The sequence below is a fragment of the Aquarana catesbeiana genome, linkage group LG02 (assembly GCF_042186555.1).
Source record: "Aquarana catesbeiana isolate 2022-GZ linkage group LG02, ASM4218655v1, whole genome shotgun sequence".
Lineage (NCBI taxonomy): Eukaryota > Metazoa > Chordata > Amphibia > Anura > Ranidae > Aquarana > Aquarana catesbeiana.
The window spans coordinates 12,487,143-12,559,231 of record NC_133325.1 but is presented as its reverse complement, the minus strand read 5'-3'; the positions used below and the strand labels follow the sequence as shown (position 1 = coordinate 12,559,231).

At 42.8% G+C, this 72,089-nt stretch overlaps 1 protein-coding gene, 1 long non-coding RNA gene and 1 pseudogene across 3 annotated transcripts in view; all 3 read right to left on the bottom strand.

Moving 5' to 3' along the window:
• LOC141126644 (uncharacterized) overlaps positions 1-6,039 on the bottom strand; it is a 7,911-nt gene extending 1,872 nt beyond the window's left edge. Inside the window, exon 1 of the long non-coding RNA XR_012241419.1 lies at positions 5,264-6,039. This is a non-coding gene — a long non-coding RNA (uncharacterized lncRNA). The remainder of the gene's footprint in view (positions 1-5,263) is intronic.
• Positions 6,040-21,676: 15,637 nt separating this feature from the next.
• On the bottom strand, positions 21,677-63,903 carry LOC141126640 (ecto-ADP-ribosyltransferase 5-like). 2 transcript variants are annotated; one of them, XM_073612569.1, is made up of 5 exons: positions 63,479-63,903; positions 49,204-49,283; positions 45,434-46,124; positions 36,942-36,974; positions 21,677-31,020 (listed from the first exon to the last, which is right to left on the bottom strand). In XM_073612569.1, exons 2-5 carry the CDS (start codon positions 49,267-49,269, stop codon positions 30,935-30,937), a joined length of 876 nt encoding a protein of 291 aa, XP_073468670.1. In that variant the 5' UTR covers positions 49,270-49,283; positions 63,479-63,903; the 3' UTR covers positions 21,677-30,934. The 2 variants fall into 2 exon arrangements, with proteins under 2 accessions (XP_073468670.1, XP_073468669.1); XM_073612568.1 differs by lacking the exon at positions 63,479-63,903 and adding an exon at positions 63,180-63,281.
• Positions 44,755-44,955, bottom strand: LOC141130860 (U2 spliceosomal RNA; annotated as a pseudogene).
• Positions 63,904-72,089: the final 8,186 nt, after the last annotated feature.

Genomic DNA, 72,089 nt, shown 5'->3' with positions numbered 1-72,089 from the left:
AGTGGGTTTTTTTTTATTTTTTGCTAAAGAAACAAAAAACAAACAAACATTTTTTGTAATAATTTTGTTTGCTATAAAATTTTGCAAACCAGTAACACTGATGAGGCTACACTGATGGGCACCGATGAGATGGCACTGATGAGGTGGCACTGAGGAGGCACTAATAGGTAGCACTGGTGGGCACTAATTGGCAGCATTGAAGGGGACTGAGAGGTGACACTGATAGACGGCACTGATGTGCACTGCTAGGCAGCACTGATGGGCACTGGTAGGCGACGCTGATAATGAGGCATTGATGGGCTCTGATTGGCAGCACTGATAGGTGACACTGAAGGGGACTGATTGGCAGTACTGATGGCACTGAAAGGTGGCACTGATTAGCAACAGAAGCCGGTTACTGGCTTTATTCTTTTCTTCTCACGATGATCGTGATCGTAAGGAGAAAAAAAGCCGATAACCGGTTTACTTCCTGATTTGCCTGACAGCTGATCATGTGGTAAAAGGCCCACTGTGATTGGCCCTTTACCCTGTTCTGTGATCAGCCGAGTCCGAAGGATCACAGTGCGCACCGGCCGTGATCACAGGAGGATGTCTACTGATGTCCTCCCGCCACTGGAAGGCCGTGCTATAGCAGAATGACGGAAAGTGGTTAAAATGTCCGCGGGCCGGGTGCACGTGACTACATCACGTGCACTGACGGGCCGGACATTTAGCGGCGGTGTGCCGAAGGTTGCCGATCCCTGCACTAGTGGGTGCTGTGCACAGAGCATGGATGAGATCTGCGACACCAATCAGAAAAGTATTTAAAGTGTATCTAAAGTAATTTTTTTGTTTTCCTCCCTATTTATCCTGATGGCCAGTGTTACCTAGACAAAAAGTGAAACGAAATGCAGCATTTTGGTTGTCACCAATACAGAAATAGAGAGGAAATCCTCCTGTTGGGTCACCTTTTCCAATTGCAACTGCCCTAGAGGGGAACCTCCTTTTTTAAAGGGCACAGAGGTTTTAACAATTATACCAAATCTTCACTCTTCCACCCCCCCCCCAAAAAAAAAAAAAAAAAAATGAGGGGACTTATTATTTGTTCACCTCTTTGCCCCAGAGAGAATACGAGACTCATATGGTAAGCATTGATTATTCAGGTTGTAGGTCTGGTGGGCTACATCCACAAGCAATGGCAGTCTGTGCCTGCGCAAATGGCATTGTATGACAAGGCTTGTTGCCACTTGTGTTACAATAAAGCTGTACTCCAAGAAATCAACCACTTTCTAAGATGTGCTGGCTTACTATGGGATAAGTCCAAAGCGGTGCATGCCACCTTGTGGACTTACAGTAGCTATTTTATCAATAATTGGCAGCTTTACTAAGCACTGGGAGTACAGCTATTGCTACACTCCCGATGCTCTGACAGGAGATGAGCTGCTTTCCCACACAGCAGCAGCTCTGTCCATCCCTCTCCTCCGCTGTCTATTCACAGAAGGCTTTGTATTTTGTGAATGGGTTCCCATAAAGAGAAGCACTCTATTATTAGGCAGGATGAGGGGAGGGATGGGCACAGTGGCTGCATGCGACTCTACAGCTGCTGGAGCAGCAGAATGCCCTGCTTTGGAGCGCCAGAGGTATAGCAGTAACTAAATTGTAAATTGTAGGCCCATGAGGTGGCATGCACCTCATTGGACTTAACCCATGGTAATCCGGCAGATTTTATGTAGGGGGGAGGGGGCATGATTCCATGGAGTTCAGCTCTAGTAATGCTTGCAATTTCCACATTTGATAGTCCATCCTAGGTATCTCAGCAACATTGGCCCTCTAATTACTGGAGTAGAGGAGACTGGGGAAATGCTTCCTACTGCCTGCAGCAGACTGATTACATCATCTAATGCCTCATACACATGGTCGGACTTTTCGACCAGACTTGTCCGCTGGACGCCGACGGACCAAATCCGACGGACAATCTGACCGTGTGTGGTCTGCATCGGACTTCCGACGGACCGTTGCAGTCGGAAATCCGACGTACTTTAGATTTGAAGCCTGCTTCAAATCTTTACGTCGTAACTCCGCCGGCCTCAGTTTCTGACGGAAAGCCCTTTCATCTGTATGCTGGTCCGACGGACCAGATATGGACCAGATACAACGCAAGGGCAGGGTACCCCCGGACCCCCGAAGTTGGAAGAAGACCCCCTGAGCTGTCTAATAAATTACTTTAAAAACCTGTGTAGTGTTTTTTTATTGACACTTTTTCCCCCATGTACCCCATACCCATTCACATAGGGTGGGGGGGCCGGGATCTGGGGGGCCCTCTTATTAAAGGGGGCTCCCGGATTCTAATAAGCCCCCCCGCCCGCAGACCCCGACAACCAACGGCCAGGGTTGTTGGGAAGAGGCCCTTGTCCTCATCAACATGGGGACAAGGTGCTTTGGGGTGGCGGGGGCTGCAGGGCGCCCCCCTCCCCCACAGCACCCACCCCCCCATGTTGAGGGCATGCGGTCTGGTACAGTTCAGGAGGGGGGCGCTCGCTCGTCCCCACCCCCTTTCCTGACCGGCCGGGCTGCGTGCTCGGATCGGGGTCTGGTATGGATTTTAGGGGGGACCCCACGCCGTTTTTTCCCCTTAAAATCCATACCAGACCTAAGGGCCTGGGATGCCCCGCGACGGGGCTCGCAAGGTGTCAATCTTGCCGATAAAAGCGGCGAGATTGGACTTCCTTTTCTAGTCCCGTCGTACCCGAGTCATGTTCAAAATGAACGGACTTGTCCGTGTGTACGCAAGTCCGTTCATTCTGAAAGTCCGTCGGGAAGAACGCCGGACCTAGCTTCCCAGAAAGTCCGGTCGTATGTACGTGGCATAAGCCTAAGCTAAGTCACTGACTGGAGCGTTTTAATGATAAAAAGTGGAGCTTTTTTGAATGATATTGTTGCTATATATGGTGGTGTCTGGTTAGGGATTAATTCATAAATGACCTACAGGTCCACCATAACCGTCATAAGCTCATACTGACTCTCTCTCATTACATTATCTGAGTGTCCTTCAATGATCTTCAAATATTGTACACACAATGGGGGTCAGGCTTATCGGCCTATTGTTTCTGAAAACCTGTGCTTTGCCCATATAGGAGCAGAGACAGGGGGCCCTTAATGGTTTTGCTATGGGGCCCCATTAGATATAAACATAGAAATGTGACGGCAGAAAAAGACAGAGTAGTCCATCGAGTCTGCCCATTTTTTTTTTGTTAACTTCATTGTCTGAGTATAGAATAGATATACTGTAGATTATGGTCTTGATAAGGTTAACTAACCATGTTCTGTTTCCGGTCTGGCCGGTGATGAGATATGATAGCGGCAGCTGTGAAAGAGAGAAGAGGACTCGGAGTCCCTTTGGCATCACCTTCCCGGCTCAGATATCACCTAGGCACCTAACCCTTTACAGCCCGGCCTTCAATGTGCTCCAACACTGGCCATACTACTGAATTCCCCAATGACCAGTGAGCATCCATACACTTCCCAATCTGGCAGACCCCTATGAATACGTACATTATTTAACAGTGGGTTTAAGAGAGGGAAAAAAAAAGCAAAAATGCAGAACGTTTGGTACTTTGTTAACCTGTTGCGGTCCATGTAACACATATGTGTGGCAGCAAAAGAGCGGGCCCTAATGTCCCCAATGCCGCACATATTTGTCACTAGGCGGCTGATGTTTCTTTGCTGAGAACGTGCTCACTGAGCACTCCCAACACAGAGACCGAGCTGTGGATTTAAGGGGGACCCCCCATGCAAAAAAAAAAAACCTGTAACATAGGGGTCCTGTGTAAAAAAAAAAAAAGATTTTTTTTTGCCCCCCCCCCCCCCCCCCCACAATTCATATTGGATCTTTATCTTTGATAAGTGGGATGGATTTAAGAGGGACCCCCATGCAAAAAAGTAAAAAAAAAGACTTCAGAGTAAATGAACGCATGAATTTAATGGGGGCCCCCCAAAACCCATAAAGAAAAACTTTGTGCCCCCCCAAATTCATATCGGACCTTTATCCACTTGAAGACCAGGCCTATTCTTACACTTTTTGTGTACAAGTAAACAACAGCATTTTTTTTGCTAGAAAATTACTTAGAACCCCCAAATATATATATATATATTAACAGAGGCCCTCGAGAATAACACAGCGATCATTGCAATTTTTTTATGTCACACGGTATTCGCGCAACGTTTTTTTAAACACAATTTTTTAGGAAAAAATGCACTTTAATAATTAATTTGCAAAAAAGCACAATATATAACCCAATTTTTTGGTAAAATATTAAAGATGATGTTGCATTGAATAAATAGATACCTAACATGTCATGCTTTGAAATTGCGCACACTCGTGGAATGGCGACAAACTATGCCTTCTCATCATGGCCATCAGTGCTTCCTCATCAGTGCCTCCTCATCATGGCCATCAGTGCTTCCTCATCAGTGCCTCCGAGTCCTCATCAGTGCCTCCTCATCATGGCCATCAGTGCCTCCTCATCAGTGCCTCCTCATCGGTGCCTCCTCATCAGTACCTCCTCATCAGTGCCTCCTCATCAATACCTCCTCATCGGTGCCTCCTCATCGGTGCCTCCTCATCGGTGCCTCCTCATCAGTGCCTCCTCATCAGTGCCTCCTCATCGGTACCTCCTCATCGGTGCCTCCTCATCGGTGCCTCCTCATCGGTGCCTCCTCATCAGTACCTCCTCATCAGTGCCTCCTCATCAGTTTACATTAGTTAATGTGAAAATGATGCACTTATTTGCAAAATTGTATAACAGAAAAAGGTTTTGTTTTTTTTTCAAAATGTTTGTTTTTTTTTTTGTTTGTTTAGCAAAAAAAAACCCCCGTGGTGACTAAATACCACCAAAATAAAGTTCTATCTGTGTGAAAAAAATGATACATATGGGTGCAGTGACTGAGTAATTGTCATTCAAAGTGTGACAGCGCTGAAAGCTGAAAATTGTCCTGGGCAGGAAGGGGGTGAGATTGTCCGGTATTGAAGGGGTTAAATTAGAGATACCATTTCCCGCCGGTAAGCCATGCGCGTCCCAAAGTTCTGGGAAATAACACAGGCGGATCACCGTTCTCCCCGCACTGGTTGGGACAGTTTTTCAGGTTCTTGTTTTGTTGGCTGAGAATTGTAGACTTGTCCTCACCCACCATGTACAGGTATAGGGTGAGGGGCCCTCTGCACTAATAATGGGGCCCCGTATTATATATCTATGACACATATACCAAATCCTGTCATCAGACTCACCTGCCAGGACCCCCGCAGAGCACAGGAGGAGGAGGAGGAGCAGAGGGAGCGCAGAGCCAGACATCTTCTCTCCGACTGTCCCCAATCCCAGAGGAGAAGAGACTTATATAGATCTGGAAGATCCGGGTTGGCATCTTCATGACAGCATGATGCCGGATCACCGATTAACACCGTCACTGCCGGATCACTGAGCAACGGATTAACACCGTCACTGCCGGATCACTGAGCAACGGATTAACACCGTCACTGCCAGATCACTGAGTAATGGATTAACACCGTCACTGCCAGATCACTGAGCAACAGGTTAACACCGTCACTGCCGGATCGCCGATTAACCCCATCACTGCCGGATCACTGAGCAACGGATTAACACCGTCACTGCCGGATCACTGAGCAATGGGTTAACCCCGTCACTGCCGGATCACTGAGCAATGGATTAACACCGTCACTGACGGATCACCAAATAATGGATTAACACCGTCACTGCGAGATCACTGAGCAACAAATTAACACCGTCACTGCCAGATCACCGATTAACCCCGTCACTGCCGGATCACTGAGCATCGGATTAACACCGTCACTGCCGGATCACTGAGCAAAGGATTAACACCATCACTGCCGGATCACTGAGCATCGGATTAACACCGTCACTGCCGGATCACTGAGCAAAGGATTAACACCGTCACTGCCGGATCACTGAGCATCGGATTAACACCGTCACTGCCGGATCACCGATTAACCCCATCACTGCTAGATCACTGAGCAACAGGTTAACCCCGTCACTGCCGGATCACTGAGCAACGGATTAACACCATCACTGCCGGATCAACGATTAACACCGTCACTGCCGGGTTACTGAGCATCGGATTAACCCTGTCACTGCCAGATCACTGAGCAACGGATTAACCCCATCAGTACCAGGTCACTGACTAACAGATTAATCCTTCCACTGTCAGGTCACTGATCAATGGATTAACCTCATCACTGCCAGATTAGTAGAGGGAACGCAGACCCAGACATCCTCTCTCCGACCCCAGACCCGGAGGAGAAGAGACTTATATAGATCTGGAAGATCCGGGTTGGCATCTTCATGACAGCATGATGCCGGATCAACGATTAGCACCGTCACTGCCGGATCACTGAGCAACTGCTTAACCCCATCCATTTTGGAATAAGGCTGTAACATAACAAAATGTGGACAAAAGTGAAGCGCTGTGAATACATTCCGGATGCACTGTACAGCTGTGGTTCTCAACCTCGGTCTTCAAGTACCCCCAACAGGCCATGTTTTGGGAATTTCTCTTAGATACAATAGCTGTCCAAAATACCAAGACATTGATTCTGATTTAAAGCACCTGTGCAAGATAAAAGGAAAACCTGAAAACATGGGCTGTTGGGGGTACTTGAGGACTGAGGTTGAGAACCACTGACGTACAGTATATGTATACAGGGATAACGTCCAAATTTGCTGCATTCTTCTTTTGATCCAGCAGATGGCGCTCCATTACCTCCATTCAACATGCTTGCTAGAGCTCAATCGGTCTAATTCACATAAAGTGACACTAAACGTTGGCTTAAAAAAAAAAGAAAATTCTATGCGCATGCATGTTCATAACTCAGAAACGGCCCTTCTATTTCTCGCAGCCTCTTCCAAATCTCCAAATTCCTTCTTTTTTTTTGCTGCTGTGATGTGACTTTCAGTTGGAGGGTGGCTACATTCATTCTCCAACATGTTTGCATGCGCACCAACAGGATGCAGAGTCCTGCAGCTCCTATGCATTGTCCTTGGGCAGTTTCCCTTGCAAACTGATCTGTGTGCGCACACCTCGGCGTGCTAAAACACCAGGATGTGTGTGACGTAGGAGAGTGTTCTTGCTGGCCTTTAATTGGTGCAGCTAGACGTGTTCTCAGACGCCATGGGGAGCGGGGTTATCCTGCATTACCTGTCACATGAAGCGAGATAATATACAAAAGAATAAAATGTGAAACACCAATGATGGAAAAAAAAAAAGTAACTCTTACAAAATGTTTATTTATTTAGTAATTAAAGTGGAGGTTCACACAAAAAATGAATCCCTTACAGAGAATGGCGGCGACAGCACCCGAGGACCGAGGGACGATTTGGTCTCGGGTGCCGACATCGCTGGACCCTGGGGCAGGTAAGTGTCCTTATTTTAAAAGTCAGCAGCTGCATTATTTGTAGCTGCTGACTTTTACTTTTTTTTTTTCATTGGACTGCCTCTTTAATCAACCCCCCCCTAGGTGATAGCATTGGGCAGGTGACGGGTCCTGATGGAGACATCAAGACTCAAAATGTCTCCCCTGCCCTCCACTGCAGCTAATCAGGCACAGATCATGCTTGGTTAGCTACATCTTGAGCTACAGTAGCCGGGGACTGGCTGCTGTGAACTCCAAAGTGATACCCTAGCCCCCAAGGTGATAGCAATGGGCAGGTGAGAGGTCCTCTTTATGGAGACACCAGGAGTCTTTTAGACTCCCAATGTCTCTCCTGCCCTCCACTGGAGCTAATCAAGCACAGTTCATGCTTGATTAGCTGCATCTTAAGCTATAGTAGCCAGGGAGTGACAAGTCACTTCCAGGTTCATTATTTACAGGATGGACCAGGAAACAGATGTTTCCATATAACTTAACAGTCTGTAGTTATCAAGTGAGGTAAATCTTCCAGAAATTTAGGTATCACATAGTTACATAGTTAGTCAGGTTGAAAAAAGACCATCTAGTTCAACAATAAAAAAAAAAATAAAACAAAGTAAAAAATATCATACAATTACATATATCCAATCCTATACCCACTGTTGATCCAGGCGGGGGGGGGTCAGATAATTTGTCATCACAAACTCTGTGGGATGAGCACATAGAGGATACCGATCAGCAGCAAAAAGGTCCAAGTTCTTCCTCGTTCCTCACTTTCCACTTCCCCCTTCACTCCACAAGATTCTTCATCTGCATCTGCTGCAACATCTACAGCCTCAAGTGATGGAGCGAAGTCTATCAAGATGTTTGAAAAACTTACATTTTGGCTTATTAGACAGGGAAGAGAGTCAACACAAGCCAGGCTCAGCATGGGCCTTGCCATAGGTCTTGTAACCCCCCCACCCCACCATCTCCAACAGCATCCTTGACAGGTAGGTGATCCTTTCCTGCTGGAAAAGGAGAAAAAATGTCCCCAGTCAACCTCATGCTCAGAGTTTCAAAGCCAGCTTGGCAAAGCTGCTGGCCTTCCAGCGGCACCCATCCAAGTGTGTGGAGTCAACCCCGTTCCCGTGAGTTTATGGCTTGTGCCGCAGTCTCAAGTGGCAGAAGGCCATTCCTGCCTTTCACCTCCATATGGAAGGTAATGTCCCTATGCCGCTAAACCACATCATCAGTGGCAGGACCACAGGACCACAGGGATGTGATCCGGCAAGCATGGACACTTGGACAGGGATGTTACATCTCCTTTATAGGCCATCGGGGAAATTTACTAGTGTTTAGGAAGAATGCAAGACAGGGCATCCCACTGGAGCTGATGGTGCCGCTCTGTGACCTCCATCTTGGTGATGGTGACAGAGAAGTCCAGACTCCGTGAAATTTATCCCAACCTCCGACCCGTCCACCACAACCACCACACAGTCACGAGGACCCTGAGCTCAGGTCAGTACTCACAATAGCTGTACAGCTGGACAGCTATACGCCTTCCACCCAATTCTCTTCAGTGAGTTCTCCAGACCAGATCCTTAGATGAATTTGCTTTGTTATTGCCAAAAGTAATTAGGAATAGCCCCCCCCCCCCCAGCTCTGCTGTAGCTGGGACCTGGATGAACATCAGCGAACTCCAGCAGAACTGCCCCAAAGGGGCAGCAGCCCCTGAGGCTGGGAACGTCTGCAGCAGGACAAGAATAAAGCTGCTCCAGACAAGACATGTGCAGTTCGTTTCGGTCCCAATATAAATTTGGACACATTTTTGGTTATTCGTTAAAATCCGTTTCATCTTGTTTCGTATATTCGAATTCTGTGTGAAGAATAGCTGGTTGTTAAGGAGTGGGCCGGGAAGCACGACTCATCAGCTCGTCAGCGCGGCTTACCCCATACTCATTCACATTGGGGGGGGGGCAGGGATCAGGAGACCCCCTTATTAAAGGGGGCTTCCAGATTCCGATAAGCCCCCAACCAGCAGACTACCACGACCACCACCCAGGGTTGTGGAGAAGAGGCCCATGTCCCACTCAAGAGCTCCCCTGCCCGCAAACAACCCCCCACATGTTGAGGGCATGTGGCCTGGCATGGTTCAGGAGGGGGGGGGGGGGCGCTTGCTCAGATAATGGTCTGGTATGGATGGGGGGGACCCCACGCTGTTTTTTTTTCAGAATTTTTCAATTGCCAGCATTCTTTTGTGTACATTCAGCTGTCAGTGGGGAAGCCGCTAACAGTTGATGATTCATCGGTTATGAAGGATGCGGTGGCCGGCTTCCCAGCCAACTCTTTATAACAACCGGCTAGTCTTTACAGAGAATTTGAATTGGTTGATCAGTTTTTCCATCGACTCAAATTCGAATCGATCCGAAAACGTGCAATTCGTTCGAAAATTATTAAATGAAACAGAATTTCATGAAACGAAACAAAACAAATCAACTAAACTACATTACTGATGTAGATGGAGTTTAGGCAGGGATGCTCCTCACAAATTTACTTGCCAGGGGTAGTTATCTTGGTTGATTGTTGGAGATCCATTGATTTCTCCCTAAGTTTGGCCTTGTTGCACTTTTCTCTTCTACCACTAGGTGGCCGGGTACTTGGAGCAGCACCCACCCCCCCATGTTGAGGGCATGTGGCCTGGTATGGTTCGTGGGGAGGGGGGGCGCTTTCTTCCCCCACCCTTTCCTGACCTGCCAGGCTGCATGCTTGGGTAAGGGTCTGGTATTGATTCTTTTTTGGGGGGGGCACGCCGTTTTTTTTTTTTTTGGCATGGGGTTCCCGAAGGGCCTGGTATGGACTGGGGGGGGGGCCCAGGTTGTTTTTATCTTTATTCTTTCAATAGCTAGGTACCGGCCACAAGTCATTTTAAATGGGATTTTATTTTTTTTATTTTTTTTAGAAATGTAATTTTTGCTACAGAATGTTTTATGCATGCTACAGATGCGCCACTTTACAGGTACATTAAGGGGACCCCCCCAGTTACTATATTTAAAGGCATTTTTCATTTTTCATTGTTAAGCATAATTAAAAACACTGCTCCTGAAAAAAAACAATTCCTTTAAAAAAAAAAATGTTTTATTGATACATGTCCCCCAGGGCAGTGCCCATGCCCACATACCCCCTTTTATGGCCAATTTCTTGCATAAAAGCCTTCAAAATGGGCACTTTTGATTTTTCCTGCTAGGCTCCCATAGACTTCTGCTGAAAACCGAACCGAACAGTGGGGAAGGATGGGGGGGGGGGGGGTTTGGCCCATGTCTAATTACTAACCTAAACAATCTGTCTGAAACAAAACAAAACAAATTTTTCCCTTCTGCACATGTCTACTCCAGACCCCAGACTATTTATGTTCCCCCCGGCCACCTACTGGGCACAGCTCCCTGGGGACTATCTCCAGTACAGTAAATATTCCCTTTTGACTCTCCCAGCCCTCTATGTTTTGGAAGCCTCCAGAATGCAAGAGGAAACAACCAAACCTGCAACCCTTGAGACATAGGTGTGCGCAACCTATTGCATTAGGGTGTGTACCCCAAATGTATTAAAAACATGGACAGTGTCAGTAGGGCAACGGAAAATGTCAGTAGTTTTTTATTTTTATTATATTTTTTACAATTTTTTTTAGGAGCCCCGCTCAGGGGGCATTGGTGCAATAGCAGCAGGGGGAATCTGCGCCTCTCAAGATGATTAGGGTGTGCCCCGGCACACCCCCTGCGCACGCCTACGCCTTGAAATCTAGAACAGCCGGAAAGAAATCAACAGTTGCTCCAATGATTACAGAGGAGCCAAAAAGAGCTACCTAGTCATCTTAGCAACCTGCCTAGGATATCAGAGTGTCAGCTCCTGTGTCCCCTAGGATGACAGAGAAGTGACAACACATGGAGATGAGGAATAATCCATTTTTATTGCATTCAGTAAGGACACATCAAGGGGACAATTCCTATAGTTAGAGATTTGTAAAGTATACAAATATACTGTGTAATAACAATAATAATAATAAAAATAAATGTCATAGGGAAATCTTATGTATGATCCATTACAGATTACAATTGGATTAGACAATTATTACAATGATTTAAAGATGGTACCGGCAACCTTAAACGTTTTTATTTTTTGTAAACTTTACAGGGAAACATTTTCCCATTTTTTGTGTAACTTTAAAACCCAAAGGCTCATTTTTTTTTTTAATGGACTCCACAGGTTATGTGAAAACAAAGAAATGTAGCTCCTGCAGTACCTCCTCTCTACCACAAGATGTCTCCAGTCTTCCAGTTTGCATGACGGCCAGCATCCTTCCTCCTGGAAGACCGGGGGGGGGGGGGGGGGGGCTGTAAGTGCAGAATGTCTTGGACCCACCCCCGAGGGGGTCATCATCATGGAATCCCTACAATAATGCAGGGATTGGCGCTGAGGTCATCACGTGAAGCTGCTCTCTGAGTGGCAAAGAACAGGCTAGGCAGAAAGGAAGAGGGCACCTTATGTCACATGGCCGACCAAAATTTTTTTACATGATTGCTGTACCATATTTTTTTTTTGTAAGAGGATTGGTTCTCTCTCTAGTAGTTCCCTGTCTTGATGCAATTACTTGCCTTCCTTATATAAAACTGCTGTGATAAATACTCAGATATGAAGTGCATTTAAAAAGAATTGCAGACCTATTCACCCTGTGAGACTGCACAATCGTTTGTTCTCTGTGAATGGCGGCAAGCATGAATGTTATTAGGCTATTTTCTCTCCAGGTCAAATGTTATTCATTCATACTAAATAGAATGAATCAGGAAAATACTGCATTACGGCTACTAGATGGCTCTGACAACCGTAGTAAATAAGGTCACTATATTACCAAAAGTATTGGGACGCCTGCCTTTACACGCACATGAACTTTAATGGCATCCCAGTCTTATGCCCCGTACACACGGTCGGATTTTCCGACGGAAAATGTGTGATAGGACCTTGTTGTCGGAAATTCCGACCATGTGTGGGCTCCATCACACATTTTCCATCGGATTTTCCGACACACAAAGTTGGAGAGCAGGAGATAAAATTTTCCGACAAAAAAATCCGTTGTCGGAAATTCCGATCGTGTGTACACAAATCCGACGGACAAAGTGCCACGCATGCTCAGAATAAATAAAGAGATGAAAGCTATTGGCCACTGCCCCGTTTATAGTCCCGACGTACGTGTTTTACGTCACCGCGTTCAGATATGATCGGATTTTCCGACAACTTTGTGTGACCGTGTATATGCAAGACAAGTTTGAGCCAACATCCGTCGGAAAAAATCCTAGGATTTTGTTGTCGTAATGTCCGAACAAAGTCCGACCGTGTGTACGGGGCATTAGTCCGTAGGGTTCAATGTTGAGTTGGCCCACCCTTTGCAGCTATAACAGCTTCAACTCTTCTGGGAAGGCCGTCCACAAGGTTTAGGAGTGTGTCTATGGGAATGTTTGACCATTCTTCCAGAAGTGTATTTGTGAGGTCAGGCACTGATGTTGGACGAGAAGGCCTGGCTTGCAATCTCTGCTCTAATTCATCCCAAAGGTGTTCTATCGGGTTGAGGTCAGGACTCTGTGTAGGCCAGTCACGTTCCTCCACCCCAAACTCGCTCATCCATGTCTTTATTATTATTTAAGGTACTTATATAGGGCAGCGCTTTACATGTACATTCACATCAGTCCCTCAAGGAGCTTACAATCTAAGGTCCCCAACTCACATTCATATACTAGGGCCAATTTTAGACAGAAGCCAATTAACCTACCATTATGGACCTTGCTTTGTGCACTGGTGGACAGTCATGTTGGAACAGGAAGGGGCCATCCCCAAACTGTTCCCACAAAGTTGGGAGCATGAAATTGGCCAAAATGTCTTGGTATGCTGACGCCTTAAGAGTTCCCTTCACTGGAACTAAGGGGCGAAGCCCAACCCCTGAAAAACAACCCCACACCATAATCCCCCCTCCACCAAATGATTTGGACCAGTGCACAAAGCAAGGCCCATAAAGACATGGATGAGCTAGTTTGGGGTGGAGGAACTTGACTGGCCTGCACAGAGTCCTGACCTCAACCTGATAGAACACCTTTGGAATGAATAAGAGCAGAAACTGTGAGCCAGGCCTTCTTGTCCAACATCAGTGCCTGACCTCACAAAAGCGCTTCTGGAAGAATGGTCAAACATTCCCATAGACACACTCCTAAACCTTGTGGACAGCCTTCCCAGAAGAGTTGAAGCTGTTATAGCTGTAAAGGGTGGGCCAACTCAATATTGAACCCTCCGGACTAAGACTGGGATGTCATTAACCACTTCCCATCCCGTGTATTGTAATATGACGGGCGCAAGGTGGCTCTGCCCTTCCAGGCGGGCGTTATATGACGTCCTCTGCTTCCCGGTGGTCTAGGTGTGCCTGGCAGTCGTGATGTCCGCCGGGTGCCCGCGATCGCTGGTGACAGAGCAGGAACATGGATCTATGTGTGTAAACACAGATCCACGTCCTGTCAGGGGAGAGAAGACTGATCGCGTCTTCTTAGTATATAGGAACAACGATCGGTCTCCTCCCCCCAATCAGACCCCTCCCCCCACAGTTAGAATCAATCTCTAGGTGACACAATTAACCCCTTGATCGCCCCCTAGTGTTAACCTCTTCCCTGCCAGTGACATTTATACAGTAATCAGTGCATATTTAAAGCACTGATCATGGTATAATTGTCAATGGTCCCAAAATAGAGTCCGATGTGTCCGCCGCAATGTCACAGTTCTGACAAAAATCGCAGATCGCCGCCATTACTAGTAAAAAAAAAAAAATAATAAAAATGCCATAAATTAATAACCTATTTTGTAGGCACTATAACTTTTGCGCAAACCAATCTGTAGCGCAGGGGTTTCACACCCAAGTTATCATGCTAGATATGTGATATTCTTTAAATACGAGTTTGGCTCCCTCTAGTGTCCTTTTCTTTTAATGCTGTTAGAACTTTTGTTTGGTTCACCTACCCACAAGCCTAAGTCACAGAACAGCCTGCTGGGTAAGGAGGTAAAAGGGACAGGCGTGGCATGTTTCCGTCCTCTTGGGACGCCATTCAAAGCCTGCCTGCAGGGAGGTCTGTGTGTGTGACCGACGGACTGAGGCCTGAAAGGCGCGGAGCGGAATCGTTTGGCCTCTGAGGAGCTCCAGAGCACAGTCAGCTGGACCAGCCTGCGGATGGACCGGAGGATCCAAGATTTCTAAAGGTTTCCTGCAATACAGTTACATCAGCTATCAGAAGGAGCGGTGCGGTGTGACGGCGCCAGCTTGGATCGGGACTGAGGTAACAGGAAAGGAGCCTTACAAACATCTGGGCCTGTTGTGGTGAGCGGGCACTTGCCCAGATCAATATAGTGGATTATTGACTAAGTGTATCAGCTATAGACTGTCGGTGTGAGACTTGTAGTCTCACAGAAGAATCTCACTTATCCATAGGCTCCAAACAGTGGAACTTCAGGGTGGCCTTCTCTGTGCTATAAGTTGATGCTGCATCACATCCACTGATAAGGAGAAAGTATTATAATTGCCCTTCTACTTGCCAATACACAACCATCAGTGCAGTACTTATTCCACAGTCTGCTGTCTACTTGTTTCTCCTGTTTTTACAAATACTGCAGTCTAATACATGCGCTAGCTGAAGATCAAGAAGACATTGGACTTCTATCATCTTATACAAAGTACTATAGTTCACTCTGCATATTGGGACATTGCATCACAACCTAGGGGGAGCCCTTGAGCACAGGATATACAGTGAGGCAAAAAAGTATTTAGTCAGCCACCAATTGTACAAGTTCTCCCAGTTTAAAAGATGAGAGAGGCCTGTAATTGTCATCATAGGTATACCTCAACTATGAGAGACAAAATGTGGAAACAAATCCAGACAATCACATTGTCTGATTTTTGAAAGAATTTTATTTGCAAATTATGGTGGAAAATAAGTATTTGGTCACCTACAAAAAAGCAAGATTTCTGACTCTCACAGACCTGTATCTTCTTCTTTAAGAGGCTCCTCTGTCCTCCACTCATTACCTGTATTAATGGCACCTGTTTGAACTTGTTATCAGTATAAAAGACACCTGTCCACAACCTCAAACAATCACACTCCAAACTCCACTATGGTGAAGACCAAAGAGCTGTCGAAGGACACCAGAAACAAAATTGTAGACCTACACCAGGCTGGGAAGACTGAATCTGCAATAGGCAAGCAGCTTGGTGTGAAGAAATCAACTGTGGGAGCAATAATTAGAAAATGGAAGACATACAAGACCACTGATAATCTCCCTCGATCTGGGGCTCCACGCAAGATCTCACCCCGTGGGGTCAAAATGATCACAAGAATGGTGACCAAAAATACCAGAACCACATGGGGGGACCTAATGAATGATCTGCAGAGAGCTGGGACCAACGTAACAAAGGTTACCATCAGTAATACACTACGCCACCAGGGAGTCAGATCCTACAGTGCCAGACGTGTCCCCCTGATTAAGCCAGTACATGTCCGGGCCCGTCTGAGGTTTGCTAGAGAGCATTTGGATGATCCAGAAGAGGATTGGGAGAATGTCATATGATCAGATGAAACCAAAGTAGAACCGTTTGGTAGAAACACAACTCGTCGTGTTTGGAGGAGAGAGAATGCTGAGTTGCAACCAAAGAACACCATACCTACTGTGAAGCATGGGGGTGGCAACATCATGCTTTGGGACTGTTTCTCTGCAAAGGGAACAGGACGACTGATCCGTGTACATGAAAGAATGAATGGGGCCATGTATCGTGAGATTACGAGTGCAAGGGCATTGAAGATGAAACGTGGCTGGGTCTTTCAGCATGACAATGATCCCAAACACACCGCCCAGGCAACGAAGAAGTGGCTTCTTAAGAAGCATTTCAAGGTCCTGGAGTGGCTTAGCCAGTCTCCAGATCTCAACCCCATAGAAAACCTTTGGAGGGAGTTGAAAGTCCGTGTTGCCCAGCGAAAGCCCCAAAACATCACTGCTGTAGAGGAGATCTACATGGAGGAATGGGCCAACATACCAGCAACAGTGTGTGACAACCTTGTGAAGACTTACAGAAAACGTTTGACCTCTGTCATTGCCAACAAAGGATATATAACAAAGTATTGAGATGAACTTTTGATATTGACCAAATACTTATTTTCCACCATAATTTTCAAATAAATTCTTTCAAAAATCAGACAATATGATTGTCTGGATTTGTTTCCACATTTTGTCTCTCATAGTTGAGGTATACCTATGATGACAATTACAGGCCTCTCTCATCTTTTTAAGTGGGAGAACTTGCACAATTGGTGGCTGACTAAATACTTTTTAACAATTATTGCAGGTTTGGTGTTCATGCTTGGAGGTCGGTGGGAAGGCGCTCAATGTTAGTGTTTGAGGCTATCGATCGTCTGTCTTACTGTGCGCCTGTCTCGGGTACGCCCTTATGGTGGTCATTGAATTTTGACGTTTCGTGTACACATTGACTGTTATCTATTGTCATTCTTTATTCCTAAGTTACCACAGTGTTTATTGTGCTAAGTACTTTCTCTGTAAACTTCTTCAGTGGTTGACAACTTGTGTGAGACTTCGTCTCTTACTACAGCTGGCGAGGTGACGAGTTCCAAGGTTATGGTGAATATACTGTATAGTGTACCATTGCTGTGTTCCTCTCTACATGCTGGGCCTCACACTGACATTATCACACAGGTGTGCCAGAGGGGTTGAGTCTGTTCTCGGGGGTTGCTAGGCAGATTACAGGAATTAAATGTCCATCGGCAGCTCCTACAGGGGCGAGTGCTACAAATCAATATACGCTTATTGCGATTTTTATTTATTTTTTTTAACCAAAAATATGTAGAAGAAAACATATCGGCCAAAACTGAGGAAGACATTTTTTTTTTTTAAATTGGGATATTTATTATAGCAAAAAGTAAAAAATATTGTTTTTTTTTTTCCAAATTGTCGCTCTTTTTTTGTTTATTGCGCAAAAAATAAAAACCACAGAGGTGATCAAATACCACCAAAAGAAAGCTCTATTTGTGGGAAAAAAGTGATCAAAATTTTAATTGACCGCGCAATTGTCATTCAAAATGTGACAGCGCTGAAAGCTGAAAATGGGCCTGGGCAGGAAGGGGGTGAAAATGCCCGGTATTGAAGGGGTTAGGAAGGGGGTGAAAATGCCCAGTACTGAAGTGGTTAGGAAGGGGGTGAAAATGGCTGGCATTGAAGGGGTTAGGAAGGGGGTGAAAATGCCCGGTACTGAAGTGGTTAGGAAGTGGGTGAAAATGCCCGGTATTGAAGGGGTTAGGAAGGAGGTGAAAATGCCAGGTACTGAAGTGGTTGGGAAGGGGGTGAAAATGCCAGGTACTGAAGTGGTTAGGAAGGAGGTGAAAATGCCAGGTACTGAAGTGGTTAGGAAGGGGGTGAAAATGCCCGGTATTGAAGGGGTTAGGAAGGGGGTGAAAATGCCAGGTATTGAAGGGGTTAGGAAGGGGGTGAAAATTCCAGGTATTGAAGGGGTTAGGAAGGGGGTGAAAATGCCAGGTATTGAAGGGGTTAGGAAGGGGGTGAAAATTCCAGGTATTGAAGGGGTTAGGAAGGGGGTGAAAATGCCAGGTATTGAAGGGGTTAGGAAGGGGGTGAAAATGCCAGGTATTGAAGGGGTTAGGAAGGGGGTGAAAATGCCAGGTATTGAAGGGGTTAGGAAGGGGGTGAAAATGCCAGGTATTGAAGGGGTTAGGAAGGGGGTGAAAATGCCAGGTATTGAAGGGGTTAGGAAGGGGGTGAAAATGCCCGGTATTGAAAGGGTTAGGAAGGGGGTGAAAATGCCCGGTATTGAAAGGGTTAGGAAGGGGGTGAAAATGCCAGGTATTGAAGGGGTTAAAGTTCATGTGTAAAGGCAGGCATCCCAATACTCTTTGACAATATAGAGTATTTAAAGTAGAACTAAAGGCAAACCTTTTTTTTTCTCATTTTGGATAGAGTAAGGAGGGTTATAACCCCTGTCAGTTTTTTTTTTTTTGCCATCTATGTCCCATTGGGAAGATTTCCCTTCACTTCCTGTCCCATATATAAAACAGGAAGTGGGAGGAAATCTCTCCAAATCGAGGGAATCACCAGAACTTGTGTCCCCATTGAAAGATTTCTCCTCTGTTCCTGCTCTGGTGACAACTCAAAATTTTTGGATTTCCTTTCACTCTCAGTGATATCGCTCACCAGGGACAAACAGAGAGGGTGAATCTCCCCAACGGGAACACAGACAGCAATAAAGACAGAAGTTCTAATCCCTTTCCACTCCTATCAAAAAAAAAAAAAAAAAAGTTTAACCTTTAGCTATGCTTTAATTCCTATGCTCAGCTGCCCCATCTAGTGGCTGCAATGCAGTATTTTCCTAATTCACTCCATTCTGTATAAATCAATAGACATGTGCACTGACAAAAAATTTGTTAGTTTTCGTTTCATTCGTTTTTTTGCTTTTTTCAGAATTTCCGAATTTCCAAATTTTCAAATATTGAATTTCTGGATTTCCGAACTTCTGAATTCCTGAATTTTCGAATTTTCAAATTTCCGAATTTCGAACTTCCGAATTTTCAAATTTTGAATTTTTGGATTTCCGTATTTTTCGAATTTCGAAATGTTCAAATTTTGGAATTTCGGACTTCTGTATTTCCAAATTTTCGAGTTTCCGAATTTTAAAAGTTTGGAATTTCGGACTTCTGTATTTCCAAATTTTCGAATTTCCGAATTTTCAAATTTTGGATTTCCGGATTTCTGAATTTCTGAATTCTCGAATTTTCGAATTTTGGATTTTCGGATTTCCGATTTTTCGAATTTTGGATTTTCGGATTTCTGAATTTCCGAAATTTTGAATTTTCGAATTTTCGAATTTCCAAATTCCGAATTTCCGAATTCCGAAAATTCGGAAATTCGGACATTTTGGAAATTGAAAAATTCGGAAATTTCGGAAGTAACAAATTTGTCAAAATTCTTTAAAAAACGAATTTGGAACTAAACGAAATTGCATATGTCTATGAATCAATAACATTCGACTAGATTTGAGAAAATATAGGAATAACATTTGATTTCGCCCCGCCCACACAGAACAAATGTACGTGCAAGGTGAATTGCAAGGTTTTTCAAGGTGAATACCTCTGCGATTTTATTTTTTATAAACACACACCCATCGGGGTGATTTACTAAAACTGGAGAGTGCAAAATCTGGTGTCGGCTGTGCATGTTAGCCAATCAGCTTCTAACGTCAGCTTATCCAATTAGGCTTTTGACAAAAATAAAACCTGGAATCTAATTGGTTTCTGTGCAGAGCTGCACCTGATTTTGCACGCTCCAGTTTTAGTAAATCTCCCCCCTGAGGGGATTTTATCTCAGCAATTGCAGATGAAGAAGATGAGGATGAGGAAGTGATTGCAAAGACACCCTAACATTCGAACCAAGGAGAAAATAAGACTAAAAACATTCGGTTTTTGCAGTCATTTGCAGAGAACAAATGTACCTGCTGTTTCTCAGGAGGTCTAGAAAGAGAGGGCATTGTGTTCAGCCGGTCATTTCAGACCCATAGACTGAGGAGTGAGGGAGAAGAACAGTAAAGCAAAATCACTGCACAGAACTACAAAGCAGGAAGCATAGGCTGCATATGTAATGAGCAAATATGACCGACCCCCCCCACACACACACATATATATATATATATATATATATATATATATATATATATATATATATATAAAATTAGAAAAATATTCATAGAAATACATTTTTTTTTAAAGGAAACACTTACTGTACATGCATTAATAAAAATATAATTAAACTGATTCCCTTCAAATATGTCTAAGAAAATTATTACAAATACATTTTTTTCCCTTTAATACACTATATTGTCAAAAGTATTGGGACACCTGCCTTTACACACACATAAACTTTAATGGCATCCCAGTCTTAGTCCGTAGGGTTCAATATTGAGTTGGCCCACCCTTTGCATCTATAACAGCTTCAACTCTTCTGGGAAGGCCGTCCACAAGGTTTAGGAGTGTGTCTATGGGAATGTTTGACCATCACCAATAATGCAAGGTCCATAAAGACATGGATGAGCGAGTTTGGGGTGGAGGAACTTGACTGGCCTGCACAGAGTCCTGACCTCAACCCGATAAAACCCCTTTGGGATGAATTAGAGTGGAGACTGCGAGCCAGGACTTCTCGTCTAAAACAGCTTCAACTCTTCTGGGAAGGCTGTCCACAAGGTTTAGGAGTGTGTCTATGGGAATGTTTGACCATTCTTCCAGAAGCGCATTTGTGAGGTCAGGCACTGATCGCACACACACATCGGTCCCTACCCTCAAGGAGCCCACAATCCAAGGTCCCCAACTCACACCCATACACCAGGGCCAAATTTGGACATAAGCCTATAACCCTACCCGCATGTCTTTGGAGGGTAGGAGGAAACCCACGCAGGCACAGGGAGAACATGCAAACTTCAGGCAGGTAGTGTTGTGGTTGGGATTCGAACCAGGGACCCTTTTTACTGTTAGGCAAGAGTGCTACCCACTACACCACTGTGGACAATTTTATGCACCCAACTCTGTGGGAACAATTTGAGGATGGCCCCTTCCTGTTCCAACATGACTGCGCACCAGTGCACAAAGCAAGGTCCATAAAGAGATGGATGAGTGAGTTTGGGGTGGAGGAACTTGACCGTCCTGCACAGAGTCCTGACCTCAACCAGATAGAATACCTTTGGGATGAATTAGAGTGGAGACTGCGAGCCAGGCCTTCTCATCCAACATCAGTGCCTGACCTCACAAATGCGCTTCTGGAAGAATGGTCAAACATTCCCATAGACACATTCCTAAACCTTGTGGACGGCCTTCCCAGAAGAGTTGAAAACTGTTATAGCTGCAAAGGGTGGGCCAACTCAATATTGAACCCTAAGGCTGGGATGCTATTAAAGTTCATCTGTGTGTAAAGGCAGGCGTACCAATACTTCTGACAATATAGTGTATCTGTCAGCTTATACAGAGATGTGTAAGAAGACATGACAGTGTATCTTCCCATGTCTTGCATGCTATGTCAAGCCTTTTATGCCTTGAAAAACCCATTGTATTATATCTTATTATAGCTTGGTGTGTTTGTTTTTCACATGTTAAATTGTATATATGTAAGTCTTTCTACCTATCTCTCTCTATATATGTATCTTTTAACCATTAAAAAAAAAAAGAATCTATCTGTCCCTTGTCTATCTCATTGTACTCCCAATACTGTAAACAGATTATAATTTCATCCCCACAACAATATCATTTCATCCCCATAATCCAAAAATGTCCCACAGAGCCCCTAAATGGCACCTTATATTGTAATATATGACCGCATAATACTGATCTGTGTCTCATAATGAAGGCTATTCAGATTCCCCAATGACTCCATAATATGATAGGTTAGTTTTGATATGGTTCAGTTGGCCGGGTGGTCGTTGGGGTATGTCATTGTTTGGGCCAACTAATTTGTCGCACCTGAAAAAACAAAAATTGTATCAATTTTTTACCATAATTTTTCTTTCCTGGAGCCAATCCATGGCAGAATACATGTGGTGGCAGCCCTGCCTACTTCCACCCACATGACCATACAGCCCCAGCATGACGCCCTATAACATATGACCCCCATATGCCCATAATACTGATCCATATTTCATGATGATACCTATGTATATTCCCCCAGAGAAATCCATAATGTGGTTAAGTTTTGATGTACTTCAGTTGGCTGGGTGGTCTTGGGTATGTCATTCTTGGGCCAACTAATTTGTTGCACCTGAAAAATGGAAAATTGTACCAAATACCATAATTATCTTTTCGTGGAACAAATCCATGGTGGAATATGTTTGGTAGCAACCCTGCCTACTTCCATCCACAGGACCAGTGCCACCATACAGCTCCAGAATGACACCCTATAATATATTATATAACCGCCATATTCCCGTAATACTGATCCATATTTCATGATGATAACTAGGTAAGTTCCCCAATGGCTCCATAATGTAATAGTTTAGGTCAGTGATGGCGAACCTTGGCACCCCAGATGTTTTGGAACTACATTTCCCATGATGCTCATGCACTCTGCAGTGTAGTTGAGCATCATGGAAAATGTAGTTCCAAAACATCTGGGGTGCCAAGGTTTTCTATCACTGATTTAGGTTATCTTTGATGTAGTTCAGTTGGCTGGATTGTCTTGGATGTGTCATTCTTGGGCCTACTAAATTGTCAAACCTGAAAAATGGAAAATTGTACCAAATGCTTAGTTTTGATGTACTTCAATTGGCTGGGTGGTCTTGGGTATGTCATTCTTGGGCCTACCAAATTGTCACACCTGAAAAATGGACAATTGTACAATATACCATAATTTTCCTTTCCTGGAACCAATCCATGGCAGAATATGTGTGTTAATAGCCCTGCCTACCTCCATCCACAGGACCAGTGCCACCATTCAGCTCCAAAATGACCCCCTATATTATATTATATGACCCTCATATACCCATAATACTGATCCAGATTTCATGATGATAACTACGTAAGTTCCCCAATCACTCCATAATGTAATAGTTTAGGTTACCTTTGATGCAGTTCAGTTGGCTGGATTGTCTTGGATGTGTCATTCTTGGGCCAACTAAGTTGTCCCACCTGAAAAATGGAAAATTGTACCAAATGCTTAACGTAATTTTCCTTTACTGGAACCAATCCATGGCAGAATATGTGCAATCTTATTGCAATCTTGAAACACCCAATACGAGGACAATATGCGACCGGTCTAAACTATGTGGCATGTTCACCAATGCCAGGAGCCTGGCGGACAAGATGGGTGAACTAGAGATACTGTTGTACAAGGAGGATTTGGATTTTGTGGGAATTTCAGAGACCTGGTTCAACAGCTCTCATGATTGGCTGGCAAACATTCAAGGGTATACCCTATACCGCAAGGATAGAGAGGGTAAAAAAGGGGGAGGGGTATGCCTATATATCAAGAATAATGTACAAGTGAATGTGAGAGATGACATCACTGAGGGGGCTAGGGAGGAGGTGGAATCTTTATGGGTAGAGCTCCAAAGGGATGAAGCTAAGGGGAAAATAATACTGGGAGTATGCTATAGGCCCCCTAACCTGAGGGAGGAAGTGGAGACGGATCTCCTATCACAAATTGGATTAGCAGCAAGGATGTCAAGTGTTATCATAATGGGGGATTTTAATTATCCAGACATAGACTGGGCGGAGGGAACCGCACATTCATTTAAGGCTCGCCAGTTCCTTAATGTCTTGCAGGACAATTTTATGGGTCAGATGGTAGACGCACCAACTAGAAATAAAACATTACTAGATCTACTGATTACCAACAATACAGACCTGATAACAGATGTGGAAATACGGGGCAATTTAGGTAACAGCGATCACAGGTCAATTAGTTTCAGTTTAAATCACACAAATAGGAGACATGAAGGGAACACAAAGACACTGAATTTCAAAAGAGCCAACTTCCCTAAACTACAAACCTTGCTAAAAGGCATAAATTGGGATAAAATATTAGGAACAAAGAATACAGAGGAGAGATGGGTTTGCTTTAAGAGCATATTAAATAAGGGCATTAGCCAATGTATCCCATTGGGTAATAAATTTAAAAGAGCGAACAAACATCCTGGATGGCTTAACTCCAATGTAAAAATGCATATAAAAGCAAAGGAGAAGGCCTTCAAAAAATACAAGGTTGAGGGATCATCCACAGCATTCAGAATTTATAAAGAATGCAATAAGAAATGTAAGGGTGCAATTAGGATGGCTAAGATAGAACATGAAAGACACATAGCGGAGGAGAGCAAAAAAAATCCCAAGAAATTCTTTAAGTATGTAAACAGTAAAAAAGGGAGGACAGACCATATTGGCCCCATAAAGAATGAGGAAGGACATCTGGTTACAAAGGATGGGGAGATGGCAGAGGTATTGAATTTATTCTTCTCCTCAGTATTCACGAGTGAATCGGGGGGCTTCAGTAACCAAAACTGCAGTGTTTATCCTCATGACACAACACAGGAAGCACCTACATGGTTAACAGAGGACGGAATTAAAATTAGACTTGAGAAACTTAACATTAATAAATCACCGGGACCAGATGGCTTGCATCCGAGGGTACTTAGGGAACTCAGTCAGGTGATTGCCAGACCGTTGTTCCTAATTTTTACAGACAGTCTATTGACTGGAATGGTGCCAGCTGATTGGAGAAAAGCCAATGTAGCACCAATATTTAAAAAGGGCCCAAAAAACATCCCTGGGAATTACAGACCAGTTAGCCTAACATCAATAGTATGTAAACTCTTGGAGGGGATGATAAGGGACTATATACAAGATTTTAGTAATAAGAATGATATCATTAGCAGTAATCAGCATGGATTCATGAAGAATCGTTCTTGCCAAACCAATCTATTAACCTTCTATGAGGAGGTGAGTTGCCATCTAGATAAAGGAAGGCCCGTAGACGTGGTGTATCTGGATTTTGCAAAAGCATTTGACACAGTTCCCCATAAACGTTTACTGTACAAAATAAGGTGCGTTGGCATGGACCATAGGGTGAGTACATGGATTGAAAACTGGCTACAAGGGCGTGTTCAGAGGGTGGTGATAAATGGGGAGTACTCAGAATGGTCAGGGTTCTGTGCTGGGACCAATCCTATTTAATTTGTTCATAAATGACCTGGAGGATGGGATAAACAGTTCCATCTCTGTATTTGCAGACGATACTAAGCTAAGCAGGGCAATAACTTCTCCGCAGGATGTGGAAATCTTGCAAAAAGATCTGAACAAATTAATGGGGTGGGCGACTACATGGCAAATGAGGTTCAATGTAGAAAAATGTAAAATAATGCATTTGGGTGTCAAAAATATGAATGCAATCTATACACTGGGGGGAGAACCTCTGGGGGAATCTAGGATGGAAAAGGACTTGGGGGTCCTAGTGGATGATAGGCTCAGCAACGGCATGCAATGCCAAGCTGCTGCTAATAAAGCAAACAGAATATTGGCATGCATTAAAAGGGGGATCAACTGCAGAGATAAAACGATAATTCTCCCGCTCTACAAGACTCTGGTCCGCCCGCACCTGGAGTATGCTGTCCAGTTCTGGGCACCAGTCCTCAGGAGGGACGTACTGGAAATGGAGCGAGTACAAAGAAGGGCAACAAAGCTAATAAAGGGTCTGGAGGATCTTAGTTATGAGGAAAGGTTGCGAGCACTGAACTTATTCTCTCTGGAGAAGAGACGCTTGAGAGGGGATATGATTTAAATTTACAAATACTGTACTGGTGACCCCACAATAGGGATAAAACTTTTTCGCAGAAGAGAGTTTAACAAGACTCGTGGCCACTCATTGCAATTAGAGGAAAAGAGGTTTAACCTTAAACTACGTAGAGGGTTCTTTACTGTAAGAGCGGCAAGGATGTGGAATTCCCTTCCACAGGCGGTGGTCTCAGCGGGGAGCATTGATAGCTTCAAGAAACTATTAGATAATCACCTGAATGACCGCAATATACAGGGATATGTAATGTAATACTGACACATAATCACACACATAGGTTGGACTTGATGGACTTGTGTCTTTTTTCAACCTCACCTACTATGTAATTATGTAACTATGTGTGATGGTAGCCCCACCTACTTCTACCCACATGACCAGGGTATAGATATAAAGTGTTGACACCTGCACAACAGCCCATTAACCGTACAATGTCAGTAACAAACTGGGTGGGTTTAGTATGATGCTGTGGACTGGTGCCAGGAAAGGAAAATTAAGGTAAGAGTTTAATAAAATTTTAAATTTTCTGGACATCAATATAGTAGCATTTATGTAGTAGATCAATAACTCCCTGCCAGGGTGGGAAGCTTAAGCAAATCCTATTTTATAAGAAAGTGAAAGGGTTGTTGTGTGGGCATCAACTTTTATAGCCTCTAGATATATTTTACCCTTGACCTAACCTCTTAACCCTTAGCACAGCCCCAAACCCAACCCCAAACAACCCTTTTGTTTTTCTGTCTGTCCAAGCTGTGGAGATTCATCCTCTCTATTTGTACTGGTGACCACGGTATCTAAAATTAAAGTGATGGGAGGTCAAAATGTCAGCATTGTCACCATAATTGGAAGTCAAGGGAAATCTTCCAATGGGGACTCCCTTTTTTCTGACAGCTTGCTAGGAGGGGACATGGCTTAACTCAGGAGAGATTTTAAAAACGCTTCCAAAACGTTTGGATCTTGTGAAGCTTTGGTTCATTTAGTTACAATTCTGCAGGGTTGGAGCTACTACCCCCTGCCCTATACAAGTCTTTATGAATGCCAAAAAACTGAATTAATAAAATTCAAAAGCAAGCATTTTTCCTGTAATTATGCAGCATTTGACTTAGTTTCATTGAGTATACCAACTCTTATTTCTATGTTGGCAGAACTTTTCTAGTATGTTCTAGAACAGTGGTTCTTGACCACCAGGCCACAGCCTGCCTCTTCCCAGGCCTCCAGCCAGCTTCAGATCCCCTAACCTAAAACAGTGCCTCACAGCTGCTATAGTGCCCCCAGCCTCCCATAATTGCCTGCAGTGCCCATCAAACCCTCTCAGTGCCCTCAGGCCCCCTGACAACCCTCATCTATCACTGTGTCCCCCTTAACTGCCCATCAGCCCACCTACATTGCCCCCAGGCCCCCTGAAAGTCTTCAGCCCCCACAGAGCCTTCCTTCTCCCAGGCCTCCTGTCAGCTACAGATCCCTAACCTGAAACAGTGCCTTCCAGCTCCCATATTGCCTCCAACCTTCAATCCAATGCCTCTTAACCCACCCTCAGTGTCCCCATGCCTCATGAGAGTCTTTAGCCTCTATAGACTTTCCGTCTTTTTGGGCCTCCAGCCAGCTACTGATCCCCTAACTTACCACAGTGGCTCCCTGGTCCCATAGTGCCCCCATCCTTCTATAACTGCTTGCGGTACCCAGTCCCCGGAGCGCTCTCAGCTTCCACAGCACCTCCTAACCACCAACAGTGCCCTCAGGTTCTCTGAGGGCCGTCAACTCCCACAGTACCTCTTCAGCCTTCCAAAGTGCCACTCAGTCTATCACAGTGCCCACCGGACTGCTGCAGAGCCTCCAGCCCCCCCATGATGCAACAACCTCCAACAGTGTCCCATAATGTTTTCTAGCCCCCGCAGTCCCCTCTAGTCTTCCACAGTGCCCATGTCAAACCCCCAATCTCATGAAGAGATCCCAGGTTCTCCAGAAACCTCAACCACTCGTCTATCCTCATCACTCCAGCCCCACAGTGACACCCAGCTCCATCCAGAGCCTTCCAGCTTTCCCAAACATTTATTATGTGAGTATAATTTTTTTTTTTTTTTACTATTGGGTTTTGGAAGAATTTACGGGGCCCTGGTCTCATTAAGGTTGAGAACCACAGTTCCAGATAGATCCTTGAAATGTTTTCCCTCTGTAGTTGGGGTGTAACAGTCACCGATCAGCAGCAGGCTGGAAGACTGTATTTGGATTGCTCGTTAGCGTGTGTGCACAGAATCAAGTTTTATGTATAATGGGTTGTGCGTTTCTAATTCTGGAGCGGAGAGAAGAATTTAGCTGTGATTTGCTTCTGCTTTTAGGATTTTGTCGTTCTTCAGTGAAATTTACAAGGTAGCACAATGTTCTAAACACTCAAAAGAAAGGGACATTGTGTCTGAGGCTCTTTCCCTCTCCCATCAATCCTAACTTAGACAGTGAAGCCTTGAAAACCCCATTGACTGAGTTACGTCTCCTCCTTCCCATAAGAACGCAGGACAATGGGACTTTGTGAATGTTATCCTGATTGCAGCTGTAGGCAGTTTGGACAGAATCCCATTGAGGGCTCGGACAAACAGGTTCTCTCAGCCCAACTGGTGCAATTGTGGCATTGCTCTACGTAAGAGACCTGACCTCTTGGCTGAACAAGGCAATGACCGTTTCCCTCTATTGGAGGGTGATCGCTCTTTATCTTTTTGCTGGAGGCCTTGCAACAGATCATACACCCTACCATGCAGAAACAGGCAGTCCAAGGGATAAAGAGCGGAGCTGAATTGAAATGAAAAAATGGTTGAGGATAACCAACCAATGTTTTTGAGGACTGGCTGGTGATCAAGTGAGACAATGTTTTTTTTTGATGTGGAGCAGTTGAGTTAGAACCTCTGCCAGGTGTAAATAACCATCTGAGTCCCAATTATAGACACAATGGGAAGTGAGAGGAAATTTCCCCAAAACAAGAAAAAACTCCACCCCTAACAGTTACCCATTGAAAGATTCCACCTTTCTTCTGGCGACAACTGTATATTTTGGATTACAGATCCAGTGCTCAGGACAAGGATCCAGAACTTCATCCCTTTCCCCCAATGCTAATACATGCTGTGGAATGGGTGTAACACCCTGCATCCATTCTTTGCCCCCTTGCTTCACTGTACCCAGGGCAGCTTCCCCTCCTGCCCACCCCTTGTCCCAGCCCTGCCCATCGCATTCTAATCACTAGGACTAATTGAGAGTGTGAATCTAACAGAGGTGCTAGTCCTTCCATATTAAAAAAGAAGGGAAAGCTATGACTTTAGATGCACTTTGCAGGTGTCCCCAGTGGAAGATATCACCTCTAAGCCTGTGCTAGTAACAACCTTAAAAACGTAAAGTAGAACGACACGCCAAAACGTTTTTTTCATTTTGGAGATCGAGAGGGTTATACCCCCGTCAGTTTTTTTTTTTTTTTGTCCCTTTGGGGAGATTTCCTTTCACTTCCTGTCTCATGGCAAAAACAGGATGTAAGAGGAGAACCCTGCAAAGTGAGTTGTCACCAGAACTAGTGTCCACATTGGAAGATTTCCCCTCTATTCCTTTTCTGGTGACAACCCAAAATTTGGGATTTCTTTTCACTTTCACACTCAGTTATAACAGTGACCAGAACAAAAAGAGAGGGTGAATCTCCCTAAAAGGAACACAAACAGCAATAAAAACCTGACAGAGGTTCTAATCTCTTTCTACTCCATCCAAAATTAAAAAAAAAGTTTTGCATTTCATAATACTTTAACCACTTCCCGACCGGTGCACGCCGATGTACGTCGGCAGAATGGCACGGCTGGGCAAATGTGCGTACCTGTAAGTCCCATTTGAATTTCCCACCGTGCCATTGCGTGCGCGCCGGCCGGGAGCTCCGTGAGTCAGGTCGCGGGTCCTGCAGACTCGATCACCGCGGGAATACCCGCGATCGCCTCATGGAGAGGACGAACGGGGAGATGCTGATGTAAACAAACATCTCCCCGTTCTGCCTAGTGACAAGTGTCACTGGATCTCTGCTCCCTGTCATCGGGAGCAGAGATCAGTGACGTGTCACAGCTAGCCCATCCCCCCTACAGTTAGAAAACACTCCCTAGTACTGACTTAACCCCTCCCCGCCCCCTAGTGGTTAACCCCTTCACTGCCAATGTCATTTATACAGGAATCAATGCATTTTTATAGCACTGATTGCTGTATAAATGACAATGGTCCCAAAAATGTGCCAAAAATGTCCGATGTGTCCGCTATAATGTCGCAGTCAAAATAAAAATCGCTGATCGCCGCCATTACTAGTAAAAAAAAAATTATTAATAAAAATGCCATAAAACTATCCCCTATTTTGTAAACGCTATAACTTTTGCGCAAAACAATCAATAATCGCTTAATTTGATTTTCTTTTACCAAAAATATGTAGAAGAATATGTATCGGCCTAAACTGAGGAAAGAAAATGTTTTTTTTATTTTTTGGGGGGGATATTTATTATAGCAAAAAATAAAAAATAATGTGTTTTTTTCAAAATTGTCAGCATTTTTTTGTTTATAGAGCAAAAAATAAAAACCGCAGAGGTGATCAAATACCACCAAAAGAAAGCTCTATTTGTGGGGAAAAAAGAACGTCAATTTTGTTTGGGAGCCACGCCGCACGGCCGCGCGATTGTCAGTTAAAGCGACGCAGTGCCGAATCGCAAAAAGTGCTCTGGTCAAGAAGGGGGGTAAATTCTTCCGTGGGCTGAAGTGGTTAAAATTTCCTCTTGCTTTCTGTACCGGTGGGTGAACTTGTGCAGTAATAAAAAAAGAACAGAAAAGCTAACGCCTACAATCTTTTTAAAACAGGCACATACGTTTTGGTCTGGAGTTCCACCCTATCTCCTGCATGTTGTACACCTTGCCTTATTCATGTTGTGACATCGCATTTCACGAGGATTGGAAGCAGCAAGAACTGGTTATTACAACTAAAGTACTGAGATAATTACACCCATGAGTGCTATGATACTGGGTGTCAGCTGAAGATAAAGTCAAGAAAAGCATGTTATCATCCCCTGGAGGAGAATCTGTCCATATTGCTTCACAGTGTAGAACAGTAGGGTGGTCGTTGGGTTTATCATCTTCTTAACACTCATTTACGTTCTTCATGATGAAGATCAGTACAGAAATGGAGAGTGCTATCACTGCTGATGAAAACAACTCCTTTGTACCTAAAATGAGAAGAAACTAGTTTATAATCTTCAGTATATGGTGGATAATAGCAATAGAGAAATTACTATTCATTAAAGAATAGAAGGATCTTATCTTGACTATCCTAATTACACTCACCGCCTGGATTTCACACCCTCTAACATAACCCTCCATAAGGCAGAAAATACTCTGAACCTGCCCATCTCTCTACCCTTTGGATTATACCCAACATTGGGAGGGTGTTGGATCACCCCGTTCAACATGACCCTCAATAATACAAAAAATATTCTGCTCCTGACCTTCTCTCTACATTTCCAATTACATCCAACATGTGGATATCACACCCTCCAACATGAACCTCCACAATATAAAAATATATTCTGCTCCTGACCTTCTCTCTACATTTCTAATTACATCCAACATGTGGATATCACACCCTCCAACATGAACCTCCACAATATAAAAATATATTCTGCTCCTGACCTTCTCTCTACATTTCTAATTACATCCACCATGTGGATCTCACACCCTCCAACATGAACCTCCATAATATAAAAATATATTCTGCTCCTGACCTTCTCTCTACATTTCTAATTACATCCACCATGTGGATCTCACACTCTCCAACATGAACCTCCACAATATAAAAATATATTCTGCTCCTGACCTTCTCTCTACATTTCTAATTACATCCACCATGTGGATCTCACACCCTCCAACATGAACCTCCATAATATAAAAATATATTCTGCTCCTGACCTTCTCTCTACATTTCTAATTACATCCACCATGTGGATCTCACACCCTCCAACATGAACCTCCATAATGTAAAAATATATTCTGCTACTGACCTTCTCTCTTTCTTTCTGATTACACTCACCGCTGGGATATCACACCTCCAACATGACCCTCCATAATATAGAAAATACTCTGCTCCTGACTTTTTCTCTGCCTTTCTGATTACACCCACATCCAGAATATCACATCCTCCAGCATAACCCTCAATAAGGTAGAAGATACTCTGCTTCTGACTTTTTCTTTACCCCCCTGATCACACAATTGAAAAATTTTTGAGAAAAAAAATGGCAATAAATAATAAAAGGATCTTGGCCTCCCACATGACCCTCTGAAAATACTCTGATCCTGCCCATCTCTCTACTCTTTGGATTATACCAAACATTGGGGTATCACATCCTCCAACATGACCCTCCACAATGTAGAAAATATTCTGCTCCTGACCTTCTCTCTACCTTTCTAATTACACCCATCCAACATGACCCTCCATGAGATAGAAAATACTCTAGTCCTGACCTTCTCTCTACCTTTCTGATTATATTCGGAGAGAGAAAGGAAGGAATCCCCGGCGGCGCACATCCACGCGAGTGTGTGATGATGAGAATGACAACCTCAGCCTGGGCTCCCGCCAGACAACACCCCCAAATTTATATTCACTACTGGGATATCTTACCCTCCATAAGGTAGAAAGTATTCTGCTCCTGATCTTCTCTCCACCTTTCTGATAACACTCAGCGCCTGGTTATCACATCTCCAACATGATCCTCCATAAAGTAGAAAATAGTCTGCTCCTAACCTTCTCTCTACCTTTCTTCTCTGTTTCCGACCTTTGTTTACTCTCCTGATTACACAACTGCTAATTATTTTTGACAAATGATTGTTCATTAAAGAATAAAAGGATCTTGACCTTCCACATGACCCCCCATAAGGCAGGAAATACTCTGACCCTGCTCCTTTCTTTACTCTTTCGATTATACCCACCATTGTGCTATCACACCCTCCAACATAACTCTCCATAAAGTATAGAAAATACTCTGCTCTTCACCTTCTCACTACCTTTCTGATTACACCCACTTTAGGGATATTACAGCTCTAACATGATCCTACATAAAGTAGAAAATACTCTGCTCCTGACCTTCTCTCTACCATTCTGATTACACTCACCATCGAGATATGACACCTTTACCATGACCCTGCATTAGGTGGAAAATATTAAACTCCTGATCTTATGTCTTCACTTCTGATTACTTCTACCATCAGGATATCACATCCTCCAACATAACTCTCCATAAAGTAGAAATTACTCTGCTCTTCACCTTCTCACTATGTTTCTGATTACACCCACTTTAGGGATATCACACCCTCCAAAATGACCCTTCATAAAACAGAAAATACTCTGCTCCTGACCTCTCTACCTTTCTGATTACACCTGCCTTTAAGAAATTACACCTCCAACATGACCCTCCATAAGGTTGAACATACTCTACTCCTGACCTTCTCTCTTCTCTTTTGCTTTTCTGCTTACTTCTACCACCAGAATATTACATCCTCCAACATGACCCTCAATGAGTTAGAAGAATACTCTGCTTCTGACCTTTTCTTTACTCTCCTGATCACAGAATTGAAAATAGTTTTGAGAAATGATTGTTCATTAAATAATAAATAGATCTTGGCCTCCCACATATCCCTCATAAGGAAGAACATCTCTCTACTCTTCAGATTATACTCACCATCGGGATATCACATCCTCCAACATGACCCTCCATAAAACAGAAAATATTCTGCTCCTGACCTTCTCTCTACCTTTCTGATTACACTCACCATCCAAATATTACACCTCTAACATGGCCCTCCATAAGGTAGAAAATACCCTGTTCTTGACCTCCCAACCTTTCTGATTCCCCCTACCACCAGGACATCAAATCCTCCAACTTAACCCTCCATAATGTAGAAAATACTATGCTCCTGATCTTAAATATAGCTTTCTAATTACACTCACTATCATACAGTGGTGGCTGGTTGGCGGTAAACAGACCTGGCCCCCCCTCACTCGCATCCCCCCCCCCCCCCCCCCCCGTGGCTCTTGATCACCTTGCGCCCCCCCCCTGCTTGCGATCCGTGGCCTTACCTACTACTGTGGTAGAGGTGGTGCACTACTGAATCCGGGCTCCTGGAAGAGGCTGTTGCTGCCGCTGGGGTCGTTGCTTCTCCTCCCGGCTGAACGTGAGGCGGGTCCTGAGACATGATTGGACCTGCTTCCTAATTGGCTGGGAGGAGAAGCAGGCTGACATTAGCGAATATTAATTAGCTAATGTCACATAAGTGGATGGGCTTGGGGCGCAGAGCCCACCCTTTTTAAAGCCAATATGAGCCTCCAGCTCTAATCACGTGCTTCAAAAAAAAAAAAACCCACATTGAAATGCATCCGGAGCCCTGCATGGAGATTAGGTGCGGTGGTGCCTCCCGCGCCCCTAATGGATGGGCCGCCACTGCTATCGGAATATCACACCCTCCAACATGACCCTCCATAACATAGAAAATACTCTTCTCCTTAATGTTTCTCTTCTATTTTGATTTTTATAAGCGTGCTTTAGTTACTGAACACTTAATAAACGTTTGCTTAGATGTCAACAGTAGAAGGACCTCCAGAAGTATTTTCTGCTTTGTGGAGTGATTAATGCTGTGTGGTTTGGCACCTTGACAAAAGGACATTCACTTGTGTGTATTCAAGAGATTTCCATTAACTCTTTAGAGGCTAAAGCCTCGTACACATGATCGGATTGTTGGCCAACAAAACCGTGGAATTTTGTCCAAAGGGCGTTGGCCCAAACTTGTCTTGCATACACATGGCCACATAATTGTTGGCCAACAATTATGAACGTATTGAAGTACTAGATGTACTATGTTGTTTTTCAGCTCTTTGGGCTCCTTCTGCTAATTTCGTGTTAGTAGAAGTTTGGTAAGCGTTGATTTGTGCTTTTCATTTCGCACTTTTTATTTCGCGCTTTTCAGTTTGTTTCTGAGTGGCCGTTTGTCAACCAGACATGTTGCGGAATCGGAGGAGATAACGTGTTATTTATTATTGGCCTTGGAGTTATTGCTTTGACATTATTTTTTTGGTTGAATAATGATTTGATTTGTTATATTTTCTATATTTTTGGATGCATAGAATGCACTTCTTGGTTAAGTTCTATTGGCAGATATCATGTCTAATTTTATTTGTTTTCTTTTTTTAATGCACAATTAAAAAAATTGTGTAGAATAATACTTGGCTATGTGTTTTACTTCAAATGACAGTTTGGGAGTCGGCAGTTACATTTAAAAAAACACAATGTAAAATTGACAAGAGACACCAACATAGTTGTATCTTTGATCTTAAAAACTACAGGATAATGGTGTTGTAGTAACTTGTCCAAATAAAAAAAAACAAAAGAAAAAAGCATAATAATATTATTCTTGATATCACTAGAAAAAAAAAAGCCTTTTAAAATTTGTTTGCAAAAACTCAATAAGTATCACCAGCAAAGCAGCTTCATTATTATCCCATTAAAGAAAAAGAGAATTGTGCGCTGCATTTCCAGATTTCATAATTTGCAGCGAATGTGAATTCTCCATTACGAACGCTAGTTTACAAGACTGACTGCTCGCCCTTGCACGCGTGTTTGTACTTTGGACTTTTGTCCGACGGACTTGTGTACACACGCTCGGAAAATCCAACAACAGAAAATTTGAAAACCTGCCATCCAACATTTGTCGGCGGAAAGTCTGGCAACGATTGTCCGATGGAGCGTACACACGGTCGGATTTACCGGCAACAGCCTGCCATCAAACATTTCCCGTTGGAATGTCCGATCGTGTGTACGGGGCTTAAGACTGTCGTTGGCCAGTCCTAAACCAGAATGTTTGATCTTTAGCAACACGTGGTTAACCACTTCCCTACCCACATATAGTCATGTGACGTCCTGGGATGGGATCTCCCATCCTGGATGGACGTTATATGACGTCCTGGGATTCCCGGCCGTCTAGGGGGCGCGCGCGCGCGCCCGCCGCGTTGCTTGGGACCCAGTGCGTGTGCCCGGCGGCCGTGATGTCCGCCGGGCGGCCGGGATGTCCGCCGGGCACCCGCGATTGCCCGTTAACCGGGCTGGACCGTGGATCTGTGTGTGTAAACACACAGATCCACGTCCTGTCAGTTGTGAGGAGAGCAATCTGTGTTCCCAGAACGGAAGAACACTGATCAGTCTCCTCTCCTTGTGCATCCCCTACAGTTAGAAGCATTCCCTAGGAAACATATTAACCCCTCCCCGCCCCCTAGTGGTTAACCCCTTCACTGCCTGTCACATTTACACAGTAATCAATGCAATTTTATAGCATTGATCACTGTATAAATGTGAATGGTCCCAAAAATGTGTCAAAAGTGTCCGATGTGTCCGCCATAATGTCGCAGTCATGAAAAAAAATCGCGATCGCCGCTAAAAAAATAAATAAATATTTTTTTTTTAAAAATGCCATAAATCTATCCTGTATTTTGTAGACGCTATAACTTTTGCGCAAACCAATCAATATACGCTTATTGCAATTTTTTTTTTTACCAAAAATATGTAGAAGAATACATATCAGCCGAAACTGAGGAAAAAAATTTGTTTTTTAAAAAAAAAAATTGGGATATTTATTATAGCAAAAAGTAAAAAATATTGTGTTTTTTTCAAAATTGTCGCTCTTCTTTTGTTTATAGCGCAAAAAATAAAAACCGCAGAGGCGATCAAATACCACCAAAAGAAAGCTCTATTTGTGGGGAAAAAAGGACGTCAATTTTTTTTGGGTACAACGTTGCACGACCGTGCAATTGTCGTTTAAAGTGCGACAGCGCTGAAAACTAAAAATTGGCCAGGGAAGGAAGGGGGTGAAAATGCCCGGTATTGAACCGGTTAAGGTGATGATGGTAACGTATGATGGGGTGAAGCAAGTGTGGATGTAGCTCAAAACTTTGATGCTAACATTGTCCCTCTTGTCACTGCCTCAGCAGTTTGATTGGTATGCCCTGGACAGTGCTTTGGGTTCCTTTGTTGGTTATACAACTAGGTTTATGTATTACATAATACACAATGGTAGATGTTATTAGCGGAGAAGATGGGTTCATACTTACCTCTGCTATACACACATGTCCTGGATTTCCCCCCTATAAAAACAATGACCAGAATTATTGTTACAAAAAGATTTGACAACAATTTATCATACACATTGGATGTGCGAAGAAATACAAACACAGATGGCCAATGAGCATTATAACTGCTTGAAAAGACTATTCTTTACTATGTCAATTGCAAAATCGTCAGTGCTGTCTCAAAGTGCAACCTTTCAATTCTATTAAACCAAAAAATATGTAGAAAATGGGATTTTAAAGGTACCCCTGATATAGGAAAAGACATTATCTACTAAAAATATATCAAATATTTATTAAAGCAGTTTTACAAAAAAATATATACGATAAAATGTGAGAACAGTTTTACATTCACAGTCAAAGGTATACATCCTCAACCTAATATTGACAATGAAAAAAAAACTGTGGTCACCAAGAGTCAAAGCATAACCACGTCCACATAATTTCAACATGTTTCGCCCAGAAGGCTTCATCAGGAAAATGGACGAGGCTTTTCAATTATTCAACAACAATATTCACGATAAAAACAACCTCTGTAATAGAGTTCTGGGGAAGTCGCAGGATACGAGGCGTCAACTGAGAGAAGAGGGGAAGAGGGGTGCCCCCAGAAGTGACTCCCCCCTGTGTAGTCCAGATGGATGCCTGATCACCCGTAGGGAGGGATGTATATTCACATGGATGAAAATCATCAAAAGCAAAAAGGATGATTACGGTATCAACCCCCCCCGAAGAGTATTTGTATTGGGAGCTCATGAGGACTGAATGGCACAATATCAATTGTAAAAAAGCTCCTGTATAGGTGAAGACAAAGCTGCTCCACAGTTTCTTGAAAAGATATCACATCGTTATGTAAGAAGCTACGTCACATTTCTATTGGCGCTGCTAAAGGGGCACCCTAAAGTAGTGGGCCACAAAAAATAGTCACTTCCTGGTGCTGGCGTCCATGTTTAGCATGAGCTCCCCATGGACGCCAGCACCAGGAAGTGACTATTTTTTGTGGCCCACTACTTTAGGGTGCCCCTTTAGCAGCACCAATAGAAATGTGACGTAGCTTCTTACATAATGATGTGATATCTTTTCAAGAAACTGTGGAGCAGCTTTGTCTTCACCTATACAGGAGCTTTTTTTACAATTGCAATTGTGCCATTCAGTCCTCATGAGCTCCCAATACAAATACTCTTCGGGGGGTTGATAACGTAATCATCCTTTTTGCTTTTGATGATTTTCATCCATGTGAATATACATCCCTCCCTACGGGTGATCAGGCATCCATCTGGACTACACAGGGGGGAGTCACTTCTGGGGGCACCCCTCTTCCCCTCTTCTCTCAGTTGACGCCTCGTATCCTGCGACTTCCCCAGAACTCTATTACAGAGGTTGTTTTTATCGTGAATATTGTTGTTGAATAATTGAAAAGCCTCGTCCATTTTCCTGATGAAGCCTTCTGGGCGAAACATGTTGAAATTATGTGGACGTGGTTATGCTTTGAACTCTTGGTGACCACAGTTTTTTTTTCATTGTCAATATTAGGTTGAGGATGTATACCTTTGACTGTGAATGTAAAACTGTTCTCACATTTTATCGTATATTTTTTTGTAAAACTGCTTTAATAAATATTTGATATATTTTTAGTAGATAATGTCTTTTCCTATATCAGGGGTACCTTTAAAATCCCATTTTCTACATATTTTTTGGTTTACTACTTCAGGGATGATGGTACATATATAAAAAACGTTTATAAACACTGATCTCTACCCATATAGCCGCTTTCAATTCTATTGTCAACTGCAGCAGTGCACAGACTACTGATAATGAATATATATATATATATATATATATATATATATATATATATATATATATACAAGGTGAGTGCAGCGCAACTAAAATAACAGCATGACAAATTAAAAAAAAATGTTAAGTGAAAAAATATGTAAAGGAAAAACTAAAAAATTTCAGTCCATGAATAAAGAATAAAACAGACATCCATCCATGTGAGATATCGGTAACAAATTGCAGAAGATTGAAATCGTGAAAGATCCTCCAAAGAATGTGCATCCAACTCCACACCCAAGTGAGTAAGTAGCCTGCTTACTCGCTATCCGTGACTACTAAAAAGCAGTCTCCCCCAGCACAGGGAAATCGGTCTTCCCAAGACACTTATAGATGTCTGGAACCACGGCTAGGACGATGCCACTCAGAAAATATAAAGGAAAGTGCTTCCATAGTGCAGTACTTTATAAAATTGAATTTAATACAATAAGTGGGTTGCACTTACAGGATATATGACGTATCAGAGGCAATACAGCAATGTGTCTCATCAATGAGGTCCGTGGCGTCCCCTCAGGCTTCCATTCGCTTCCTATTCCGTTTGCACATCAAAATAGTGAGAAAAAATGTGATGATGTTGCCGTTGTAGGCTCCACCCTATGCGTTTCGTCACTATTGGACGTCGTCTGGGGATTGGATTTGGAGGATCTTTCACGATTCCAATCTTTTGCAATTTGTCACCGATATCTCACATGGATGGATGTCTGTTTTATTTTTTATTCATGGACTGAAAATTTCCACTGGGACTCTGCCTTAGTTTTTCCTTTACATATTTTTTCACTTGAAAATTTGAAAATTGGGTTGCACTTACAGGATATATGATGTATCAGAGGCAATACAGCAATGTGTCTCATCAATGAGGTCCGTGGCAACTCCTCAGGCTTACATTCGCTTCCTATTCCGTTTGCCCATCAAAATCTTGAGGAAAAAAACGTGATGACGTCGCCATTGTAGGCTCCACCCTACACGTTTCGTCACTATCGGACGTCGTCTGGGGATTGGGCCTGGAGGATCTTTCGCGATTTCAATCTTTTGCAATTTGTCACCGATATCTCACATGGGTGGATGTCTGTTTTATTCTTTATTCGTGGACTGAAATTTCCACTGGGACTCTGCCTTAGTTTTTCCTGTACATATTTTTTCACTTGAAAATTTGAAAATTTGTCATGCTGTTATTTTATTAGCGCTGCACTCACCTTGTATATATATATCTACTCTGAGTTCTTGTATTAGACTTTTTACTGCCAGCAGCTCGTCTTATTCACTATATTTCATATATAGCACAAAAATTCTTTTTTTTTTTCCTAGCACAGCATTAGCCCTCTTGGGCTTCCTTTTTTCACATTAATGATAATGAATGTTTCCAGCAGGGGGAGGAGCCACCTGTAACTTATAGAACTTTATTGTTTGCGATGGCTAGTTTTGTTCATAGAATATAGAGGGAAACATTGTGCCTTGCTAACGGAAAAACACATGTATGAGTTGACACAGCTGCGCACCCCAAAATTTGTAAAAAAGTGGAAGAGTTTCCCCAGGGGGGTTTTTAGCAGCAAAGTATTTCTAAAACCGTAATTAGTAAAAAAAAATTTTTTTTATTTCAGACATAAAATTACCCCTTCCCGACCGGCGCACGCCGATGTACGTAGGCAGAATGGCACGGCTGGCCGCGATCGCCTCACGGAGAGGACGAACAGGGAGATGCTGATGTAAACAGCATCTCCCCGTTCTGCCTAGTGACTGTCTCACTGATTTCTGCTCCCTGTCATCAGAGCAGAGATCAGTGACGTCACACACCAGCCCATCCCCCCTACAGTTAGTAATCACTCCCCAGTACTGACTTAACCCCTCCCCGCCCCCTAGTGGTTAACCCCTTCACTGCTAGTGTCATTTACACAGGAATCAGTGCATTTTTATAGCACTGATCGCTGTATAAATGACAATGGTCCCAAAAATGTGTCAAAAATGTCCGACATGTCCGCCATAATGTCGCAGTCACAATAAAAATCACTGCTCCATTACTAGTAAAAAAAAAATTATTAATAAAAATGCCATAAAACTATCCCCTATTTTGTAAACGCTATAACTTTTGCGCAAACCAATCAATAAACGCTTATTGCAATTTTTTTTTTACCAAAAATATGTAGAAGAATATGTATCGGCCTAAACTGAGAAAAAAAATGTTTTTTTATATATTTTTGGGGGATATTTATTATAGCAAAATGTAAAAAATAATGCGTTTTTTCAAAATTGTCGCTCTTATTTTGTTTATAGCGCAAAAAATAAAAATTGCAGAGGTGATTAAATACCACCAAAAGAAAGCTCTATTTGTGGGGAAAAAAGGACGTCAAATTTGTTTGAGAGCCACGTCGCACGATCGCGCAATTGTCAGTTAAAGCGGCGCAGTGCCGAATCGCAAAAAGTGCTCTGGTCAGGAAGGGGGTAAGATCTTCCGGGGCTGAAGCGGTTAATTTCAAGTAGAAGAGAACAAGAAGACCTGGACAGCCGCAGACCGGAATGACTGTGGGGTGATACAAAAATACTGACGCGTTTCGCACTTACACCAAGTGCTTACTCATTTTCATTTGTACAATCAATATTGAATATAAGTTCTGGTTGGCGATACAGACAACAACAAAAACCATTGCTCATGGCTAACAGTACACCAAGGAGATCCTAATTATACAGTTATATTGCAATATTGCTATCCACATGAATACCCCATGAATACCCCAATGCATTTCGACCCTTTTCAATTCTGGTCTTCTTCAGGGGCATTTTTTATTAATTCTGGAGATGGAAAAGTGGGGATGTATTGCTCAACCAGGGTTATTAAAAACGGTTGCATTCAGCGGTCCCACAATGTCCGCACACTCCCTCCGCCCCCTCTAGGCGGGTCCATAGTCCACGGGGCTTGCAAGGAGCCATGCTCTTGGACCCAGTGGGTAGGGTGTGTGGCGAGGCACTTGTTACTCCAAACCTTCCTGCATGTTGTTGGCAGCATTCCAGAGATCACCAGGTGTTATTAGGATCTCCTTGGTGTACTGTTAGCCATGAGCGATGGTTTTTGTTGTTGTCTGTATCGCCAACCTCAACTTATATTCAATATTGATTGTACAAATGAAATTAATTTTATGTCTGAAATTAAAAAAAAAAACCTTTTTACTAATTACGGTATTAGATATACTTTGCTGCTAAAAACCCCCCTGGGTAAACTCTTCCACTTTTTTACATTTGTGCCTTACTTTCTCAGACAGGCTCCGTACTTGATGGCAAAATCCAGAACTGGTCACATTAAAGTAGTTCTTGACATACAGTATGTATCTTTATTATTAAAATTCTATTAAAGTTTTTAAACTATGACTGAGCAAACAAGAGATGGGCAGGAGGGACAGCTGCCCTGGGCCCTGGGGTTTCATGTGAGGTGGGGGGGGGGTTGCTGCGAGGAGATCAAAGCAGAAGTCCAGCCTGAGCTTGTTTGGCTGGGCTTCTCCTATGGGTCACAGGAGTGCAATTCGTTTTTAGCAGAAAGTGGACTGAAGTCCCTCTCCTGCCCCCCGATAAAAGTGATCTTGTGCCAAATTTCTTTTGCTGACACATAATGCTCATATGTCTTGGGGGGGGGGGGGGGGGGCACAGTTTGGCATGTTCCCCCTTGGGCTCTAGATGTCCCAGGAAATAATTCCTCAGGTTAAGTAACCTGGGTTTCTGGTAGACATGTTAATGAGCAGAGAAAGTTGCCTGCATTTGAATGTGAATTATTAATAAGCAGTGTTGCTCCATGTGGCCTGCCCCCTCACCATACACTAAAAAAAGCAGCGCAAAACTCATCTTCAATCTGGAGCTGTCCCTCGCAGTAATCTCTTGTGGCCACTTCCAGGTTGAATGGCACCCAGTGTGCCTCAGCCTGAAAGATATAGACATGTGGTACGTGCAGGGCATTGTGTGCCCACCCTTTGAAGGGACATCACTACATCCTCCTGCATTCACTATGTCTTTACATCAGCAATGCTGTTGGCATCATTGGGGATCGCCCAATTTGGAGAAAAGGCGAAGAGAGAAGAATTCCACAAGCTCTACCAGTTTTATAACACTGGAAGGCATATTATGATGGACCAGTTGGAGACCGTTAAGCTCGATGGTCCGTTTCCAGTCATCCAACGAGTTTGAGGTGCCCACCCCGTTACAGAAGTACCCTTTTAGTTGCCTGAACCTCGATTTTTCTGTTTAAGACCTGTTGTTTACATACCTGTTCTAAACTGTTGAATATTGCACTATTTCTTTTGCATTTTTTTTTTTTTGCTGTAAAATGTGAAGGGTTGGAGTGTGTTATGCAGCTAGGACGGCTTGTGTTTTAGGTGGAAGGTAGGTAAGCAGAGTTTATGCTTCCGCAGCCGGGAAGGTTAATATTGATATGTTTCCCGGTTCTTTCTTGGCGGGCTTTATTGGGTCCGACCCACTGGTCCTGTGCTGTATAAAAATGGGTCAGGGTTCCGATTCAGGGGGGAGAAAGGGTGCGCATAATAGAAGACATGTTGCCCCCTCTCTTTTTGCCACAGTCTCCCAGGGTGAATGGCGCCCAGTGTGACTCCGCCTAAAAGAGTGACAACATTCGGTAAGTGCAGGGCATCGCGTGTCCACCCTTTGAAGGAACATCACTGCGTCCTCCTGCATTCACTATGTCATCACATCAGCACGGCTGTTGGCATCATTGAGGATCACCCAACTTGGAGAACAGGCAAAGAGAAACAGGATCCACCATATCACCGGCCTGAAGACGTCACAAAAGCTAAGCAAAAAAAAATTAAATAAAAAACATTCTGGGAGACCTTTAGGCGGAAAGGGGACACTAGGGGGAGAGTGAGCTTTAACTACTGCTCCTCCCACCCAAAACCTAAAACCTAACACCTAACCCCTTAAATTACAGGAATTGTTTAATTAGGCCTGGCACTATGTATTCACTTTTTTTTCTTTTTTTTTGAAAGCCTATGGCGTGCATAACACACCCAAAAAACTTCACCCGGTGCCAAAAAAAATGTGCACACACATAAAGAGTGAAACACAAAAAAGAGCAAATGGGTACACAAGAGTGCCTTTGCCTGAATCCCCCCGGGGCATTAGGCTCCAGACGGGGACAAGGGTACTTTACAATTGGTCCATCTGGCTGAAACCAGACGGACCCCGTTCTCTGGAGGGCCTGCCGAAACAGACCCACCCAAGTACTAGGTGAGGCTCCCCCGAAGGGAGACCCCATGAGAGAGGGCGAACTAAGCCAAAAGGCCATGTCTACCCCTTCCCAAGACTTTCAGGGCTGGCCCGAGGACCCGCAACCCTACTCATCACACAGTGCAACAAACCGTGTACAAACAAAAATACAAAAAGTGACAAACATAGGCTTAATAAATAAAATAAAGTGGGGAAGGAATAAGTGAAGAGGAAAGTGAAAAGGTGGCTATTGTGTGAAACAATGACCAGGCCCTCCGGCCAGGAATAAAAAAATTCCTCTGGTCCCAGCCAAAAGGCCTGGCCCAAGGGGCAGGTGCTAAAAAAAGCGTGTTCTATAGTGCAGTGACTGTGGTGCCTCAAATCAAAGTGACTGCCACTCACAGTGATTTTTTGGCACCCCTGGACTGCCACTCCAGGGGCACATACTCCATAGGCTTTCAGGACCAACCCTGACCAACAGCCCAGACCACAGCCGCCCCCACTCCAGGCAGAAAGGCATGAAGTTCAGGGAGCTTGGTGAGAGCCCTTTACTATCAGGCTCCACCGTCGCTCTCATCACTCCTTCCTAATTACATTCGGAATTACTAACCGCTCCTCCCCCCCCCCGCTAGAGAGGAGCCGGTGTTCTGTTTTCCGAAAAACTGTCCGTAGCTAGAGCTACCACAATCTAGGCCAGAAGGCCAGGCACCCGACCCTCCGGACAGACCAAGATACAGCACCCATCCTCACCAGGAGCACCCTTCCAGACGGCTCAGACTCAACAATTGGCAGGCCCCCAGTATCTGTTGGGCAGCTCTGCAAAGTCCCTGCTGGAAACCGCCCTTCCAGGCACTATAACACCTTTGGAATTGCTGGCCCTCCCCAACGAGAGTAGCACAGCGCCTCCTCTGGAAACTGATAAGAACAAATACTACACTTGATCTTAGCCAAAAGGCCAAGAGGCACTATTTATTCACTGTTAAATCTAAAGGAGACCGCAATTAAGCTGGCCATCCACTGTGCGAATTTCGTCTGGTTTCGGTTGGACTGGCTGAAATTTGACATATGGGTGGCCAAGTTGGTCCCCTAACACGAGACAGAGTTAGCCATGTGTAAGCCAAAAGTTGATCCCAATTGGAGCTTACACCGGGCTGAAGACTCTGTTACTTCCCCAAGCACCACTGATGTCATGGAAATGGAAGATGAGTGAATCACAGGCATTTCTTCGTACCCAGAACTACGGGGTATTTCTTTGCCTGTAAGCACATGCCATGTAAAGGCATTAAAGTGAACTTTGCTCTGTTCTTTAACAAAAAATATGTTTTAAACCAAAATAAAATTAAGCCAAAATCATTATAGTGCTCCATTAATGAGACAGAACTTCTTATTTAAACAGATGGAGCCCAGGCCAAGCCATAAATTGGTAAAAGCCTAAATTTACTAACCTTTTTCTAAAAAGTCACAATTGTAGTAATGACATCTGGCTTTCGTCGTTTTAAGGACAAATCTGCTTTCACCATCATCCCTGGTAAAGTGGACCACTTCGAACACCTCATCTACCGGTATAAGTACCTCCTCTTCCCCTGGATAGGAGGAAAAATTGTGTATGTCTGCCCCAAAGCAGGTGCTTATGTTGAAGAAAGTCCCCATCCCAAAGTTCTCTGCTACCGTTTGATTCCTGGAGGAAGAGGTGAACTGTCCGAAGCGGATTCTCTCCCCCGTATGCTCAGGCAACAGACGCACTCTGTTTACCCCTCTGTACACAGGCGATGGACAGTCCACTCTCAGGAGGTTCATGGCTTGGGTCATGAAGAAATGCAAGGAATGATAGTTGAAATTTTCCCGGTCATAATTCCTCACAGCTTCGTTAAAATCTGAATAAACTGTGTCGTTGGAGTAAATGATAATGGCAACTCCATACTCATCCCGGAAGCCATAAGGGATTTCTTCGCTTAGATACTCTTTGTTTTCGTGCCATGCCTCCATTGCGAAATCCCAGGCATGAGCAAAATCGGGGTTAGCGTCTTTTTCTTGCTCAAGTAGGTAGGATTCGATTGCATTGTCCATTTCCTGTTCACAACCTTCATACTGGTCGTCAAAGGCATTGCTGTTCATAGTTAGAGGACAGCTGGGGGCCTGCAGTGATAGAGATAGACAAGAGATGCATATTTTTATGAGGAAAACATATGAATGCCAAGCAGAGGACTGGTGGGAACTGAACTTAGGACCAACAGAGTACAGAGATTAGTAAATTACAATGTCCTAGAAATGTTCCTTTTCCTAACTGAAGTGTCCACTAGAGGCATAATTTGAGTCCTATTTACCTCTTGCATTGACTACTGTGATACTGTGCTGTCTGGTATTCTATTAATTGCACTTGCACATCTATAATCTGCCAATTTATGATGTTGTAAGACGTATCTATCCTTCTCTCTATCCCTCTTTCCTAATGTATCTAGTGACTGTACCCAGGTGCCATCACCTCCCCACACTGCCATTTCCTTTCCCTATTGTATCCAATTTATCCAACTGCCATCACCTCCATACACTTCTCTCTTTCATATTGTATCTTCTAGTGTACTCAACTGTAATCACCTCCCTACACTGCCATCTTCCTTCCTATGGTACCCAACTGCCAGCACTTTCATTCGCTGCAATCTCTCTTCCCTATTGTATCCAGTGGATACAATAGGTTATTGTACCTCCTGGGTGCTAATGTATCTAGAGTATCCAACCGTTATCACCTCCATCCACTGCAATCTTCCATTTCTATAGAATCTAGCGTACCCAACTGTCATCAGCGCCTTCCAATGCCATCTTCCTCTCTATTGAATCTAGTGTACCCAGCTACCACCATCTTCATCCACTGGAATCTCTATTTCATATTGCATGTAGTATACTCAACAGTTATCACCTCCACCCACTGCCACCCCCTATTGTATCTAGTGTACTCAACTGTCATCAGTGCCACCCACTCCCATCTCTATTTCCTATTGTATCTAGTATACCCAACAGTTATCACCTCCACCCACTGACACCCCCCATCGCCCCTATTGTATCTAGTGTACCCAACTGTCATCAGTGCCATCCACTGCCATCTCTATTTCCTATTGTATTTAGTATACCCAACAGTTATCACCTCCACCCACTGACACCCCCCTATTGTATCTAGTGTACCCAACTGTCATCAGTGTCATCCACTGCCATCTCTATTTCCTATTGTATCTAGTATACCCAACAGCTATCACCTCCACTCACTGACATCCCCCTTGTATCTAGTGTACCCAACTGTCATCAGTGCCATCCACTGACATCTCTATTTCCTATTGTATCTAGTATACCCAATAGTTATCACCTCCACCCACTGACACCCCCCTATTGTATCTAGTGTACCCAACTGTCATCAGTGCCACCCACTGCCATCTCTATTTTCTATTGTATCTACTATACCCAACAGCCATCACCTCCGCCCACTGACACCCCCCCCCCCTCTATTGTATCTAGTGTACCCAACTGTCATCAGTGCCATCCATTGCCATCTTTTTATTGTATCTAGTTTACTCATTTGCCACCACTTCCCTATTGTATCTAGTGTACCAGACTGTTATCTCCATCCACTACCACCTTCCTTTCCTCTTGTATTTAGTGTACCCAACTGTCATCCCATTTCATTCCATTTTGTATCTAAGGAACCTTGCTGCATCACCTTCAGACACTGCCATCCTCCTTATTGTATCTAGTGTACCCAACTGTCATCAGTGCCATCCACTGCCATCTCTATTTCCTATTGTATTTAGTATACCCAACAGTTATCACCTCCACCCACTGCCATCCTCCTTATTGTATCTAGTGTACCCAACTGTCATCAGTGCCATCCACTGCCATCTCTATTTCCTATTGTATCTAGTATACCCAACAGCTATCACCTCCACCCACTGACATCCCCCTTGTATCTAGTGTACCCAACTGTCATCAGTGCCATCCACTGCCATCTCTATTTCCTATTGTATCTAGTATACCCAACAGCTATCACCTCCACCCACTGACATCCCCCTTGTATCTAGTGTACCCAACTGTCATCAGTGCCATCCACTGCCATCTCTATTTCCTATTGTATCTAGTATACCCAACAGTTATCACCTCCACCCACTGACACCCCCCATCGCCCCTATTGTATCTAGTGTACCCAACTGTCATCAGTGCCATCCACTGCCATCTCTATTTCCTATTGTATCTAGTATACCCAACAGTTATCACCTCCACCCACTGACACCCACCCCCCCTCTATTGTATCTAGTGTACCCAACTGTCATCAGTGCCATCCATTGCCATCTTTCTATTGTATCTAGTTTACTCATTTGCCACCACTTCCCTATTGTATCTAGTGTACCAGACTGTTATCTCCATCCACTACCACCTTCCTTTCCTCTTGTATTTAGTGTACCCAACTGTCATCCCATTTCATTCCATTTTGTATCTAAGGAACCTTGCTGCATCACCTTCAGACACTGCCATCCTCCTTATTGTATCTAGTGTACCCAACTATCGTCACCTTCAGCCACTATCATCTCCCTTTCCCAATTGTATCTAATGCACTCAACTACCCTCACCTTCATACACTGCAATCTTCTTTCCCTATTGTATCTAATGTACCCAACTTCCATCATCTCCCACCACTGCCATTTTCCTTTTTTTATTATATCTAGTGTATTCAACTGCCCTCACTTCTAGCTATTGCCATCTCCCTTCCTCATTATATTTGGTTTACCCATCTGCTCCACCTCCATCCACTGCCTCTACCTTCCCTTACGTATTTATTGCAACTAACTCCCATTGCTAGCAGTCATTAACTATTGTCCTTTATGTGTCTCTACCTTTAACAATCCAAACTCGTCAGGGCAGTGTTATGTAACATGTATTATTATGTTACGTAAAATGTTGGCACTTCATAAATAGGTATTATAATGTGACGTAACAGAGATTGATAGGTCTATTAATGTGCAGTTAGTCACATTCACATCCTAAAATAATGTTCCGGATTTTCTATTGCCTCTTGACATTTTGTTATTGCAATCTAATATTCCAGAAAGAAGCTTGAGATATACCGTCTTTGTAATGTGATGATGAATATGTAAAACCACTCTAAACCCCTTAAAATATCAAATTAGGTGAAACAGCACTTTATATTTTATTGTTTGATCAGTATTCCACGTACTGCGTGTGTCTTCAGAGTCCCGAATATCAAGAAGAGGACAAAGCTTGTACACACGAGGAATCTCATTCTTCTACAAGATCCTGAAGAAACAATGGAAATGTAGGTTTGTCACATATTTGACAGAAGTTGGACATAATAAAATAAACATTCTCTAGTAACCTACACGATATTGTCAAAAGTATTGAGACACCTGCCTTTATACTCATATGAACTTTAATGGCACTAATAGGCAGCACTGATAGGCACAGATAGGTGGCATGGATGGGCACTAATAGGCAGCACTGATGGGCATTGATAGGTGGCACAGATGGACACTAATAGACAGCACTGATGGGCACTGATAGGTGGCACAGATGGACACTAATAGACAGCACTGATGGGCACTGATAGGTGGCACAGATGGACACTAATAGACAGCACTGATGGGCACTGATAGGTGGCACAGATAGACACTAATAGACAGCACTGATGGGCACTACTAAGGGGCACTGTTGAGGCTGCATTGATGATTAGGACACTGATGATCAGTGCCCTGATTATCAGTGTAGATGTCCCCTTTCACACTAGCAGGTTACTGGCTCTCTCAATAGCTCACGATGTGACAGCGTCAGGAAAGGAATGCCGATAACTGGCAAGTGTGTTTACATCGTGATCAGCTGTGATTGGACACAGTTGATCACATTGTAAAGAGCCACTGTGATTGGCTCTTTACCCTGATCTGTGATCAGCTGTGTCTTAAGGACACAGAGCGCGCCGCAGCGGCACATCAATAGAAGCCCTCCCAGAACTGGACAACTGCGCTGTAGCCATCATTTGGCTATAGCGCGGTCGGAAAGTGGTTAACAACCAACATATTATTTAACAGAATGAAATTACGATTTGTTAGATATCAAACATAATATAAATTGGCTGCATTACCCTAGGAGGTCGAATGTATGTTATTAGCCCTCCGGACCTTGTAATATAGGTTTGTTTAGGATCTTCCTAAATGGTATCTTCCTATACATTAGCGTAACTATTTTTTTATAAAGGTAATAATTATAAAAGAAATGTGAGGAATATATGAAACCTAACCTAAATCACATTTAGGGCTAAACAAGGGCATGATACGCATAGTGGACAAAAAATATAAGGAATAATTGAAAATAACTTTGAAGAGGGAGTTGAAGAGGACATGACACGATTAAAAGGATGGGGTCTGAGCTTCAGGTCGAAAACCAGACTCACAGAGGCGTTGCACAAGTTGCTCTGCCAGACTAATTATGACAGGGCTAATTAAGTCAGGGTCTCATTTAGACATGTGTAATTTGTTTCTTTCCGAATTAGCTTTTTAACGAATTTCGACAAATTCCTTAATTTGGAAATATCCGAATTAACGAAAATCCGTTTAAAGAATTTTTTTAGAATATTTGTAAATTTGAATATTCGAACATTCATAAATTCGTAAATTCGAAATTCGAAAATCGGAAAATTCGAAAATCTGAAACAATAACTACAGTAACTATTAATTTATAGGTATTGGAATTTCCTTTCAAATTTGGCTGTTAGTGAATGTAACGAATACGAATTTATCCAAAGTTAGGAATTATCCGAATGCCGCATCTAAACGAATGGAACGGAACAAATTAATAATAATTTTTTAAAATGTATTATTATTATTGTTATTTATTATTATTAATTTGTTACGTTCCATTTGGAACAAATTAATAATAATTTTTTTAAATGTATTATTATTATTGTTATTTATTATTATTAATTTGTTACGTTCCATTTGTTTAGATAATAATAAATAACAATAATAATTATAATACATTTTTTAAAATTATTATTAATTCATTCTGTTCCATTTGAATGTAACAAATTAAAATTAAATAAATATAAATAATAAAAACGTTTTATTATTATTATTTGTTATTAATTTGTTTCGTCCCATTTATTTAAATGTGGCATTCGTTATTTCGGATAATTCGTAATTTCTGACAAATTTGTATTCTTTACGTTCACTAACAGCTAAATATGAAAGGAAATTCCAATACCTAAAATGTAATAGTTAGTTATTATTAGTTAGTTAGTTAGTTAGTTAGTTAGTTAGTTAGTTAGTAGAAGAGAACAAGAAGACCTGGACAGCCGCACACCGGAATGGATAAATCCGTCTTTTTATTCAAAATACAGGATCATGGGGTACACAAAACACGGCTGTAGGGTGGTACAAGAATAACTGACGCGTTTCGCACTTACACCAAATGCTTACTCATAGTTAGTTAGTTAGAATTTTCGCATTTTCGTTCATTCAAATTTTGGGATTTTCTTTCTTATTTTCGGATTTTATAATTTATGAAATTACAAATTTTCGAACTTACGAATTTTTCAAATTTACGAATTTTCGAATTGCGATCATCAACGATTGACCAGAAAAACAAAACAAAAAAAAACCCAATAAAACGAAAACTAACAAATTTTTCGGCAGTGCACATGTTTAGTCTCATTAGAAGACTCTTGGGTCCTCTGCTAGTGGACACGTCTGCATTCCTTCTTAGCCAGGCTATGCTCTGTCATAAGTGCTTCCAGCTGGACTGTGGTTTATCAAATGAGTCACCTTCTCTGACGGCCCACCACAGATCACAGACCATCGGCTGGATAAGGTTCTGGGGAATAGCAGTTCTGGGGATTGATGGCCACAGATGGGAAATCTGAAGCTTATAAGTTGTCCCCAGACCAGGAATAAAGGGAATATCTTTAACCAGGGACACCTGTTTCAGTGACAAGAGGAATGTCCTTTGCTTTGGAGAGATTTATCTCACTTTTCGTTGTGTCTCTGGGAATGATGGAAACAATATGAAACATATGGGGGGAAACAAAAAAAACTGACAGAGGTCCTAAAGCTGAACTGTAGGCACAGAAATTTCAATTTAACCACTTCAGCCCCGGACCATATGGCTGGCCAAAGAACAGAGCGCTTTTTGCAATCCGGCACTGCGTCGCTTTAACTGACAATTGCGCGGTCGTGCGACGTTGCTCCCAAACAAAACTGACGTCGTTTTTTTTCCCCACAAATAGAGCTTTCTTTTGGTGGTATTTGATCACCTCTGCGGTTTTTATTTTTTGCACTATAAACAAAAAAAGACAATTTTGAAAAAAAAACACATTATTTTTTACTTTTTGCTATAATAAATATCCCCCAAAAATATATAAAAAAATATTTTTTTTCCTTAGTTTAGGCCCATATGTATGCTTCTACATATTTTTGGTGAAAAAAAAATCGCAATAAGAGTTTATTGATTGGTTTGCATAAAAGTTATAGCGTCTACAAAATAGGGGATAGTTTTATGGCACTTTTATTGATATATATTTTTTTTTATTAGTAATGGCAGCGATCAGCGATTTTTATCGTGACTGCGACATTATGGCGGACACATCGGACAATTTTGACACATTTTTGGGACCATTGTCATTTATACAGCGATCAGTGAGATTAAAAATGCATTGATTACTGTGTAAATGTGACTGGCAGTGAAGGGGTTAACCACTAGGTGGCGCTGTAGGGGTTAAGTGTGCCCTAGGGAGTGATTCTCACTGTGGGGGGGAGGGGCTGTGTGTGACACGACACTGATCACCGCTCCCGATTACAGGGAGCTGTGATCAGTGTCCTGTCACTAGGCAGAACGGGGAAATGTTTGTTTACATCAGCATCTCCCCGTTCTTCCTCTCCATGAGTCGATCGCGGGTATCCCCGCGGACATCGAGTCTGCGGGACCCACGATCCTACTCACGGACCTTGCGGCGGGTGCACGATGGCACGGCGGCAAATTCAAAGGGACGTACAGGTACGCCGATTTGCGCAGCCGTGCCATTCTGTCGACGTACATATACAGGCGACGGTCAGGAACCGGTTAATTGTATTCCTTAAAGTGTTACTAAACCCGGGACCCTGCATTCACATTCTGGTCTCCCACAATACACAGGACATGGAAATGCAATTGTTTTAGTAAATATAAACCGCTAAATACCCTTTCTCATCAGCAGTATATAGCAGCCTTGTGACTTCTATCAGTGCCTGGTTAAAGCTTGTAGGAAGAGTTTTCATACTGCACTGAGCTGTCCTATCAGGATCCAGGACCCCTCACCCTCTGTCTGGACAGTGCCGATTCTCCCTGTGCTGATCACATGCACTCTCCTAAGAACCCCCCCCCCCCCCAAAAAAAAAAACTCTCTTGCAATACACACCAAACTGAGCATGTGCATCGTGCCCCCAATGCTCTGTACTATCAGGAGATGGATTGGGGACAATGGAAGAAGGGGAGGATCAGAGAAGATAGGATCAAACAGCCTTTTTACACAATGAAGAGGATTAACCTCTTCGGTTTAACAGTGAGTATAACAAGCATGCTTTACTGCCTATACAGACTGATTTGACTGTTGTGGGTTTAGTAACATTTTAATAGCCGCAAGGGATAAAAATATACTTTGTGTGCTTCAAATGCCTTTACAAACCAAGATGTTACCTCGTAAAATGACAGGGTCATCATCACTGTGCTGTACATAAGCCTGTACAGAGGGCTGTGGGAGGGACCTAGCAGGCTCCACCCACTACAGGCTGCCTGCAGAAAACTATAGGAGGGGGGCGGAGGCAAGGCCAGTCACCCTGCACAAGGAGAGAGAGCAGAGCTGTGGGAGGGGCCCAGCAGGCTCCACCCACTACAGGCTGCCTGCAGAAAACTACAGGTGGGGGCGGAGACAAGACCAGTCACCCTGCACAAGAAGAGAGAGAGCAGAGCTGTGGGAGGGTCCCAGCAGGCTCCACCCACTACAGGCTGCCTGCAGAAAACTACAGGAGTGGGGGCGGAGACAAGACCAGTCACCCTGCACAAGGAGAGAGAGCAGCAGTGAGCGGTCTTTATTACAGGAGGTCTCACACTGGATTACTACACAGATCTGGAAGCAATACACCAAGCACACCGAGATTCAAGTAGAATACAAATGACGAATGTATTTACAAAACATTTGCTTATCTCAGAGTTCAGCTTTAGCCATAACTTACCCTTTCCCAATAAATAAATAAGGCTTTACAGAAGCTTTAAAATGCTTTTATATATATTTTTTAAATTAACAGTTTTTATTCTAAAAATATTATTCATGCTTTACAATGTGCACTAAAATGCAAGATCTGCTTATACAGTAGTGGAGTATTATCTACTTATTATTTTTTTACTTTATATACAGTGGGGGAAAATAATGATTTGATCCCCTGCAGATTGTGTAAGTTTGCCCACTTTCAAAGAAATGAAGGGTCTATCATTTTTATCATAGGTGTATTTTAAATGGTAGAGACAGAATATCAACCAAAAATCCAGAAAAAAACATGATACAAATGTTATAAATTGAGTTGCAGTTCAGTGAGTAAAATAAGTATTTGATCCCCTATCAACTAGCAAGAGTTCTGGCTCCCACAGACTGGCTACAGTAGGTGCTCATGTGGTACACAGATTAGTCCTGTCAATGTAAGAAGGTGCTCCTAATGACAGCTCGTTATGTGTATAAAAGACACCTCTCCACAAAATCCCCTTTCTTCCATTCAAACCTCACCATCATGGGCAACACCAAAGAGCTGTCAAAGAACGTTAGGGCCAAAATTGGCTGGAATGGGCTACAAAGCCATCAGCAAGAAGCTTGGTGAGAAGGAGACAACTGGTGGAGCGATTATTTGCAAATGGAAGAAATACAAAATAACCGCAAGTCGCCCTTGGTCTGGAGCTCCATGCAAGATTTTGTCCCATGGGGTGAGGATGATCATGAGAAAAGTGAGGGATAAGCCCAGAACTGGGAGCTTGTGAATGATCTCAAGGCAGTTGGGACCACAGTCACCAAACAAACCATTGGTAACACAATACTCCGACATGGATTGCAATCCTGCAGCGCCCGCAAGGTCCTCCTCCTTTAAGAAGACACATGTACAGGCCCATCTGAAGTTTGCCAATGAACATCTAAATGATTCAGAGAAGGATTGGGAGAAAGTGCTGTGGTCAGATGAGACCAAAATTGATCTCTTTGGCATTAACTCAACTTGCCTTGTTTGCAGGAAGAAAAATGCTGACTATGATCCTAAGAACACCATCCCTACAGTCAAGCACAGAGATGGAAACATTATACTTTGGGGCTGTTTCTCTGCTAAAGTTACAGGCCAACTTTGCCGCATTGAGGGACCAATGGACGGGGCCATGAATTGTACATTCTTGGATGAGAATCTTCTTCCTCTTCCCTCAGCCAGAACACTGAAGATGGGTCGTGGATGGGTCTTCCAGCATGACAATGACCCAAATACATACCGCCAAGGCAACAAAGAGTGGCAAAAGAAGAAACACATTGAGGTCCTGGAGTGGCCTAGTCAGTCTCCAGACCTTAATCCTAAAGAAAATGTATGGAGGGAGCCGAGGGACAGCCAAGAAACCTTAATGATTTAGAGAAGATCTGTAAAGAAGAGTGGACCCGATCCTGTGATGTATGCAAACCTGGTCACCAACTACAAGAAACGTCTGACCTCTGTGCTTGTGGAGGGTTTCTCCACCAAGTACTAAGTCATGTTTTGCTTGGGAATCAAATACTTTTTTATTACTCACTGAACTGCAACTCAATTTATAACATTTGTATCATGTGTTTTTTTCTGGATTTTTGGTTGATATTCTGTCTCCATCATTTAAACTACACCGATGATATGATATCTATTCCCTTCACTACTTGCAATTTATGAATGCCCATAATAGGCCCAAGTTACATACTTCTGGATAGGTTTATGCTTTGGAGTGTATTGGGATTCATTATTAACTATGATCATTGTTTATTTTGAGGTAGCGCCACATTTTATTTGTTATTTTTATTTGCTTATCGTGTGTAGGGACAGACTTTAGTGTTGGCGGCTTCCTTTGATTGTCTTTATTTATGTCTTAATAGTGTATCACTATTGGTTAGCGCATAAGTAGTTTGATTATTTTTAACCTATCAAGTAGGGATCTACGAGCAAAGACTCAAAGCCTGGAAGGGAGAAGGTGGTCCCAAATGGAGGTTTATAGATTTCCTTACTCTTTCGAAAAAACTTTAGATAAACTTTAAAGAAAAACTCCACAATTTACCCATTCCCTACCCCCATTTTATTTGGAATTTAATTTGCAGCAGGTAAGCAAATAGTAACCACGGCCATACTAATTTTGTAGCAGGCCAAAAAAAGGATAAAGTGTTCCCAGACACAACAAAACATCAACTCTTGTAGTTAACTAACTAAACTAGTTTGAAACAGCAGAGCAGTTTCGATTTCAAATTTTATTTCATTGGTATGTGTCACCTCTGTCCGCCTCTATTTTAAGATATTTAATTGGAAAAGTAGTGTGATTCATGTACATCTTACTATTTCCACCCATCAACATGACTGATGCAAGAAGAACGGGAAGGATATCTCGCTTCATCATTTAAATTCACACTTCCGAGGAATCAAAAATCAACATTACCCAATCTCATAGAAAAAAAAAAGTCTTGGCAGCCTAAATTATGTGGTCTTTGACTACCAGGACCCTTTTGGGTGTTCCATGACATTTAAGTCTACTGTAAGTCCAATGTTTATAAGCAGACTAGTAACCCAGAAAAATTTCCTTGAACCCGGGACTTTAAAATGATGAAATTCATTGAACTCTACTGTTAAAATGTTTAAATTTATTGTAAAAACAATAAAACACATGGCACACAGTAATATAATGCACGGAGATGTACAGTGCCTTTAAAAAGTAATCATACTCCATGAAATTTTTGTCATGTTACAACCAAAAACGTAAATATATTTTATTGGAATTTTATGTGATAGACCAACACAAAGTGGCACATAATTGTGAAGTGGAAGGAAAATGATAAATGTTTTGTTACAAATAAATATGTGAAAGGTATGGGGGGCATTTGTATGGCGCCCCCCTGAGTCAATACTTTGTAGAACCACCTTTCGCTGCAATTACAGCAGCTTTTTGGGGATGTCTCTACCAGCTTTGCACATCTAGAGAGGGACATTTTTGCCCATTCTTCTTTTCAAAATAGCTCAAGCTCTGTCAGATTGGATGGAGAGCGTCTGTGAACATCAATTTTCAAGTCTTTCCACAGATTCTGAATTGGATTTACGTCTGGACTGTGACTGGGCCATTCTAGCACATGAATATGCTTTGATCTAAACCATTCCATTGTAGCTCTGGCTGTATGTTTAAGGTCGTTGTCCTGCTGGAAGGTGAACTTCCGCCCCAGTCTCAAGTCTTTTGCAGACGCTAACAGGTTTTCAAGGGGTATGAATACTTTTTCAAGGCACTGTAATACATAGGAAGTCTACATACGTGTCTCACAGCATATCGTTATTCATCCCACCCTACTCAATGTTACTTGATGCCTTGATATTTCCTGAAGCTCAATACTGTATGGTTAAGTCTGCCTGGCTGGGGGAAGTAAAACGATATATCACAAAGCCTTTAATGGGTCTCAAATCCCACTTCTTCAGGTTCTGTGAAACGTTCATTATATAAACACCAAAAATTGGGATCAGGAGCTTGGGACCACCAGCTACACCAAGCCTCCTCCTGGGAGGAGGGCCAACCACTAACAAACATAAAGTATCAATTGTATTCCCTTCCAAGGAGAAGAAAAAGACGAAAGGACCAGAAACTCGGTACCAATATAATACCCTCCTCTACTGAATCCCAACCGGTAGAACAATATATATCATGATACGTTTCATGGGTCTCAAACCCCACTTTTTTAGGTTCTGTGAAACTTTTGTTATATAAACACCAAAAATTGGAATCAGGAGTTTGGGGACCACCAGCCACACCAAGCCTCCTCTTGGGAGTAGGACCAACTATTCACAAATATAAAGTATCAGCAGATGTCTCTTCCAAGGAGAAGAAAAGGAGGAAAAGACCAGAAACTTGATACCAGTGTAATACCCTCCCCATATTGATTCCCAACCGGTAAAACAATATATCACAATGCGTTTAGTGGATCTCAAACCTACATAAAGTATCAGCTGTATTCCTTTCCAAGGAGAACAAAAGGAGGAAAAGACCAGAAACTTGGTACCAATGTAATATCCTCCTCTACTGATTCCCAACTGGCCCTCCAGATATGGGGGAAGAACCTCTAGGGCTATAAAATACCTACAATTACATAAGCAAGGCCAACATCATCCAGTGGGATTATCAACACCAGGATTATGTCTGACCTTTGGGGTTAGGGTTATCGTGTGTTTTTTTCTGGATTTTTGGTTGATATTCTGTCTCTATCAATTAAAATATACCTATGGTAAAAATTATAGACCCTTCATTTCTTTGTAAGTTGGCAAACTTACAAAATCTGCAGGGGATCAAATCATTATTTTCCCCACTGTACTGTATATATTTCCTTCACTACTTTCAATTTATCTATGCCCATTATAGGCCCAAGTTACACAATTCTTGGATAAGTTTATGCTTTGAAGTGTATTGGGATTTGTCATTATCTTTGATCATCATTTATTTTGAGGTAGCGCCACATTTTATTTGTTATTTTTATTTATCACGTGTGGGGACAGACTTTAGTGTTGGCGGCTTCCTTTGGTTCTTTGTTTATGTCTTAAGAATGAATCACTATTGGTTAGCGCACAAGTAGTTTGGTTCTTTTTAACCTATGAAATAGGGTTCTAGGAGCGAAGACTCAAAGCCTGGGGGGAGAAAGTGGTCCCAAATGGAGGTTTATACCCTTCCCTACTCTTTCGAAAAAACTTTAGATAAACTTTTAAAGAAAAACGCTACAATTTACCCATTCCCCACCCCCCTTTTTTTTTTTTTTTTTGGAGTTTCATTTTCAGCAGGTAAGCAAATAGTAACCACGGCCATCCAAATTTTTGTAGCAGGCCAAAAAAAAAGGAGAAATTGTTCCCAGACACAACAAAGCATCAACTCCTGTAGTTTCGATTTCAAATTATTTTTGATTGTAATTTGCTTGGCCCCCAGAGCCATGTGTCACCTGTGTCCGCCTCTATTTTAAGTAGTGTGATTCATGCACGTCTTCCTATCTCCACCAATCAACATGACTGATGCAAGGAGAACAGGAAGAATATCTTGGTTCATCATTTAAATTCACACCTCAAACAAAAGTCAAACATTACCCAATCTCATTTAAAAAAAAAAAAAGCCTTGGCAGACTAAATTAAGTGGTCTCTGACTACCAGGACCCTTGTGGGTGTTCCATAACATTTAAGTCTACTGTAAGCCCTATGTTTTCAAGCAGACTAGTAACCAAGAAAAATTTCCTTTAAAAATGCCCAATGATGCAATTCATTGAACCATACTGTTAAAATGTATCAATTTATTGTAAAAAAAATAAAAGACGTCACACAAACATATAATGCATGGGGATCTACACAGGAAGTCTACACGTGTCTCACAGAATATCGTTATTCGTTCTACCCTACTTACTTGTCATTTGACGCCTTGATTTTACCTGAAGCTCAAAACTGTAAGGTTAAGTCTGGCCGGGGGAAGTAAAACGATATATTATGACGCCTTTAATTGGTCTCAAACCCCACTTCTTCAGGTTCTGTGAAACTTTCGAACACCAAAATTTGGGATCAGGAGTTTGGGACCACCAGCCACACCAAGCCTCCCCCTGGGAGGAGGGCCAACTACTCAGATATGTAATGTATCAGCTGTATTCCCTTCCCTTCCAAGAAGAAAAAAAGGAGGAAAATACCAGAAACTTGGTATCAATGTAATACCCTCCTCTACTGATTCTCAACTGGTAAGACAATATATCATGATGCGTTCCGTGAGTCTCAAACCCTGCTTCTTCAGGTTCTGTGGAACCTTCGCTATATGAACACCAAAAATTGGGATCAGGAATTTGGGGACCACCATTCATACCTTGCCTTCTCCTGGGAAGAGGACCAACTACTCACAAATATAAAGTATCGGCTGTAGTCTCTTCCAAGGAGAAGAAAAGGAGGAAAAGACCAGAGACTTGATACCAATGTGATACCCTTCTCTATTGATTCTCAGCCCTTAAAACAATATATCACAATACGTTTCGTGGATCTCGAACCCCACTTCTTCAGGTTCTGTGAAACTTTCATTATATGAACACCAAAAATTGGGATCAGGAGCTTAGGGACCACCAGCCACACCAAGCCTCCCCCCAGAAGGAGGGCCAACTACTCATAAATATAAAGTATCAGCAGATGTCCCTTTCAAGGAGAAGAAAAGGAGGAAAATACCAGAAACTTGATACCAGTGTAATACCCTGCCCTATTGATTCCCAACCTTTAAAACAATATATCACAATGAGTTTTGTGGATCTCAAACCCCCCTCAGGTTCTGTGAAACTTTTGTTATATGAACACCAAAAATTGGGATCTTTGGGAGCCACCAGCTATGCCAAGCCTCCACCTGAGATGAGGGCCAACTACTGACAAATATAAAGGATAAGCTGTATTCCATTCCAAGGAGAAGAAAAGGAGAAAAAGACCAGAAACTTGGTAGCGATGTAATACCCTCCTCTGTTGATTCCCAACCGGGAAAACAATATATCACAATGCGTTTTGTAGGTTTCAAACCCCACTTCTTCAGGTTCTGGGAACCTTTATTTTATATGAACACCAGAAATTGGGATCAGGAGCTTGGGGACCACTAGCCACACCAAGCCTTCACCTGGGAGGAGGGCCAACGACTCACAAATATAAAGTATCAGCTGTATTCCCTTCCAAGGAGAAGAAAAGGAGAAAAAGACCAGAAACTTGGTACCAATGTAATACCCTCCTCTATTGATTCCCAACAGATAAAATTATATATCACAATAAGTTTGTGGGTCTCAAACCCCACTTCTTCAGGTTTTGTGAAACTTTTGTTATATGAACACCAAAAATTGGGATCAGAAGCTTGGGGACCACTAGCGTCACCAAGCCTCCACGTGGGAGGAGGGCCAACTACTCACAAATATAAATTATCAGCAGATGTCTCTTCCATGGAGAAGAAAAGGAGGAAAAGACCAAAAACTTGGTACCAGTGTAAAACACCCCTCTATTGATTCCCAACTGGTAAAATGATATATTACGATGCATTTTGTGGGTCTCAAACCCCACTTCTTCAGTTCCTGTGAAACTTTCATTATATGGAAGCCAAAAATTGGGATCAGGAGCTTTGGACCACCAGGCACACGAAGCCTGATCCTGGGAGGAGGGCCAACTACTCACAAATTTAAAGTATCAGCAGATGTCCCTTTCAAGGAGAAGAAAAGGAGGAAAAGACCAGAAACTTGATACCAAGGTAATACCCCCTCTACTGATTGCCCTCCAGATTTCCTATGTGGGAAGAACATCTAGGGCTATAAAAACCTACAATTATATAAGAAAGACTAGAGTTCTCCTTTAGCAGCAGAAATGTTTCCACCAGGGTCACACAGACAGTATCGTATTTCAAATATTATCAACGCCAGGATTATGGCTGACCTTTAGAGTTAGGAACATTTTAGCAGCGTTCATGTTTAGCGCCAGAGTTGTACGTGGGTTGGTTAACGTGGATCACTTAGAGGGTTAGGTTAACATGAAGGACTAAAGTACAGGCGTAGCCGCAGAAATTTTTATAAACATTTATATCATGTTTAATTGAATTACAGTAAAAACAATTATATCTAATTACAGCAATTAAAAAATAGTGCACCTAAAATAAAACTGCCTAAATAAAAAAAAATGGAATCATTGAAAAATAAACACCTCTCAAAATGAAACCAAATTATTTTTTAAATCAATTATAATACAAACATATGAAGCAGGTATTATTTTTTTTAACCAACCCCCTTAAATAGTAAATAAAATAATTTATTTTAAAAACAAATTAAAAATTAAACATCAGAAACACATATTATTTTTAAACACCCCCTTAAAGAAGAAAAATAAAATATACATATTTTTTAAATGCAAATAAAAAAGAAACATAAGATGCTGTTATTATGTTTAGCCCCTCCCAAAAATAAAATAAAATAAAATATATTTTTAAATACATAAAAAAGAAACATATGAAGCAGGTGTGGTTTTTTTAACAGCCCCCTTGAAAAAGAAAAGAAATTATTTTTTAAATAAGTAAATTGGATCCTGTCCAAATTGGCCCTAGTATGCGTACTGTATGTATGAATGTGAGTTAGGGACCTTAGATTGTAAGCTCCCTGAGGGCAGGGACTGATGTGAATGTACAATGTATATGTTAAGTGCTGCATAAATTGATGGCACTATATAAGTACCTGAATTAAATAAAATAAATAAATAAATGAAAAAAAACAAACATATGAAGCGGGTATTATTTTTTGTACCCATCCCCTTAAATAAATAAAACATATGTTTTTAAATACATAAAAAAGAAACAAATGGATCAGATGCTATTTGTTAACTGACCCCATAGAAAATAAAATGAAATAGATTATTTTTAAAATACAGTACAAAAGAAACATATGAAGTGGTTATTATTGTTAACACCCCCCCCCCCCCCACACACACACACACACACACACACACATTGTTTTAACACCCCTCTCAAAATGGCATAAAATAAATTATTTTAAAAAAAAGAAACATATAAAGTAGGAATTATTTTTATCAAAAAAATGAAATGAAATAGATTAGTTTAAAATAAAAATAAAAATATGAAGCAGGTATTATTTTTTACCCCCCCCCCACCCTAATCTCACCCTAAACAGATATCCTTCCATTATTAATAAATTAGAAATTACAGATTTAAGGCTGCACAAAAAAATAAATAAACAAAAATAAAAACACATACTGCCCAAAAGTAATTCTTGAACATTGCCAAAAATTAATAATTTAGCTTTGTGAAAATCTAAAATGCCCAGTGCTTGGTTTTCTTGGCAAAGGAAGGGTTAATGCGAATAAAAATGTTTCTAGTACTTTTTTTTCTGTCGTTTTTTCTGGTACTCACAGGCACTTGTTGTTGTGTTTTTGTAGGACAAGTTGTGTGCGTCTTTCTCTTTGCTGATAAGTAGAGAGGGGCGGGGCCTGACAATGAGGGGAGTTTCACAGTTGACTTTCCCCGCCTTCATGTTTTACAAGGTGGTGTAACATAGTATCCATCAGTGTTATGTATCAGTTATAGATACACTTTTTTTTGGGGTGGTGTTCCAGTGACAACATTGGTCGTGCGACCATCTCTATACAGCTAAACGATAAAGGACACCTCTGTTCTGTATGGGGTCCTCAAGCGGTTAAAGTCAAACTTACCCAGTGACGTCTGGCACCAGGAATTCCTTGTCTGCCTTCCCAGACTTCTTCTGGCTCTGAGCTATCTGTGTTGTAGTCGTTTTCCTGGGAAGGAAACAAAAACTTTCTCCGTCTTCGGGATCATCCAACGGTCCTATGAGTCCCGGAGACGGACGCAATGAAACGTGGAGGAAAATGTCCCAGAGAATGGCAAAAAGACTCCAAAGATCTGTGTGTTCACCAGACATCTCCAACACATATGGACAGGTCTCTTGGGGGGGATAGGGGAGTGAGCAAGAAAACAGCTGTGGACTTGGAAGAGGGAAGCAGCAGGAAGAGACCACCGTGGGATAGGTCGGGGGTTCTTCTGGACTTTTTACTTTTCTCATTTTTCTGAGCAGAAGTGGAATGTTGTACCATGTTAGCCATCGATTAATGCAGAAATCAGAGAGAAAGAGAGAGGAAGGAGAGAGAGGGGGGGACAGAGGTGGGGAGAGAGAGAGAGAGAGGGGGGGGAGATGGAGAGAGAGAGGGAGAGAGGAGAGAGAGGGGCTGAGGGGGAGAGAGAGGGAGAGAGAGAGGGAGAGAGACAGAGAAAGAGGGGGGAGAGAGAGAATAGACAGATAGAAAGAGAGACAGAGAGAAAGAGAGAGGGGAGAGAGAGAGAGAGATGGAGAGAGGTAGAGATAGAAGGGGGAGAGAGATGGAGAGAGGGAGAGATAGAAGGGGGAGAGAGATGGAGAGAGGGAGAGAGGGAGGGGCTGAGGGGGGAGAGAAGAGAGAAAGGGGAGAGGGGGGGAGAGAAAGGAGAGAAAGAAAAGAAGGAGAAAGAGAGAGAGGAGAGATAAAAAAAGGAGAGAGAAAGAGAGAGAGAAGAGCAAGCAGAGAGGAAGAGATCAAGAAGAGAGAGAGAAAAGGAGAGAAAAATAGGGAGAGAGAAGAGAAATAGGAGTGAAAGAGGGAGAAAGAGAGAAAAGAAAAATAGAGAGGGGGAGAGGAGAGAATTGAGAAATAGAGATAGAGGGAGAGGGGGGGGGGGGCAGAGAAAGAGGGGGGGGGAGAAAGAGGGAGAAGGAGAGAGGGAGGAAGGAAAGATAGAGAGAGGAGAGAGAGAGAAAGAGAAAGACGAGAAAGAGAGAGGATAGAAGAGAGAGAGAGAGAGAGAGAGAGAGAGAGAGAGAGAGAGAGAGAGAGAGAGAGAGAGAGAAAGGATAGAGAGAGAGAAAAAGAAAGAGAAAGATAGAGGAGAGGGAGAGAGAGAGAGAGAGAGAGAGAGAGAGAGAGAGAGAGAGAGAGAGAGAGAGAGAAGAGAGAGAAGAAAGAGAGAGAAAAAAGGAAAGAGAAAGAGAGAGGATAGAAGAAAGAGAGAGAGGTGAGAGGAGAGAGAGAGACTGAGAGAGAAGCAAGAGGAGAGAGAGGAGGAGAAAGAGAGAGAGAAAAGAGGGAAGAAAAAGAGGAGAGAGAGAATGGGATGTGAGAAAGAGAGTGATAAGAGAGAGATGAATGATAGCTGAGAAAGAAAGAAAGTGAGAAGAGAGAAAAACGAGAGGAGAGAGAGAAAGAGAGAGAAGAGGAGGAGGGGAGGGGGGGGGGAGAGAGAGAAGAGAGATAGAAAAGAAGGAGAGAGAAAGAGAGAGAGAAGAGCAAGCAGAGAGGAAGAGATCAAGAAGAGAGAGAGAGAATGAGAGAAAAAGAGGGAGAGAGAATAGAAATAGGAGTGAGAGAGAGAGAAAGAGAGAGAGAAAGAGAGAGAGAAGAAAAATAGAGAGGGGGAGAGGAGAGAGATGAGAAAGAGAGCTAGAGGGAGAGGGGGGCAGAGAGGGGGGGAGAAGGAGGGAGAGAGAATAGACAGAGAGTGAGAGAGAGAGAAAGAAAGAAACAGAGAGAGAAGAGAGAGAGAGGAGAACAGAGAGAGATTAGACAGATAGAAAGAGAGAGAGGAGAGAGAGGGGGAGGTGGAGAGGGAGAGAGGAAGAGAGAGAGAGAGAGAGAGAGAGAGAGAGAGAGAGAGAGAGAGAGAGAAGAGAGAGAAGGAAGAGAAAGAAAGATAAAGAAAGATGAGAGAGGAGAGGAGAGAGAAAAAGAGAGAGGGGGAGAAGAGACAGGGAGAAAGAGAGAATAGACAGATAGAAAGAGAGAGAGAGAGAGAAAGAGAGAGAGAAAGAGAGATAGAGAAGAGAGAGAGAGGCGAGAAGAGAGAGCGCGAAAGAAAGAGCTAGAGAGAGAGATGATAGAGAGAGAAGAGAGAGAGAAAAAGAAAGAGAAAGAGAGAGAAAGAGGAAAGAGAGAAAACAAAGAAAGATAGAGAAAGAAAAAGAGAAGAGACAGAGGAGAGAGAGCATGGAGAGAGAAAATAGAGAGAGTGAAGAGAGAGCAATGAGAGAGATTGAGAGAGAGAAAGAGAGAAAGAGAGAGAGAGTGGGTAGAGAGAAGAGAGGGAAGAAAAAGAGAGAGAGAGGAGAGAGAGAATGAGAGGTGAGAAAGTGAGAGAAGCAAGAGGAGAAAGAGAGAGAAGAGAGGGATGGGGGGAGAGGAGAGAGAGAAAAGAAGGAGGGTGAAAGAGAGAGAGAACAGAGAGAGAAAAAGAGAAAGAGAGAGGAGAGAGGATAGAAGAGAGAGGTAAGAGAGAGAGACTTATGCCGCGTACACACGAGCGGACTTTACGGCAGACTTTGCCCGGCGGACTTTTCGACGGACTTTCTGAATGAACGGACTTGCCTACACACAATCCACCAAAGTCCGTAGAATTCGTACGTGATGACGTACACCGGACTAAAACAAGGAAGTTCATAGCCAGTAGCCAATAGCTGTCCTAGCGTGGCTTTTTGTCCGTCGAACTAGCATACAGACGGCGGACTTTTCAAACGGACTCGATTTTGACGGATTGATTTAAAACATGTTTCAAATCTAAGTCCGTCCAACTTTTGAGAAAACAAAGTCCGCTGGAGCCCACACACATCGAATTGTCAGACGAAATCCCGTCCGCCAGGCAAAGTCTGCCGTAAAGTCCGCTCGTGTGTACGCGGCATGAGAGAGAAGCAAGAGGAGAGAGAGAAGGAGAGAGAGAGAGAGAGAAAAGAGGGATGAAAAAGAGAGGAGAGAGAGAATGGGAGATGAGAAAGAGAGTGATAAGAGAGAGAGAAGAATGAGAGGTGAGAGAGAAAGAAAGTGAGAAGAGAGAGAAACGAGAGGAGAGAGAGAAGAGAGGGAGGGGAGAGGGGGGAAGAGAGAGAGGAGAGAAAAAAAGAGATAGAGGGAGAGGGGAGAGGGAGAGGGGGAGAGAAGGAAAGATAGAGAGAGGAGAGAGAGAAAGAGAGGGGGGAGAGAAAAAGAGGGAGGGGGAAGGAAGAGAGAAAGGGAGAGTGAGAGATGGGGAAGAAAGAGAGAGAGATAGAGAGAGAGGGGGGAGAGGAGATAGAGTGGGAAAGAGAGAGAGAGGGTGGGAGGGGGAAAGAGAGAGAGTGAGGGAAAGAGAGAGCGGGAGAAGGAGAGATGGGGGAGAGGGAGAGAGAGAGAAAGAAAGATAATTATTTAATCCATTATGAATTCCTGCCCACCTATACCATCCACTGTGAATCTTTGACTACCACCCACATTATAGAGAATGCAGCAGGAGAAGTGAGACTCCACACAAGTGGATTAGAATAAAAAATGCGTTACTCGGTCTATGGTAATACTAAATCTATGTGTGATTTCTGTATCTTCAGTGCCATCTTGTGGCCATAATGCATTTTTGTTTCCTGATTGAGGTGTTTTTGGGAAAAATAATGCATTATAGCTAGTGTGATATAGGAACGACCCATATTAGTGAAGATACAGAAATGTTTGTTCTGATTTTGTGGATGTTTGTCACATCCACACAATGAATGTTTTATACATAGACCCTTAAATATACAACTAAAGACAAAATCTTTTTCTTTTTTTTTTTTTTTTTTTTTTAGTTTTAGAGTGGAGGGAGACTAGAAGGCCTGCCAGGTTTTTATTGCTGTCATTCATAGTGTTTATAGGTATCACTGAAAGTGAACGTGAAAAAAAAAAAAAAAATTCAAATTTGTGTTATCGCCAGATTAGGAAGAGAGAAGAAATTGGTGACAACCATTTTCTCACTTCAGGAGGGATTTTCTCTCACTTCCTATTGTGGCTATGAGACAGGAAGTGAAGGGAAATCACCCCAATGGGGACACAGATGACAAAAAAACCTGGCAGGGGTGATAACCCTCCCTTCCAAATGAAAGAAAAAAAAAAAACGTTTTGATTTAAGTTTTACTTTAAACAAAATAGAAATAAATCAGAATCATTTCCTTTTTTTTTATAAAGTTTTCCCAAACTTCATAGACATTTGTGGATTTTTTTGCCCCCTTTAGAAATGTTATACCCACCAGTCTGTTTTTAGAACACAATTTACTCTAAAGAATGTGTGGGGACGGGCTGGTGTTGGATATACTGTATATACTGCTGCAGGATAAGATATCCATTGACTGCCGATATCTCCAGTGTACACACTTCCTCCCTATCATTGTGGGTGGGGGGGCGGTATGGAGCCTTATGCCGCATACACACGGTCGGACTTTTCGTCTACAAAAGTCCGACAGCCTGTCCGACAGACTTCCGGCGGACTTTCGGCGGACTTGCAGCAGACTTTTTAACGAACGGACTTGCCTACACACGACCACACAAAAGTCCGACGGATTCGTACGTGATGACGTACACCGGACTAAAATAAGGAAGTTCATAGCCAGTAGCCAATAGCTGCCCTAGCGTGGGTTTTTGTCCGTCGGACTAGCACACAGACGAGCGGATTTCGGGGTCCGTCGTAGTTACGACGTAAAGATTTGAAGCATGTTTCAAATCTAAAGTCCGTCGGATTTGAGGCTGAAAAAGTCTGCTGAAAGTCCGGAGAAGCCCACACACGATCGGATTACCAGCCAGCTTTAGTCCGTCGGCGTCCGTTGGACTTTTGTAGACGAAAAGTCCGACCGTGTGTACGCGGCATAATACTTAACCCATTCACTGCCTGGGCACATTTCCCAACCTTCACACACATCACCAAATACACAATATAGGCTAGAGAATGTCCCTTCAATGTTTTCACCCTACCGTCACCCAAGATTCCCCCGCCCTTCACCCAAGATTCCCCCGCCCTTCACCCAAGATTCCCCCGACCTTCACCCAAGATTCCCCCGCCCTTCACCCAAGATTCCCCCGACCTTCACCCAAGATTCCCCCCCTTCACCCAAGATTCCCCCCACCTTCACCCAAGATTTACTCAATTTGCTTTAACCCTTTCCCCTCTAGAGGAATATCTTCATTTTATGCACACGTAAAAATCTGCATTTTTAGCCATAAAATTACTTACCCACCCCTCCCCCCACACACATTATATATTTTGTGAAAGCAAAAGCCCTGTAGAACAAAAATATATATATATTTTTTAATCACTTCCATACCGGGCCTCTTCTAGCACTCCTCTCCTACATGCAAAAATCATCATTTTTTTTTCTAGAAAATTTCTCAGAACCCCAAACATATATTTTTTTTAGCAGAGACCCTAGGGAATAAAATGATGGTCCTTGCAACTTTTTATGTCACAGCAATTTTTCAAACACTTTTTTTTTGGAAAAAACTGATTCACAAATTTTAAAAACCAAAACACTAAAGTTAGCCCGATTTTTTGTATAATGTGAAGGATGATGTTATGTCAAGTAAATAGATACCCAACATGTCACGCTTTAAAATTGCGCACACTCATGGAATGGCGCCAAACTTCGGTACTTAAAAATCTCCACAGGCGACGCTTTAAATTTTTTTACAGGTTACCAGTTTAGAGTTACAGAGGAGGTCTAGTGTTAGAATTATTGCTCTGGCTATAACATTCATGGTGATACCGCACATGTGTGGTTTGAATGTCGTTTACATATGCAGGCGCCACTTACGTATGCATTCGCTTCTGTTTGCGAGCTCGTGGGGGGGGCTTTATTTATTTTTATTATTGTTTATTTTACATTTATTTTTTATTTTGACACTTTCCCTCTAAATTAATTATTTTTTATCACTTTTAGTCCTATTACAAGGAATGTTAACATCCCTTGTAATAGAAATTGGGCATGACAGGTCCTCTTTACAGCCTATAAGTCTCCAGATCTCGCCTCTAAGCTGGAAAGCCTGAAATAAACAAAAGAAATAAATAATGATCTTGGTTTCCCAGCCGAGGCAATGGTAGTGTTTACATCTGCCGACGCAGGAAGTGACATCATGACGTCGCACCCGGCCTCCAAAGGTCATAAAGACTGCCGGGGACCATCTGGTCCGCGGTATTCTCTATGGTAATCGTCCGGCCGATTTATTCTCCGGCTTGCGCTATTCCCAGGTAGAAGCACCGGAGGGCGGTGGGAGGGGCTGTTACCTCCCGCCGACCTGTAAAAACCATCAAGCGGCTGGTTTTTACATGACAGGGAATTGCCGGCAGAAAAAAAAGAGATATCTAAATGATGCCTGAAGCTGCACCCATCATTTAGATTCATGACGTCCACATAAGGAGAAGTGTTGCACACTTTTTGCACCACTGTTTATCAATTGTATATTTAAAAAAATAAAAAAAAAATGTGCAAACACATAATACAAAATATAACAGATGATAGCACCACAATATAGTATGAAATAGAAAAGATTGGGTTGCATTGAGTAAGGCTACATTGACACCTGAGCATTTTCAGCTCAAAAAAGGCTTGGAAAACGCAGAAAAAACTCCTGAAAAATGTCCAACAAGCAAAATCCCATCCATTTCAATGGCACCTGTTCACATCTGAGCGTTTTGTCATCTGATGCAAAACGCCTGAAAAACCTTAGGCCCCTTTCACACCTCTGCGACTTCAAAGTCGCGCAAATTTCGCGGCCGCGATTTTGACGCAATTTCAAGGAAGGCCTGTGTAAACTTGAGGTCTATGGACCTCAACTCGCATCAAAGTCGGACCAAAGTAGTGCAAGGACTACTTTGAAGTCGGTGCGGCTTGAAGTCGTACAGATATGAACGGTACTCATTGGAAATCACGGGGTATGACTTGTCTTGAGACCTTGCACTCTCAAGTCGCAGGACAAGTCGCACAAGTGTAAAAGGGGCCTTAAGCTCCAAAAAGAACATGAGCTTCTTTGGGGCAGATCACAGGCGTTTTTCTGCTTTTTACATTGGTGACCTATACAAAATTGTGGCAAAATAGCAGCAAAAATGCAAAAGCGCTGTACAAAACGTGGTGTGGACTGGGTAATGTGTTAGGATCTATACTGGTATGGACTGGGTAATGTGTTAGGATCTATACTGGTATGGACTGGGTAATGTGTTAGGATCTATACTGGTATGGACTGGGTAATGTGTTAGGATCTATACTGGTATGGTCTGGGTAATGTGTTAGGATCTATACTGGTATGGTCTGGGTAATGTGTTAGGATCTACACTGATATGGACTGGGTAATGTGTTGGGATCTATACTGGTATGGACTGGGTAATGTGTTAGGATCTATACTGGTATGGACTGGGTAATGTGTTAGGATCTATACTGGTATGGACTGGGTAATGTGTTAGGATCTATACTGGTATGGACTGGGTAATGTGTTAGGATCTATACTGGTATGGACTGGGTGATGTGTTAGGATCTATACTTGTATGGACTGGGTGATGTGTTAGGATCTATACTGGTATGGACTGGGTAATGTGTTAGGATCTATACTGGTATGGTCTGGGTAATGTGTTAGGATCTACACTGATATGGACTGGGTAATGTGTTAGGATCTATACTGGTATGGACTGGGTATTGTGTTAGGATCTATACTGGTATGGACTGGGTGATGTGTTAGGATCTATACTGGTATGGACTGGGTGATGTGTTAGGATCTATACTGGTATGGACTGGGTATTGTGTTAGGATCGATATTGGTATGGACTGGGTGATGTGTTAGGATCTATACTGGTATGGACTGGGTAATGTGTTAGGATCTATACTGGTATGGACTGGGTAATGTGTTAGGATCTATACTGGTATGGACTGGGTAATGTGTTAGGATCTATACCGGTATGGACTGGGTAATGTGTTAGGATCTATAATGATATGGACTGGGTGATGTGTTAGGATCTATACTGGTATGGACTGGATAATGTGTTAGGATCTATACTGGTATGGACTGGGTAATGTGTTAGGATCTATAATGATATGGACTGGGTAATGTGTTAGGATCTATACTGGTATGGACTGGGTAATGTGTTAGGATCTATACTGGTATGGACTGGGTAATGTGTTAGGATCTATACTGGTATGGACTGGGTGATGTGTTAGGAACGAAAGGATGCCACATCGTTTGATCGTTTCATTCATTCATCACGGCAATACAAGTGAATTATAAAAAAAACATGTAGAACCTGCATTTGGTGTTAACAAATGACAAATAAAACATATGATTAATATATTTATTTTGAAATGTATTAACTTGGAAGCTAGCTGTTAGGTAATTTGGACAGGGTAAAATCCCCAAATCCTCACTAAATTTAATAGGTACGATGCCCGGCGGGTGTGGAGAGGCGACTCTTTGTACATCTTGCCGCATGTATGCGTTCCTTGATCATCCGATCGAGGGCGAATACTGC

What these genes read in the sequence shown, in the direction of transcription:
- LOC141126640 (XM_073612569.1), bottom strand. Translation starts at nt 49,269, where the DNA reads ATGAGATTCCTCGTGTGTACAAGCTTTGTCCTCTTCTTGATATTCGGG. An exon ending in GGACTCTGAAGACACACGCA is followed by an intron (nt 46,125 to 49,203) that starts GTACGTGGAATA and finishes CTATCACTGCAG; the next exon opens with GCCCCCAGCTGTCCTCTAAC. An exon ending in GACATGTGTGTATAGCAGAG is followed by an intron (nt 31,021 to 36,941) that starts GTAAGTATGAAC and finishes TTCTCATTTTAG; the next exon opens with GTACAAAGGAGTTGTTTTCA.